The sequence below is a fragment of the Amphibalanus amphitrite genome, unplaced genomic scaffold (genome assembly GCF_019059575.1).
Source record: "Amphibalanus amphitrite isolate SeventyFive unplaced genomic scaffold, NRLGWU_Aamphi_draft 002178F_arrow, whole genome shotgun sequence".
In the NCBI taxonomy this organism is placed as follows: domain Eukaryota; kingdom Metazoa; phylum Arthropoda; class Thecostraca; order Balanomorpha; family Balanidae; genus Amphibalanus; species Amphibalanus amphitrite.
Genome location: NW_024883671.1, coordinates 1 through 53,665, shown reverse-complemented (window position 1 = coordinate 53,665; position 53,665 = coordinate 1). Strand labels below are relative to the sequence as shown.

The window sequence follows — 53,665 nt, the reverse complement described above, 5'->3', positions numbered from 1 at the left end:
AGAGAGAGATGGAGAGAGAGAGAGAGAGAGAGAGAGAGAGAGAGAGAGAGAGAGAGAGAGAGAGAGAGAGAGAGAGAGAGAGAGAGAGAGAGAGAGAGAGAGAGCTAAGAATTTATTGCACCTGAAGGGGATGGGCAACATTAGATCTTTACAAGTTTGGCTTTTCTGTGAACTTATGATAACGCTGGTATGGCTGAATGGGACGCGTTTTTAGAGATGCTGTCAGTGACTTCGTCGCCCTACCGTCCTCAAATTCCCAACAGCGTGACCTTTCTCTCATCAGGAGAGTTACGTAAGAGCACACGCACGGGTGGAGAATGTTTGAAAAGTTACCCCGGCCGGCGACCGAAAGTCAGAAAGACGATGATGCTCAAATATTTGTCAACGGTTATCAACAAACCCCTTTTCTGTGGCATAGAATAATGGATGTCTGCCGTTTGTACGTTTTTAGGGAAAACTGCTGCACGCAGGTGCGGAAGATGTCGTAATTGTAACAACAATTTTGCAACACGCCTTAAAATTTCGGACGCATGTCACCTAGTGCTAGGTCAGGTCATCAGGTCAAATTTGCTGGATGATCGTGCTATAAATGCCATCATGCCCTTTGCAAAGCTTATTCCGTGGAAGTTGCAACCTTCCCACACAAAACGAAATGTCAAATTTGACCGTTTTGACCCTCTTATTGATTTGAGCTCGCACCTGAAATATTATTCGCGACCGAGCCTTAAACGAGTAATCGAATGTTTTGTTTGCAGTGTTTAAGCTCCGTTATGTTCATGAACTGTGAGAAAAGTTGTCGGAGAACGCTAAAATCAGAGAAATTTGGCTTTTGATGATCTATGGTGATTTTATTATTGGGCTTGCCTAAAACATGACCAGATTTCTCTTATCACGTTTGTCGCTCTTTCAAACGTCGTTCCGCTTCTCGCCTCGTAGCCCAGTAGCCGAGTTAGAAGGAGCGTGAAAAGCCCACCTCTCGACTCAACGTGTTACGATAAGGCCACCACCCTGGCGCGGGTTAAGTTGGGGGAGCCTTGAGCCCCAGCAGCTCGTCCTTCTATCTCACTGATATTACCCTCGTCCTGTCTTGTGATGTTATTACAGTGCCATCTTACGATAACGGCCCTTAAATATGATTTACTTCTGTTTGATGAAACATGTGGCCGGGGCAGGTTCTCCACCCATGAGCACACGTTTCAATTGCACAAATTGTCATGCTCATTACGCCGAAAAACACGTTAGACACGTTAGCATGCTATAACGTTCTAGAGAAAACTATAAATGTAAATTTGCAACTACATATTTTGACATCGATTTGCTCTCACTGCCGGATATTTTCAGCCAGCCCGTAACACCCATTTCCTGGCCAGCCGAGATAGGGGACACCGCCGCGCCGGTGACGTAACGCTGTCGTGGGAACTCCGCCACTGACCGTCTGTTCTGTATCACAGTGACGTCACTATGACGTCAGAGAGCAGCCGCCCAGTCTGCCTGTCTATCAGACGGCTGGTGTTCCGAGCTCTGTTTGAATTGCAGATGCGGGAATGTTTGGATGTTTGTGTCTTGCCGAGAAGGTGATGTCATTAGTTTCCACGCTATCCCTCCCCCACACTTTCTTAGCATTCATTTACATGGAAAAGTTCTGTAAGTTTGTGAGTTCCCCTTCCGTAAATTCCCGCTCCGTAAGTTTCTGACCGCAGCTGACAATAGACCATTTCACTCTATAATGGCGATATATGCGCTTATCGCCACAGCCGAGACTGAAAGGGAATGTACCCAAAGAAGTGACATTGGCTACATCGCTCGGTATATCAGACTCCTGACACGGGGATGCTCTCCGGTTGGTGGAAGCAGCCGCTGAGCCAGTTGTATGTGACAGATTCAGCCCGGACCATTGGACATGACAATCTTTGATCTCTCTCTGTATGCTCCTGATAACGCGAAGGAGTTCCCCCATCGAACAGCCAATGCCAGGACCTGAGCACCAAATCCGCTGTGAGTGTCGCAGGCTCCGATTTCCTCATTCGGTCTGCGAAAATATTGAAAATGAATCCAATTAAAATCGAAGATCACAATACAAATACGTTTATTAGAAACATTTGAAATAACATTAATTCATGTGAGGTATCACTCATCTGTAAGGATGTCGTCACAGAATCATTCAGATCTAAAAATTCACTCCGTTGTGCTAGGATGAACATGGTGCGCTGATTTTAATCTGACATTGATCAGTCCTTCCGAACGTTACAATGCCAAACTATGTAGATAAGCGGGCCTTTATCCGTCAGACACCTGCCCCTGATCACCTGGTACCGTAGCATACCGCGCGGTTGTCGTCGTACTGATATTTCTGTGATAGCTGTCATGATAAATCATCCAAATGATGTTTTCTAAGAGACTAAAAGCGTGTATAATCTCTTATATCTCATTTTTTATATAGTGTTGGAATGTAACGGTAGGTACGTACCTAAAGCTGATGGGATGATCCTTTCAACAATGCTGATGAACTGCATAGATTTGTGACATTGGCTCATGAAGAATGGACTGAATATGCCGTGTAAGGTTGGAGTTAAAATATTAGCAACTGTAGGGTGCGAATCAGCATATCTTGATGTTTATTTTGACAAGGTATCAAAACAATGTGCTATTACCTTTATAGTAAAATGAATATCATCACAAAATGTTTTAATAGGAGTACTCAGGTCATTCAGGTCACCTTCATTGTCACTAGCTGTGCTGTAAGTTTCTGGTAGTGTGTCAATATCGCCAGGCTTTCCTAAATCACACAGGCATCACATCTCCACAAATTCTGGTAAGCTGACACTCCACAGAGCCCTAATGGATTAACCCGCGCCCTGCTGGGGGGGGGTGTTTGAACACCCCCCTTGTGGTTTTTCGCGAATATCTCCAAAACGGCGGCGCGGAGCGCCGCCGTTTTTGGTACACCTTATCATACATCAATTCTACACATGTTGTAAAAATTTCAGACCAAGGTCATTCAAGGTCAGGTCACCAGGTCACTTGAAGTGACCTCACCTCATAAAAACTTTCAATGTCTGTCATAGCTACACCGAGTGACCGATCGCTTTGAAACTTTTAGCGATTGCTAAGGGCAATAGCATGTACAAAATGTATATCTCAGAATTTTGATATCGATGACCTAAGGTCAGGTCAATTTTGCGACCTCGCCATTATAAGTCAATGGGAGAAAATTGAAATGCGCCTCTTTTGGATGCAAGACATTATAAACACTCCCAAACACCGAATTACAAGTGTTTAAGACACACTGAACATGAAAATGGTGTCCGTGACCCTTGTTTATGCCCTGAGGTCATCTTAGGTCACGAATGGTATCTAACAGTTTTTCGCAAATAACTTTTGATAGAGGCATGCTAGAGCGATGAAAACGCCTTAGATGTGTTCAGCTCGACGGTACGGATCGACTGATATGCAACATGACCCTTTCCGGTCAAGTCATGACCTTGACCTGAGGTCAAATTTTCAAGTTGACCTTTCAAGGTCAAGTTATAGATCATTCGATGCGTCTTGACGAGAGGAACACGATGCCGGTAAAAGTAAGCTCGTACAAGGCTTGTGTCAAAAGTTATTGCAGAAAAACTGTTTTCGAAAAAATCGGCTATTTTTGCCGTTTTTGCCCCCTGCAGGCAAAACCGTTGACGTTAGGTCAAATCTGAGAGAATTACTCAGAAAGGGCGTTAATAGGGCTATCGAATGCGCTTTTCCGCGGCGCTGTAGCTCTATTGGTTCCGGAGCTATGCGTTGGCTTCTTAGAAATTTTCGACATTCGACCTGGAAATCGGCGAAATTTTGCCTTCAATGACCTCTGGTGACCTGACCTTTGACCTGACCAAAAAATTGACCGAAGTGATTTCGTCATTATTTTTGACGCTCTTTCGAACGCCGCCTTCCGCGTATCGCTACGTGGCCCAGGAGCCGAGTTACAAGGGGGGTGTTCAAACACCCCCCCCAGCAGGGCGTGGAAATCCAGGACCCCCAGCCGGGCGCGGGTTAATTAACGCAAGTTTCCTCCGTCTAAGACGTGCCATATGCCACGGGTATGCCCCGATGGTTCCTGCTCCGTTCCGTGGCACGTGCTGTGCCCCTCCCCGACGTGGTGCCACGTGCCACCGCCCGCCCCCCCCCCCCCCCAGTTGGCCGCGTGCCGCCACATGACCCCAAACAATCACCGCTGCAGTGTTTCCCAGACGACGCCGTCTGGAAAGTCTCTGTCTGGGGCCGGGAGCGGAGCGCCGGGTCGGAACCGGCCCGACCGGACTTCCCGCGCCGCCAGCTGACTGTGGGTGTGTGACGTCACTGGTGGTGGTGGCGGTGACGTCACTGGCCGCTGCGGTACGGGGCCGGCCGCTCAGACGGCGGTCAGTCGCTGCGCCGCCGCGCTGCCGAGGGTTGTGGCGCCCGTGTCCGGAGAGAGGGAGGAGCACAGGGAGAGAGCGGGAGAGCTGGTCTCGCACACAAACAGGGCGGCAGACATGAAGGTGCTATTGGTGAGTGCTGGTGGCCTCCAAATATGATTATTTGTTCAATATGTAGTACCGTTATTTTTTCGATATTGATGTCCTCGTATAGTCGTAATTACATCCATATAGACTTGAACCGTTTCCTTTTTGGTATCTGCATTGAGCAACGACTTTTTGCCGTTGTCACCCACCTATTTCGTTGTGCTTCAGTTCTTAAATCAACTCTCGAGGAAATAAACTCAATTGTGTCGATAGGCAGCGCTGTCATTTGAAACATGATTCTGCAATAATTTGCAGCCTCTATTGGTCAGCATACCACCAGTTCAGCCTATTTTAGTGGAACATATTGTGATAACACAAGCATCATAAATAAATAAGCAGAAGATCCAGAAAAGCTGTGTTGGCCGCTGCTAGAATGGAATAATAACTATTGTTGATTTTGCATTAATTTGCGCTACCGTGGAGTTTTAAACCGTGCCTTATCTATTAATAGACGTTGCTGGAGTTTTATCAAGAAAAAAGGCAAATTTGAAAAAAAATGGACGCATCCGGAGCGGGCTCGTATGCCCTAATTACCACTGGAGTCGCCTGTGTGCATACCTAATAAACTATTTGTGCCGTTTGCATTACGTATATCAGGCGCCAAAAATAGAGCTTAGGGGTTTGAATGGGCAGCAGGCTGGATTCACACACCCATTTCGTTCGGTTATATGTCCATTGTCCACCCATCCTGATACGAACCAGGACTGGTGGGTGGTGGATGTCCCGACAGATTACAAACAATCAGCGTGCACATACAATCAGCAGGTATTGTTTAGGCACCTTTCCGAATACTGCCAAGCGTGAGCATCACCCAGAGCAATTCTGAGGTCCCACCCACGCGCAATATTCCCACCCCGTTTCCCCTGTGCGTAGTAGAGACTGCTATCGTGCATAAGAGAATAGCGGCCAAAGCGCCCCGTACAGCCACCCCAATCAAATGGTTGCCATGGAAACTGCACACCTGTTTCACAATGAGATGCTGAATTTGATCAGATGAGTTGAAATTGAAGGTCATCCATGCCCGTGATGTTCATCCCACAATACGGCTATTCCAGTCCGACACCCTTGACCTTGGTCGTCCCGTATACCACTTCCCGGAGCTGTGGGTCGGTCCAACCGGACCCCCCTCCCCCTCCCCCTCCCACGGACCAGCTGGGAGGGGATCAGGGGCGGCTCCAGACCACCGACTGGGGAGGCCGGCGGCCGGGATGGCCTCTTGTGCCGAACTGCGGTCTCCCATACGCACAGCGGAGCGTTGCCTAGCAACGGCTGTGTTACCATGACAACCAGGTGACTATAGAGCGGAGCGGTTATTCTCTTGTGCCAAACTGCAGTTCCTGGCACGCACGGTGGGGTGTTACGTTGGAATGGGAGAAACGTGGGTAATCATAGCGGCGAGCTATGATTATAACCATGGCTCAGATCTTTATACATCTTCTATGTACTCAGAATGGACATTTTGAGAGCACTGAGCATTGCGCCACAGTGCAACAAAGTAGCTTCTGGTGCTCTTTATTAAATGCTGGTTTGCGATGCATATTTGCTTTGTCTGGTCTGAAACTGTGAGACGCTTTATGCCTTTGAGTCATCCAACCAGCTTGTTCATCATTCTGAATTGAATGTCATTTCCTTATACTGGAACTTGGAAGGGACATGATATGCTAGACGTCCCATTCAAATGAGTTTTAGCCAGCGTGACTCAACCATTGACCTATAATAAGTATAGACAGACTACACTGGCTTAATCAGCGCCTGAAGGCCGTTCCCGCTGAGCGACACTAGCGCCACCGTACGTGTAAGGGCACGAACTAATGACATAATGCTTTGTCTATGGGAAAAACGCGAAAGTTTATCAACTTCTTTCTCGTAAATAACACGACGGAACGGAACGAGACTGCGTCTTCAATGTAGAAGCGTCCAAGCTTAATCACTGGAACATAGCACAAAGTCATAGGGTGAGGAACACGGCACGCGCCACGTGCCAACTAAATGGTGACAAATTTGTTCGATCAACAATAACTTTACGACGACTGGGTTGATTGAACTGAAACTTGGCATGTCGGTGGACATGCAAATGATAATCCATTTCCACGTGTCACGGTTTGGGTGCTGCTGCACGTGCGCACGCGCAGGGTACGCTTCCAGATCTCGAGAACGGCTGGGTCGATTGCGCTCAAATTTGGTACGTCGTTAGGGACCTTTTGACAGGGTGCCGTGCACAAGTCAGTTTGGGTCCAGCTTGCACGTGCGCACGTGCAGGGGTCGCTTCCACATCTCGAGAGTGGCTGGGCAGATTGTGCTCAAATTTGGTACACCGTTAGGGACCGTTTGGCAGGGTGCCGTGCACAAGTCAGTTTGGGTTCAGCTTGCACGTGCGCACGCGCGAGGGGTCGCTTCCACATCTCGAGAACGGCTGGGGAGATTGCGCTCAAATTTGGTACACCGGTAGCGACCGTTTAAGAGGGTGCCATGCTCAAGTCCATTTGGGTCCAGTTTGCACGTGCATACGAGCACGTGCAAACTTCACATCTCGAATGAGCGGCTTTGCCATTGCGCTCAGAATCGTCATTTCTTGATCCGTTAAAGGAGCATTCGGCTTCACTATCACGTAGTTTTGCAGCTCTCATGCGCGTTTCTCTTCATGATTGCGAATTCGATTAATACAGTTTGGTAGTTGATTTAACATTATGTATGTATTGTGTATTTAAGATGAAGCTCAGCAGTAACATTCATGACGTCATCAGAGCATCGTCAAAGCGTATGAAGACATGAAAATAATGTTCATGGTAGTACAGACTGTGGGATGAGTGGCGATATAGGTACTCTTACCAATCTGAGTGCACACTGCACATAATGATGCATCATTTCATTCACCCATGAGCCTCTTTAACCCGCGCCCGGGTGGGCCTTTCAGCCAACTTCGCCATAGTGATGGGAGGAGGGGGGACGTATTTGTCCACGCCATATTATCTCGCAAAGGAAGAAAGGTAGAAAGATGCGGAAAGGGTAGTAGGTAGCTCGCTATAAGAACTTCTAGATAATTTTTCGATCAGGTCATCGCTAAACGTCACTGGTGATCACCAAAACTTCACGAATTCTGGTTTTAGATTTTAACAACGTTCCACAAATCAGCGCACACACAAGTAAATGAGGGGCCTTCTGCTCTTGAGCAATTACGTTGAGCCACGCAAGAAATGATTAAGCCAGTCATTAACAGGTCACACTTGGTAGGCATTTCGACTGTTGCAGTCTTGCTGAGCTTCCATTCAGTTTTCTTGACGGCTCCAGCCTTCATCATGTTTAATTGCAGTAGCAACTTACAACTGAAGTTCGTCAATCTTTTTTACTTTATATGTTGGCCATAACTCGGGCTATGCCTGGTTCAGTTGACAGATGAATTCCAGCACACACCAGAAGCCTTCCAGCAATAGGAACAGGCCTGTGCCTTCTTAGGTAGACCTTGGGTACTCTTCTTCCAAACCGTTTCTTATGACATTTGTGAAGATTGCAAGTGTCTCTCAGTTTTTTTTTCTTCTCTTGACTCTAGCCATTATGATAAAATTATCAGTGTCTGACTGCTCTGGCAGATAAACATGGGATAAATTTAAAGAAAATGAAATAAAATGCTTTAATTACATAAATCCCAAATATTTCAGAACACACTGTTTGAAACGCTTGCTGTAATAACGCAAGTCGATTTTATCGCCTTGAAATGATTCACTTATCACGTGCAATATGTGCTTGATATTTGTTTGTGCTCTTTATTGGTGACAAACTATCTTTTCTTGTTTAATATGCACAGGACTGTCAACACACCTTACGCAATTTGCAATGCGGCAACTTGTGCGGCAACAATAAATGATGCCGAGGACTTTGTTTATTCCGTTACCATGGAGACGATTTCGTGAGGCTTGACTTCAAACCTTAACCCGCGCCCCGTAGGGCTACCGGCGGACCCTTCCACCCGTAGGGGGGGCCGTTTCGGCCCCCCCTAAGATCTCGGAAAGTTACCGGCCGATTTTCAAAATTCAAACGGCGTTTGATAGCCCTACCCGGGAACTACCTTGTGACCAAATTTCATTGACCTAGGTCAAACCGATGACGTCACAGGTCAGGTCAAAGGTCAGATTTTCACCGTTCACAGGCAATTCAAGAAATGTGCTGTGAAATCGAGTAAATTGGTAGTTTATTGAAAACCATCGATGGTATATTGTTCGTCAAACACATACTTTGCTATCTGAGGTCACTGATACCAGGTCAGGTCACAGCGAGGTCAGGTCACCGGGGGTCACAATATGAATGTGTCGTGTGATACATGTTTTATGGTCCATTTTACATGACAAATGCGATTATGTGGGTTAGGCAGCCTTTGGGGCCAGCCTAGGTCACGTTTTGGTGAAGGTCAGGTCAAGGTCAGGTCAAATTAGGTCAAATTTCAAAGTTGATATTTTTGCATAAAATGGGTATCCATTCGATGCAGCTCGTCACGGGGAGTCTAATGGTGGTCTTTGTTTTGCTCTACGAGTTCTAGAATTGCCAAAAATTGAGTTTGAAAATTTGACGTCATCATTTTTGAACAGTTTTTTCGCTATAACTTGGCCAAAAAACGAGGTATCGATCTGAAATTTGGTATGTAGATAGAAGACGGTAGGTACTATCACATATATTCCGGTTTTTTCGAAACTCAAATTTTTTTTTGGATTTTTTGGCTAATATATCCAAAAAAATGCTTTTTTGATTTTGGGGGATCAAAACTCAAAAATTTCAAAAATCCGAGATAGCAGTTTTGTAGCCCTGTCAATTCTACACCTTTTATGTCTTAATCATTTTTCTGTATCTTCAAAGCTGTAGGCCTGACAGGTCTTCTCGCGAAGGTCTTTTTTCGGTCGAAAATGACAGAACATGACGTCACTCTGACGTCATTTGTGGCCAACCTATCACAGCCTCTGGAAAAATTTTTGGTCACAATGTGTAAAATTGATGCCCGGAGGGGTCCTGAAAGTTTGGTGGCGATATCTCCAGCCGTTTAGGAGATATCGACCGAAAAGGACAAGGGGGGCCGTTTCGGCCCCCCCCCTACGGGGCGCGGGTTAAAAGTTTAAATAAATGTTTTGTAGGAAATGTTAGCGTTCTGTTACACATTTTAAAATAAATTAACGTTAAATATTTAACAAACTTTTATTTCTACGTCCGTGCTTAAAGGTTAGGATTGCCCTTATCCTGCGCTGTAATTTCAGAAAACAATTTGCTTCTTTGGTCGACGAGGAACGCCGCAAAGACGCGAGTAGTTCGTCTATACTTATTATAGGTCAATGGACTCAACTGCTGGAGGAAAATGGTCAGAGCTCCGTGCTGTTGTTACGTAACCGCGTTAGGCGGCACGGGCGGACATCGATAGCAGCGCCTCTATCGGTCACTAGGGAAAGCTGGGCTGTAGGCGACGAAATACCGGCTGAGTTGTCACAAGTTAAATAGGTTTATAGACATCCGTCTTGTGAAAAAGTTGAACTTTTGCCTTCAATATTTCTACAGGCAATTTTAGAAGTGCCTTCGCATAGATAACAAAACCGTTTAATTTATTTTATTCACTTCAAGCCTTCCCTATTGTTCTTGATGATGCGGGAACTATTTCTAATTAGTGTTTCTAGCTTAGTAAAAGAACATATTGTGCAAACGATGAAAAAAGCATAAATGGAACAATTAAAATGCAATTTTCTGTAACAAATAATGGTAAATTCTCTACACATCAAGGAAAAGGTGCATGCTAACTGATAATTTAAAGTTCTTGGGGCCAGTTGGTTTTTTCTTTTCTTACGTAGCCCCAATGGCCGCGAATACACTTGTGATAACGCCTATCGGCCTCTGTTTTTGGGAGCCGGGCGCTGCCGCCCACTTGACCCAGACAAATTTGGGTTGTTTTTACTGCCATCATGCACATTGTGCACCGACGGGCTGCACCTTTCCGCCTGGAGCCAGGTTAGGAATCACGCCCTATTTAGTGCTGACGACGCCCACTTCCACCTTTGTGCAGGCGAACTATGAGTAGGTGCCGGTATCACTCGGTAGCAAGCGAGGGTTATGATTAATAAACATTTCGCTGATAGTTTTTGGTAGTCGAGTGGCTTTACCGCCCGCCCACATGGCCAGACTATGAGTGGGTGTTTCGGTCAGGATCAGTGGGCTCCGGTGGTCGTGCTGGTGCAGCCACGGTCCAGTGCTTCTGATTCAGCTGGTGTAGGTCGAGTCTTACCGCCGACCAGGGAAGTGGAACGGAGGGGGCAACGGGGAGACGTAATGATTCAGCCTGGAACTTGATCGCATAAATTTATTGTGTGTTCGATCTCTCAGATGGTTCAATCAAAGCTCAGAGTTGACCAAATGTTTCAACTTTTGGCCACACATGTATTTTCTCGGTTCTGATAAATGACTCATCTGCCTGGGTGTCTGTGCAGACTTGTGACAGCTCAAGAAAAAAGTGAGCTCGCTCAGCTCAACTCCGTCTTATCCGCTCCCGCTCAGCTCCCGCTCAGTTTAACGCGGCTCAGCTCAGCTCACGTTCCGCTCAAACCGGCTGCGCTCCGCTCACGCTCAGCTCAGCTCAGCTCAGTTTCCGCTCAGCTCAGCTCAACTCAGTTTCCGCTCAGCTCAGCTCAGTTTCCGCTCAGCTCAGTTTCCGCTCAGCTCAGCTCAGTCTCCGCTCAGCTCAGTTCAGTTTCCGCTCAGCTCAGTTTCCGCTCAGCTCAGCTCAGTTTCCGCTCAGCTCAGTTCAGCTCAGCTCAGTTTCCGCTCAGCTAAGCTCAGCTCAACTTAGTTCCCGTTCAGCTCAGCTCAGTTTCCGCTCAGTTAAATTCAATGCCACCCATTGCCGAATGCCGAATGCCACCCATATCTCCGTAACGTGTCGGGGTCCGGCCAATGACGTCACGGCAATGCGTGTGCTGATTGGTCATGGACATCGAATCATCGGGACACAGGTCGGGACATCACGCCGCAGTGGATAAGGATACCAACCGAACGGCTTAAAACGGTGCGAACGGGGTGCAATAGAGGAATGTAGCGATTTCCCGACCGATCGCTTCAGTTTGCGGTGTCGAACTACATGGCCTTTCACCTAGTGACGTCTTTGGTTTGTATTATAATATTATTTCCAGTTTATCATGTTTCTAGTGTTTATAGTGTATCAATATTCAATGCACATTGCATTCGGTTTTATATTTTTATCCGTTCTTATCATCTTCCAGTGTACCTACTAGAACTGGATCAGCTCAGCTCAGCTAAATCAGCTCAGCTCAATCAGCTCAGCTCAGCTCGCTCAGCTCAGCTCAGCTCAGCTCAGCTCAGCTCAGCTCAGCTCAATCAGCTCAGCTCAGCTCAGCTCAATCAGCTCAGCTCAATCAGCTCAGCTCAGCTCAGCTCAGCTCAGCTCAATCAGCTCAGCTCAGCTCAGCTCAGCTCAGCTCAAGCTCATTCAGCTCAGCTCAGCTCAAGCTCATTCAGCTCAGCTCAGACAGCAGCTCAGCTCAATGCATTACTGAGCCGGCTCAGCTCACAGCTCAACAATTTGGCAAAATGTTGAGCCGGCTCATGAGCTGAGCTGATTTTTGAGCCGGCTCAACTGAGCTGATCACAAGTCTGTGTCTGTGGGGAGACACCTGACTTCCCGAGTCAGGTGATGTAACGAGGCATAAGCAGCTGGACAGTTCCAGGGGACTCTCCCTCTACATGCCCAGGTATCTGCGTCTCTTTATATCGGATTACAAGTCTTGTTTGTACGGTTACCAGGATCGACTCGGCGTGGTACGAAGTCGCCCTACCGCCCTACCCCACACTGACATGAGCAGTGCACTATCCGAGCTCTGGGATACGCCCTACCCCACGGTAACCCTATCCGAGCTCCGGGATAAGCGGCGCACTAAGAGCAGCGCAGTGGGCCGTGTTCTGGGCATTAGGCATTACTGTCGCTGATTGTTCACGGTTTCTGAACAATAGGGCTTTTCGCCGTGATGGTTTGTTGTCATTACTGCTTGCATCCATTGAATGTGACACCTGTTCCGATTATGACTGCATATCTTATACATAAAACGCTTTACCGTGCACAAGTTTTCAATTATCATGCTGAAATGTGATTTTCAATTATGGAACTAAAGCCTGTGCATTTCAAAAATTCATGTTACTCTAAAATGCATCTTGCGGCATTCAGTTTTTTTTTGCACGATTTTTTTTAATCGTTTCTTCACATTCGTGCATTACATCTAAACGTCGCAAGAATATGACGACATCACTGCTAATGAACAAGGTGGTTCAAATTAATGCCAGCGTAAAAGAATGCAGCTCAGTTATTAGAGCAGACGATGATGCTCTTTGGTGAACTAACCTGAATTTGTCTTTTACACCCTTTGCCTAATCCAGGACGCCACGAAAACGTTACAATGGTAAAAATATGACGTCACAAGGTCTGTTTGGAGCAGCACTGGCACACCTGTTCCCTTCTATCGGTTGTTCCCCGCGCTAACCCCGGAGTGGGGCGGACCTCACTAAATCCGGGTCAAACAACTGGCTGTGGGGCACCCAACCGAAGAAGAACTGTCTCCGCTCGGCTACCGCCACCGGACGGAAAGCCCGCACGGGATCCGGCCGGCGCCGGTCGGCCTCAGCCGCGCCACGGTCGCCGCCGATACAACTGCGGCGCATCCGGCTGCGCCGGGATCGTCCGCCGCCGCCGGCCCTGTCGCGGTGGCGGCGGCGGGCTTCTTTTCTTGGGTGACGAGTCGTCGATGTCCTGCGGTCGAGCTCTGCTGGTCAGGGTGACGACAGCTGGGCTGGCAGCTATTTTGGACCGGTGACGTCACTACACAGAAGGTGTTTGCGGCCGTTGCCGTTGCGGCAGTCGCGGCCGTTGCGGCAGTCTGTATGCGGAGAAAGCACGTTTTAATGAGATAAATGTGCATTATATACTTATGGGCTGCTTCCAAAGGTCCTCATGGTGATTCCCAGAAGGTGTCAATACCTAAGTTGTTTGTGTCGACACGAGCTGCACTATAAACTGACGGGACTCTGCAAGTTTTAGTCGTTGTAAAATTATCTCCCCGACTGTAATCACTTGCTCATCTCTTGTTTCCTGACAAAAAGATGAAATTTCTTAAATGCCTACTGCTAGGTATAAATGCATATTTAAATGTTATCTTCCCACCGTTTCTTTGATTTATATCTGTGTACCTGAGCGGAGAGCACGTGCCAGGATAGCATGAAAATATTCCGCCTGCTTCCCTATCTGCATATCCGACCTCCAAGCCAGTCTGCCCGTGCCATTTCGGTGGTCCTTCCCGGAACGTATTGCAGTGCACCAGCCATAACCTCGTGTAATCCGTCCGCTAGCCGCTGTTTACACGTCGTGAACACGTCAGATCTCCGTCAGCAGCAATCGCCGCAGTTCCGAACACCTGGACGGACCTCCCCCGCTCCCGGCGCGGTTTTCAGAAACAACCCTGATCGGATTTGCTGTTTGTGATAATAAATTATAAAAAATATAAAAAAATAAAAAATACATACTTCGATCACCTATCCGGCATTCCCGTTATGTGGCTTTGTACGTGCAAACATGGAGCATTCGGGCGTGGGTGGTGGAAAGTTGGGGTGCGTCTTACGACAAGGCTACGTGGTCATAAGACGTGGTGACGCCCGACATCCTAACACTCCGGCCGTGGCGCATGACACGGTCACACGTGTACTAGTCGTACGTGGCACGTGCTTGAGTATCACTAATGCACGGTTCGGTAGCTGCAATTTATTGATCTCTTTTAAGGAAAACGCTCCAGCCACAAACCCACAACCGCTTTGCAAGCTACCTTGGACGCGGTTAAAGAACCCGCAGTTTCAATGGACGGGCTCTCGTAGCACGTGTCATAAGAGATCTTACCAGAAAAGCTCAATGTTTACATCCATGGGAGCTCGCGGTGCCCTTTTCTGCCATAAATATCACGGTGTGAGGAAGGTACGTCCATTTCTGATTTCACAGATGGAAACAACGAACAATGGCCTGTTTAGATAATGTCATGTACCTATTGTAAGATCTATGTAAATGTCAACGTATCAGTGGTCTTCGTGCCTGCGCTTATCCACCATGAACTATCCCTCGCTATTGTGCCCTGCGGCTTCTCTCGGCTGATGCGGGCTGGGCTGCTCAGGCTCAAGTCTGCGTTGCGGTAGAAATGTTCCGGGCTGTCACCGCTCTGATTATTGTGCAGTGTGTGGTCCGTGGTATAGCGGCGGTCGGGTTTCCTTAGCAAGGACCATTGTGTGTGTCGGCAGAGGAAAACCGCAGCAACAGCTCCTGACCAGCGCTGAGACGCTATCGGGCTGCGCTTCCTGCAGATATAGTAAAACTGGAGTGATTAACTCATTAAAAGGCGCTCCTGTACAAGCAGCAGATTACGAAATCGTGCAGCATGTAAACAAAGACAATCAGGCTGGCCATTGTGTCCGTTAAAAACTAAAGGCTGCTGTTTTCCCTCTGTCGCGATATCTTGAGCTGATTGAAACTGACTGATAAATATACGCTTAGGAAGTGACGGAGCCAGTCGATTTGGCGCATAACAGCTCACGCTGCTCTGAACAGCTTTTACAGTTTTGCCAAAACCAAGAGTTCGACAGTTAGCATGAAGACATATCAAATTAATTCACAAAGTCGATGACATTTAACCCGGCAGTTGCTGGGGTATTTCGCCACCCACCGTTTGCTGGGGGGGGGGGGCGTTAAACGCCCCCAGCCGATAACTCGAGAACCAATAGGCGCAGCGAAAACGCACCAGGCGGCAAACGAAAGAGCACGACGAGACGCTTCAGATGAGTACTTTAAAGTTGAATTTTGAGGTCAAAGGTCGGGTCAAGGTCAGGTCAAACACCTGAAATCGGGCTTTCAGTAGCATGGACTTCAGGACTTCGCAATGAGCGCCTCTCGTCATAAACTCTGTCAAAACGGTGCACAATCCATCATATAAGGCCTACAAGAGTGTCAGCCCCATGTAGGGGTCAGTCAAGCATAGGTCAGGGTCAAGGTCAGGTCAACCGGGTAGGCACATATTCCCGAAAATCAAAACTGATATTCGCAGCCTGTGACACACGTTTTATGGGTAATTTGGGGCGTAGAACACGATGGTGACATCCATTTTATCATATATGTACGTGTTTGGCTCAAAAAGTTCAATTTAAGAAATGTATGTATCATGGTCGTGAAGTAGTCACGAGAAATTACCAAGATTCAGATCAAGATTTTGGCAAATGCGAAACGATAATCATAATCGAAGATAGCCATTTGATTGTTCATGGTATTGGCAGTCTAACGCCGTTTACGGCATGTCTGTATGTCTATTCTGTGATTTTATATGATTTTTTGAACATACCTATACCGTTTTTGGTCGAAAACTCAGAAATCATGACGTCACTAAAACCTCGATATCTCAAAATTTTTCCAACCGATTTTTTAATTTTTTTTTTGTCACAATAGACTTCAATCAATTCCCTACAGGTACCCAAAATTTGGCGCGCCTGCGGCGCGCCGTTTTTATGCTATGGCCCGGCAAAAAAAGTGGGGGCGTTTAACGCCCCCCCCCAGCAACTCGCGGGTTAAAAGACTTCACTGTTTGCTCACAGACTAGGCACTATAAGGCTCACCACCACCTGTCAAACTCAGAGACGGAAAGGAGGCAGGGTCGAGGACACCTGCAGTACATTGAGTCTCCCTTCACGGTGGCTATCACACTGACATTGAGGCCACTGGGTCCTGTGCAGAAGGACATCGGCATATCTAAATGTGCCACCTGGCTAACTGGCCCTTCACGAGCTCAGTGCATACGGAGTCGTTAATCTGGTGCGCCATCACTGGTACGGGCTGTATACCATTCAGCAGCACCACGGTCATATACCTCACCAAAGGGGCCGTATGTAGGTATCAGTTTCAGCAGTCGAGGCTTTTTGCGTGTCACAGTGATGTTCATCACTCAGTACGAGGTGTGTTGCAAAGAACGGCATTGTGGACACGCGCTTTTCCTCACCGACCTCTAGGTACTGCTCTGCGTATTCACGACATGTGTCGATGTCCCGGGACATCAGATGGGCGTATGCAACTAAATACGGGATCATTGGCTTCCGTAAGAGACTTCATCTTTGTCGATTTAACATGCGCAGTGAAAGAGAGGGTGGAGGGGGCAATGTCACCCACCATTATGTTATTCGCAAATATCTCACACCGAATTATTCTATAAACGTCAAACTCTCAGTACCTACCTAGAATTGAATTGCGCATATTGCGGTGAAAGCAGTATGTAAATCAGTCTACAACTTCATTAGTTGTGGTGTTACGTTAAGTCAACAATCGCGCCGGAGCGGCCGTCCGGCGCCGGCTGATTCTCGCTGCCGGCGCCAGACGGTTCCGTCTGAGCGTTGCGCTGCTTACCGAGCTGCTATGATCGATTCGCTTTAAGATCTCAGTGAAGACTTAGCAATGTATTGTACAGGCAATCTTATGATGAAAGAAATAGGAAATTCAGTTGGTATCCTGTTGAGTTACGAGTGTGTAACTGTAAACAGAAAATTGTCTCTCAGATCGTTTGGCTGTCAGATTGGTGCATCTGCACTGTGCATTGTGCAATACACCACGTTCGGGGCGACTGGTATTTGCGCCATCGGGGTCCGCGAACCACTGACTTTACAAACACGCTAAAAAGCTATTAGCTGCGGCCTGTGCCCAGAGAAAGTACAGTAAACAGAGGCGGTGTCGTGACGTCGCACCACATTCCGATCGACTGCCAGGCTCTCGGAGCTGTTTATCTGCAGATCCACCCTCACCCAGTTCGAAAACTTCCACAATAACTACTTCGATGCATAGCGCTCGCTCCATTTCTCAGAATTTAACCCTCGCCCGTATAGGGGGGGGGGGGGGTCGATCGGACCCCACCATGGTTTTTCGCAAATAACTCGCGTAAAAAGCGGCCGATCGCGACGAAACTTTCAGCACCCTCACGTTTCATCAATTTCACACCTACCCTGAAAATTTCATGACCCTGACCCAAATGACCTTTGACCTGTGACCTACTTTTCGAGACCATGTTTGGCTGGAATCGCGATTCGGCGTATGTCGGCTCGCATTAGCCGCGCGTTTGCAGTCTTTTCGTGGTTTCAAGCGTTCAAACATGTGATATGATGTTGCTCCCATGCATTAGGGTGGGTGTCAAGGTCACCTGAAGGTCAGGTCAGGTCATTGACCTTTGATGACCTCGGCTCACTTTTTCGAGTTTTACATGTTTCTAGGCCAGTTTTTGGAGCTGAATTCGAATTTTGCAACCATATGAACATTTACGAAGTAGTTTTGGTGCCTTCGTAGTTCGTAACATGTTACGAAGCTGTCAGAGGTGGTTGCCACCTACTACGAATACCCTTACTGGTTGACCTGACCTGACCTGACCCGACCTGGCCTAAATACATGAAGACATCATCTGTGATCAAAACTAACATGATATTCGTGATCAGCACCCCGAAAAACCTCATAGCAGCCACACTTTACGACGTTCTAACAGAGCCCGATTTTCCCGCCTTTGGGGTCATTGACCTGACCTGCAAGGTCAACCAATGACCTAGGACCTTAAAATTGGGTATCATCGGCTTCCTCTTGTCACGGGCAACACGCTCGTTTTTTTCCGCGAAGCTCTAGCTCGATCAGGGGCGAAACGGCAAGGGGGGGTCCAACGGACCCCCCCCCCCTTAAACGTTCGCGGCTGGAAAAACACCAATACGGGCGAGGGTTAACGAGAAGTTGTTTGTTTTCCGCTGTATGTTCTGTACACAGGTGCATGCACGTTTAAAATTATGCGCAACGCACAGCTTTTGACGTTCCTGTTCTCCGTTTTACCTATATTCTGACCCTGCTGTTCTCTTCTGCGCCCAGGCTTTATTGTCGGCGGTGCTGCTAGCCAGTCAGGTTCGGGCAGCCAGCATCATTTTCCCCGGCGGCGGTAAGTTATATTTTGAAAACTCTTCAGTTCACGCATAGCTCCTCGTTCTACAATACGACTGTTCGCCATTTCTAGGGGGGGTGGGGGGTGCAGAACCTCATTTTTACGTCTGGAAGGTTTTTGAACCTACTGTGCTCAATATGAAAACAATCGTGTCCTGTGAATTTCCAATAAATGAACATCTGCTGAAGTGCTCTGTGAATTCGTAATTGCTCACATATCCTTCAACTTCCGCCCCCTCCATCTTTGCACGCATCTCTTTGCTGTCTGTAGTTATATTGTATCTGGTCACCCGGTGACCTGACAGAGGCTGAACCGGAGCCTTCCACCAGCCTGAGCTCCCTCTCCCTCTCCCGTCCCACTAGTCGGACATATTCCAGCAATATCTGACCTCCCTCTTTAACCGGCAGAGGCCCTCTCGGCTTCCGGTCGTAGCTTACCTCTCTCTGGCCCCCACAGAGCCCGAACCGGGCCCCCTCAGCAGTATCTGACCTCTCTCTGGCCCCCACGGAGCCCGAGCCGGGCCCCTCAGCAGTATCTGACCTCCCTGTGACCCCACAGAGCCCGAGCCGGGGCCCCCTCAGCAGTATCTTACCACCCTGTGACCCGGCAGAGACCGAGCCGGGGCCCCCTCAGCAGTATCTGACCCCCCTGTGACCCCACAGAGCCCGAGCCGGGGCCCCCTCGGCAGTATCTGACCTCTCTCTGGCCCCCACGGAGCCCGAGCCGGGGCCCCCTCAGCAGTATCTGACCTCCCTGTGACCCCACAGAGCCCGAGCCGGTCACCCCTCAGCAGTATCTGACCTCCCTGTGACCCCACAGAGCCCGAGGTGGGGCTCCCTCAGCAGTATCTGACCTCCCTGTGACCCGGCAGAGCCCGAGCCGGGGCCCCCTCAGCAGTATCTGACCTCCCTGTGACCCCACAAAGCCCGAACCGGGGCCCCTCAGCAGTATCTGACCTTCCTGTGACCCGGCAGAGCCCGAGCCGGGGCCCCCTCAGCAGTATCTGACCTCCCTGTGACCCCACAGAGCCCGAGCCGGGGCCCCCTCAGCAGTCGGAGACATCGCGCCACTCGGAACCCCCGCGGCAGCAGCTGGTGTTCAGACAGACGCCGAAATGTGCCCAGAACCCGACCGGCATCTGCTCCACCAGAGACACACAGGACTACCCCACGTAAGTAAAGACACACAGGACTACCCCACGTAATTATCCACAGAGACACACAGGACTACTCCATGTAATTATCCACAGAGACACACAGGACTACCCCACGGAATTATCCACAGAGACACACAGGACTACCCCACGTAATTATCCACAGAGACACACGGGACTACCCCACGTAAGTAAAGACACACAGGACAACCCCACGTAGATAAGTATCTGCCCCACCGAAGAGTATATAACGGTAAGTCACAATTCAGACACCCAGGACTACCCTACATAAACATCCAACAGGCACCCAGGGCCAGGACTACCCCACGGAAGCTATACTCATACCATCCGCCAGAGGCCCTGCCAGACTATAGATCACACCAGCAGTCGACTCTCCCCGGCTTTACGCTGACCCAAAAGTCAATGCCATTAACTGCATTGAAGGTAACCGATGCCATGGAAATCCATGCCGATGCAGAGGTCATCCTAAAAATATGGCATGTTTAGTACTTACTAGCAAACTGATGCTTGTTTCGCTGTCGATGACACGTTCTCAAAAGAGAAACATTTTTTGTGTTACTTTGCTTCATCAAGTGCGACTACGTTGTCTGTAATATGATGGATTCTTCAACTTCCAGATAACTACTGCTCAATTTTCAAGGTTCTTATCCTGCCAAGGCCGTAAAAATGCTCCATGGAAACATAAGCTCTCCTGATACTGTATATTGTGTGTTCATAATCATTATATCTGTATTGTATCAATGTATTGATAAAGAAATAATCGAAACGCGTTTACATTGAATACAGATAAGAATTTGATATTGTTTTTCATTAAACTGAACATCTCCTGGATCCCGTTATATGTTTCCAGTGAGCTGATCCGGCTGGCGCTGGCCAACGCCAACGAGGCTGCTCTCTCGGAGATTACCCGTGGGGACGACAGGGTCAACACGGTGAGTTCAGCTGGCTGTCGGTGCCGAGGGTCGAGCGTTCGACCCTCGGCATGCTCCGTGTATTTTAGTCGCTGCAAATCGTAGTGGCGGAGGCAGCTGTTTCAGGGTACTGAATATGCCATATTTTCCCGGTCTAATCTAGGACACGGCTACACTGATGCGGCTACCTGCGGTGAGCAAGTGCTCGACTCTGACCATATGCCGCCTACGCGCGGCCGTCTGTCAGGCCTGAAGGGCTCATTACGGCTGCGTGATGTCAAAACGATGTGCACTAAGTCATCAAGGTCTGATGAGCCCGGCATGCCTCCAGTTTGTGACGACCATTTCATATAAGGACGCCAGCCTGTGCCGGTTTCGCTCTCAAGTTGGTAACCAATGACGAGTCATGTGGTCGATCGTGACTTGGCAGTCTTCTCCGCTGTTTGTTCAATCACTACCCGAGGACCGCTCCGTGGGCAGGCGGCTGACTGGTCGACAGCCTGGTTTGGGGGCGTCGCCTCCCACTGAGGGGGGGGGGGGGGTGGCACGTCCGGAGCCACCAGTCACCACACGGACCGTATTCGGCACCATATCGCCTCTGCTACCGGCCCGGTCTTACACTGCGGCCTAGGTCATGACGGAAAAACATTGATTGTGCAGAACGAAGACATGCATTAGAAAACTGGCGCGGCTGTTTCAACTATGGTAAATAGCCTGGTAGCGCAATCGCAAATACATGCGTGAATAACGCTGACATCAGGCAGTCGCTGTGCCACCTGCAACGGCCAAGTGGACCGCTCTTCGAGATGATTTAAACTATTACGCAAACCCTGCTGTCTGTTTTAATATCAGTAGTGTCACGATGTCATGTCATAGCACAAACTCCGTCACAGCTCCGCGTCGTTATCATGTATCATGTATTACAACAATCACGAATGCCGGTTGGCCCTGGTGATGTTAAATCTGGTTCACACATCATGCACACATCAGTATCGCACATACACACAAGTACATACACACAAGTACATACCTACTCACATTACTACTGATTTTAGATTGATTCATTCTGCATTACTCATGAGCAATTTCAATTACAATCACGTTTACGCCGAATTTACATGTGTTTGAACGTTTTTCCGGAAATCTTCCACAGATTCGGCTTCCATCATGCTGGGCAAAAGTTGGTTCCACTCTCTTATGGTTTTTGGGAAAAACGAGTTATGGTACTGAAGTAATCTCGACGGAAGTCTCTCTATCTTTTTAGGGTGATCACTCCGTGATATATAGCTAGGTTCACATATAATTCTACTAACATCTACTTTCATGTTGCCATGGTGTAATTTGTACAGTAGGCATAATCTCGCCTCTCTACGTCGGCTTTCTAGGGATACCCATCCTATTGTGGCCAGCATGTCAGTAACACTGCTATGTCGGTCGTAGTCATTAAGTATAAATCTAGCAGCACGCCTTTGAACCATTTCCAGCTCATGCTTCATGCCCCTCTCCCCATGGGTCCCAAACAGAGCTGGCATAGTCTAGATGTGGCCTAACAAGGGACAAATACATGATTTCCTTTACAGCCTGTGGGCAATCCTTGAAATTTCGCTTAATAAATCGTAGCATCTGATTCGCTTTACCAGTGACATGTTGTACATGATTTTGCCAGGTACATTTATTCGAAATATGCACGCCTAAATATTTGAACTCATTGACAACCTGAACTTCTATTCCATTCAAATAGTATCTAGGCATTGCAGCAAGTTTTTGCTTTGTCATTCTCATGATAGCACACTTTCCAACATTAATAGACATTTTCCATTTGGAACACCATTGAGATAATCTATTTATATTTGCCTGTAACGAAAAACTACATTCTTCATTGCTTAAGATGTCTGTGTAAAGAACAACATCATCTGCATATAATTTTATCTGACAATTAATCATATCCGGAAGATCGTTAATATATAAAAGAAATAATATTGGACCCAATACACTCCCTTGTGGGACACCGGACGTAACTCTAATCACATCAGAATAACAATTATTAACCAGAACTCTCTGCGTTCTATTATATAAGAAGGCTTCAATCCAGCCAAGAACGTTATCATCTAAATTATACATTTTTAGTTTAGTTAAGAGATGTTTATGTGGAACCCTATCAAACGCCTTACTGAAGTCAATGAATGCCAAATCAACACTCTTTTTCTTGTCAATGGATGACATAATATCCTGATAAAGCAGTAACAGTTGTGACTCACAAGAAAGATGTCTTCTGAATCCATGCTGACTATCAGAGAATAGGTCAAAATCATCTAGGTGCATCACAATATGGGAAACTAAAATACGCTCCATCATTTTACAACATATACATGTGAGCGAAATTGGACGATAATTTACAGGTTCTTTGGTACTGCCCCCTTTGAAAGCTGGGTGCACTGTGGCTTGACGCCAATCGTGAGGAATGTCTTTCATATCAAGAGACTGTTCGAAAATCATTTTGAGGTACATTGCGACCACTTCTGCGCAATGTTTTAGAATAGCCCCGCTAATGCCATCAGGGCCACACGCTTTGTGGACCTTAATATTTTGTAAGAGGCCTACGATGCCATGATAACTAATAAGAACCGGCGGCATAACCTCCGACGTGCGAGTGCAATCGCTCAATGATGTTGTATCTGTATCATCTTCCTCACAAAATATCCCTTTGTATTGATTGTTAAGAATATTTGCTATATCCTCCGGGTTGTGGACAATGTTCCCACTCTCGGATACAATAGAGGTAATGCCCGTTTTTTTAGTCCTTTTTGCTTTAACATACTTCCAAAAATGTATATTGTCTTCTTTCAAGAGCGACCCAAGCCTACTTTTGTAATTGGACTCTGCTTCTTTGTATGCCTGTTTTACAACCGCCCGAATTTCTCTATACCTTTGCAGAGAAACAGCAGATTTGTAAAATTTTGCTTCTCGATGAAACCGTCTCTGTTTGTCTTCGAGACGTTTAAGTCTAAGACTGTACCACGGAGGATCTCCGTTAATGGTAAAGGCACGGGTAGGTATGCTACTTTCTACATTACTTATCGCCTCTTTGAACATAATCCAGTTTTCATCAACGGTCCGTGAAAGTGCTTCTTCACGAAATTGTATGAAATATTGATAAAGACGCTGATTTATATCTTCAAAATTGGCTCTATTATATTGTTTTATCTTTCGTTTTACTTTTGGTTGTCGTGCTACATCCTGGGTTTGGAATATCACAGCTAAATGGTCACTAATGCCCAAACATGTGTGAAGGTTGTTAACTAGTTGAGGAACGTTAGTTATAATTATGTCCAGAATGTTGCTAGCGTGTTCAGTTACCCTGGTTGGTACCTTAACCATTTGCTCCAATCCATAACTATTCACAACATTTACTAGAATATCGTTTTTGTTGCGGTATCTTCCACCAGTCGAGCTGATCATGTTGGTCCAATCTATATCTGGAAGATTAAAATCACCACCGACAATGATTCTGGAATTTGTGGATAGTGCTTTTTGCTCGAGAACAGACAAGAATTCGGATAGCCGAAGTTCACAGTCACTAGGTGGGTCATAAAGACACCCTATGATATAATGTTTCTTTCCCTTATCAATGACCCTACACCAAATCGCCTCACATTCATCGGTATTATTCCAATCCTCCCTGTAACTAGTTATACTTTCTCTGATACATATAAAAACTCCTCCCCCCGTCCTGTCACAACGGTCTTTTCGGTATGTTACATAGTTATGTGGGAATATTTCCGCATCACTTATGTCGTTTGTTAGCCATGACTCGGTACCCATAATGACATCAGGGTTGTGTTCTCGTACAAACAATTTAAACTCCCTTGCTTTGTTTTCAGATCTTATACTCCTGCAATTTAGGAGTACAAATGACAAGTCCCTATTTGTTCTATTAGCTTGCCTATATTTACATTTCTTATTGCTTGCTTGACCGGTCACATTTTCGGTACTCGCGCTAAAGAATGTTGAATCTTCAACATTCGGACTATTGCATTCATTTATGCTAAAAAACTGCCGGCTGAGTCCATTATGGTGTTCAGAACTTGTGTAGCACCTGCTTTGTTATAATGAACACCATCCCTTACGAGGCCGGTAAATGGACATCTGTCAAGACACTGACGCAAGTCTAGGAACTCTATGCCAGCTAGCTTGGGACAGAGGGAATGAAGCCTGTTGTTTACGCTCTCGGCCCTGCTGTATACAAATGAACCGATATCTTTTCTAGGCGTTACGCTGCAGATGTATACTTGTCTGACTCCTGATCTTTTCTTTGTCTGTTGTGCTAGTTTCACCAAATTCGAGACTATCTGCTCCGACCCGTTACGCGTCAGGTCATTTGTACCTACGTGGAGAACTACGTTAGGAGCAACGGTTTCTGTTGACGCCTGAACCACACGTTCAACATGCTCAGTTGCAGCGCCAGGGATTGATCGAAACGATATGTTGGCTCGAGTGTTGCATAGCTTAAGACGGCGGACATTAGAGTCACCTACAACCAGTAATCCTGTGTCACTTGGACGTTGAGAGCGCACATTTTCATTACGTTTTGGGTTATCCTGCCTTATGTAATCATCACGCCTATCACTCACTGGTGGATCACTCTCCACTGAAATGGCAGGTGTTTGTGGTTGTTGACACAGCAGAACGTGAAGCAAGTTTTTCACCTCACCTAGTTCATCAGAAATTTTATCCACTTTGAGCTGAGTCAGCCTAAGGCCTTCCATAACATCCATGAGACTGACCGATATGAAAGAGGGGCCAGGTATAGCCTCCGGCTTTGTGTGAGTATGCCGATCCCAGGCGGCGGCCGACCGTGCTTGCGGGCACTGCTCCAGTCCTGCTGGGGTCACTCGGCCTGAGGTGTCGACGGCGGCAGACTGCGCTGGCGGGCACTGCTCTGTAGTAGCGGCGGCAGGGGCGGTGGACCGCACTGGCGGACCCTGTTCTCCCGATGCGACGGCCGCTGTGGCGGCAGACTGCGCTGGCGGGCACTGCTCTGTAGTAGCGGCGGCAGGGGCGGTGGACCGCACTGGCGGACCCTGTTCTCCCGAGGCGACGGCCGCGGTGGCGGCAGACTGCGCTGGCGGGCACTGCTCTGTAGCAGCGGCGGCAGGGGCGGTGGACTGCGCTGGCGGGCACTGCTCTCCTGAGGCGGCGGCCGCGGTGGCGGCAGACTGCGCTAGCGGGCACTGCTCTCCAAGGGCAGTAGCGGCGGACCGCGCTGGCGGGCACTGCACACCAAGGGCGACGGCCGCGGTGGCGGCAGACTGCGCTGGCGGGCACTGCCCCGTAGTAGCGGCGGCAGGGGCGGTGGACCGCACTGGCGGACCCTGATCTCCCGATGCGACGGCCGCGGTGGCGGCAGACTGCGCTGGCGGGCACTGCTCTGTAGCAGCGGCGGCAGGGGCGGTGGACCGCACTGGCGGACCCTGTTCTCCCGAGGCGACGGCCGCGGTGGCGGCAGACTGCGCTGGCGGGCAGTGCTCTGTAGCAGCGGCGGCAGGGGCGGTGGACTGCGCTGGCGGGCACTGCTCTCCTGAGGGGAACACGATTACTCTCAAATCCGACATTTTTGCGCCCCCATGCAACACGATGCGCTCAAATCCGACAGCGCTATGAATCGACTGTCGGGGCGAAATTGCACATGGAGATTGCGCTGTTTCTGGACATTTGATAAAAACGTGATTTTATCGAAAACCAATGCCAAAGTATGCGTGAAAATGGCATAAAACGGGTAAATGAGGTAGGCCGATTCATTATGTATGACTTTGATTCGACAATTAAGTAAGCTTTCTGCAAAATGCGCTGTTTTGTAAATGACTGCTGAATTGCTCCACAACTCGACTTTTGGATGTAATTTTGCGCCAAGATCCGACCCTTTCGAATCAGTGCTTAGTGGTCGTGAAAAATTTCATTTGACTTGTATTTCTTTAAAAATGAACGTATAAAGGAATGTTAAAAACATAAATGTACAGTTTTTTGCGCTCTTTAATGTGATGTGCGTTTATAACCAATTGGTATTATGTAAAATGAAAAATCCATTATTTGCAAAAATAAATTTCGAGGAACGACTTGGCCTTCACGGTCAAGTGAGATCTATAGTAAGTACCTAGGCATTCATCACGAAATCATGACTTTTCAATTTCTTAAAAACTGATCCAAACAAAAATCGAAGTGTTGGAACTTGTTAAATGCAGTGCAAGGATCACGATTATGGTATTTTTTTCTTTGGCCGTTCGATATTTTCGCCAATATCTTTGATTTTAAATATTTCACAAGTCAACGACGAGCGCAATATTCAATTTTTGCGCCAGGGCAGAACACCAGCATGTCAATTGCAGGCGCATTGCGCTATTTTTTGACGACTGGCTGGCGGATCTGGGCGCACTGGACATAATGCGCTTCAAATCAACTCCCGATGAAGGGAAAACTTCAATTTGGCAACACCAGCATGTCAATTCCAGGCGCATTGCGCTATTTTTTGACAACTGGCTTGCGGATTTGGGCGCACTGGACATAATGCCAGGGGCGGTCGCAGACTTGGCGTTTGGGGGGGGGGGGGCAACTTGGAAAAGGGGCCCCTGCACTGACCTGGGGGACCCGGTGCTAGCTTAAAGGGGCCCACGGGCGTAGTGCATGGGGGCAGAAATCTAGCCATGGGCGGTGAAGGGGGGGGGGGTAGGGAGCGGCATCCGAGCGGAGGCTCATTGCCAGCTTTGAGGGTGTACCATGTCGAAAAGGTAAGTTCATTTTGAAGCATAGGTGTAATGTCAATAATTCACGCAACTGTGAATTGACTACCGGCTACCGCAAAAGTAAAACCGGCTAACTTAGCCATTTTCGAAGATATCGTGCTAAAACTTTTGACAGTGGGTCATCGGTATGTGTTCAATCACATGAGTTCCGTTTCTTATTTTTTACTTGAGCACAAATGTAAGTTATGAAGACCATCACAGTAGCAAATGCATCGAAAGATGGATAGTAGTGGGCAAAATATCCTTAATTTGTCGTGCTGCATCGAAAGTAGTGTTGATGAGAAAAGGGGTTTTTATTCCAGATTATCGTGGGTGCAGAATACATTGTCTGCACCCACTGGAGAATTATTGTTGGTGCAACTGCACCCACTGCACCCATGGCTCTTACACTTATAGGCCCATGGATAACGCTTCGGCGATACCTATCGCATAGAGGCTGCAATGTGGCCCTTAGAGTACAGTGTCAGACCCCCAGAGGCCGGATTTGGACCCAAGGGTCAGCGAAGGGCCTCAAAGGCCCCAGAGGCTGATGTGGGCCCTCAGAGGCAAGTGCGTGACGCCCAAAGGAAAGTCTTGGGCCCCCATAGAACATAATAGGGCTATCAGTTGCTGGTGTAGAGACCTCATAGGCCAGTTGGGGGCATATAGAGGCCAGTTTTGGGCACCTCAGAGGCTAGTGTGGGGCCTCAGATGTCGGTGTGAGGCCCTTAAAGACCGGTATGGGTCCTCAGAAGCCGGCATCGATCCTTCAGAAGCCAGTACGGGGCCCTCAGAGGCACATAAGGGTCAGTTTGGGTCCCAGAGACAGAAATGGGACCATCAGAGGCCGGTGTGGAGCCTTTAGAGGCCGGTTTGGGCCCTTAGAGGCCAGTTTAGGGCCATCAGACACCAGTACAGGGCCTGCAAAGGGCAGTTTGAGACCATCAGAGAACCGACTTGGGCACTCAGATGCTAAGGTGGGTCCTTACAGGCCAGCATGGGGCCCTCAGAGGTTAGCGTGGGGCCCTAAAAGACCGGCATGGGTCGGCGTTGGACCCCAGAGGCAGCCTCAAAGGCCAAAGATGGGCCCTCAAAGGTGATGCGGGCCCTTAGAGGCCGGCATCGGGTCTTCATAATCCAGTGCAGGGCCCATAGAGGCTAATATGTGTCCTTACAAGCCAGCATAGGACCCTCAGAGGTCAGTGTGGGGCCCTAAAAGACCGGCATGGGCTGGCGTTGGACCCCAGAGGCCAGCGGAGGGCCCTTAAAGGCCAAGATGGGTCCTCAGAGGCCGATGCGGGCCCTTGGAGGCTGGTATTGGGTCTTCAGAATCCAGTGCGGGGCCTCAGAGGCTAATGTGGGTCCTTACAGGCTAGCATGGGCCCTTAGAGGTCAGTGTGGGGCCCTAAAAGACCGGCATAGGCCGGCGTTGGACCCCAGAGACCAGCGGAGGGCCCTCAAAGACCAAGAGGAGCCCTCAGAGGTCGATCCAGGCTCTTAGTGGCCGACATCGGGTCTTCAGAATCCAGTGCGGGGCCCTCAGAGGCAATTAAAGGCTAGTCTTGAGACATAAATGAGGCCACCAGAGCCTGTGTAAGGCCCTCAGCCGCCGGTTGGGCCCCTGAGACCGGTTTAAGGGCCCTCAAAGGCCAGTGGAGGGCCCTCAGAGGTCACCGTGGGTCCTCAGAGGTCAATGTGGGCGCTTGACCGCCACTGAAGGGCCCTCAGAGGTCAGTGTAGGAACCTCAAAGACCGGTATGGGATCTGCTAATATGTAGCTGGCGTGGGTTTCTCGAGCCTAGTGACAATCGAATACGGGCCAGGGCCCCATACGCCCATGGGGGCCCATCGGTTGTTTGGGGGGGGGGGGGGGGCAAATGATATGATGGCCCCCTGATTTGCCTTTGGGAGGGCATGGCCCTGATGCCCCCCCCCCCCCCCTGCGACCGCCACTGCACCAATCTGAGGCTGTTGACAAAGCTGACATCTGGCGAGCAGGCTGAAAACCAAAACTTTAGTCCAGACAAAGCGCGCCCTTGAAGAAGTGCGCCTAAAGCGGTCAAAAGGTGTCGTCTGCCGGCGCAATCGTTGAATTTAGAGTGCGCTCACGTCACGTATAATGGCTGAATGCCAAATCGTTTCCAGACAAAAATATTCGATCTTTTGAGTTGTTTCTTGTTGGACATGAGATTTAGAATAGGTATTTATAGAGGTTGTGTCAAAGCGGTGAATGGCAAAAACGGTTCTAAGCACCTTAAAAGCCTTTGTAGATTCAGTACTTTTTAAGCGCACCATGTTGTGTATCGGCGCAGTGAAAAGTCACGTGACCCGACCTAGTCACGTGACTGCGCTTAAAACCGAAATCGTGATCAGGGGAGCGACGGCCGCGGTGGCGGCAGACTGCGCTAGCGGGCACTGCTCTCCAAGGGCAGTAGCGGCGGACCGCGCTGGCGGGCACTGCACACCAAGGGCGACGGCCGCGGTGGCGGCGGACCGCGATGGCGGGCTCTGCTCTCCAAGGGCAGCAGCGGTGGTAGCCGCAGCGGAACACGCTGGCGGGCACTGCTCTCCCGAGGCAATGGCCGCGTTGGCGGCGGACTGCGCTGGCGGGCACTGTTCTCCAAGGGCGACGGCCGCGGTGGCGGCGGACTGCGCTGACGGGCACCGTTCCAGTCCTGTTGGGGGCACTCGACCCGAGGCGGCGGCACTGGTAACGACGAGGGCGGACCTCTCTGACTGAAACTGTCGATCGCCGATTGAATGTTCGTTACATGTCCATCCGGCTTGTGGGTTTCTCTCCTCTTCCATGCATTGGAGATGCGCGTATCTGAAGCATGTCACCACTTCGCATTTGATAATGGAATCTGTCACAAGTCTCGATCGTAGCAGCCGGCTTTCAAATGCTGTGTCACACAATGAGCATGTGGTACTTGGGCCAGGGTTTGTTTCCACATCACCTGCTAGTAGTATAAGCAAGAGGGTGATGTACAGTTTTGTGCCCATGTATTTCTGTCCTCGTCTGCTGGGAATTGGGCGAGGCAGCAGCACAGTGTACTGTGCTGCCACTCGGCAGCGGCACCATGGCGTGTACTGCACGGTGTCTTCGGTCTTACATAGTGCGCACACAGCCACAGCAGCCAGCAGTGCGTACGTCAAAACCTTTCCGCCAATCATCTTACAATTCTTTGCAACCAGATGCTTCAAAATGTGGTATCCAATATTAGCCGTACAGGTCTTTATAACGAAAGATTCGTCAAAAGATGGCGCTAGTGTCGCCTCACACGTTCGGCATCCTCCCGGGAGGTGCGTGTCTTGACAGAATCACGTGCTATGTCAAGGCGGTCAAGGCCGCTTGTCTCGAATTCGGAACCGATTTAAGACAAAACATGCACAGTTCTGATCGTGATTTAGCGAATATTTCTCACTCACTTGTTTTCATTCCGCGGCCCATAGTAGAAAAAGCTTCATTTATTATATTGTCAATAGTATCTTGTCTGGGAATAGTCTTGTGAGTGCGATTTATCAGTGTGAAGAACCCGCGCCAATCAAGTCGCAAGCTTGCCACTGCTCGTCGAGGTTCTCCAAATATTTAAGCACCTGTTTTAACTTATTTCTTCAATATTTATGTCAATTACGGTTCACCCATGTACTTCGGCAATATGGCAAAACATTTGGCATATGCCATTTTATCTAACACATCCAAAATTAACATGAAAATACGACCAGCACAAAAGCTGTTCCGTCACTACGTCGGCGCACCGACGACCAATCTGTGCTCAATCAATCTGTTATCCGAAATCTGTGCCATCTCCCGCGGGGAGAGCTTACAGCCAGCTGTCACGGGCCGCACTTGGCAAACGCCCACGCTTCTGCAACGTATAGTTTTATTGGCTGCAGCGAGCAGGGGCGGAGGAAGGGACTGTAAATGCAGGAAGCCGCCTCCGCACCAGTGTTGCCAGGTCTAGAGGTAAACCTCCAGATCTAGAGGTTTTAGGGGAGCGTTTCGGGGCTCCAGGTTTTTGAAAAATGCCGGATTCTAGAGGGTTTTCTAGAGGTAATCTGAAAAATTCGAGAAAAGACAATTAGCATCAAGGTCTCTTGAGAACTATTTAGGTACTTAATTTCATGTTATCATCTTAAAGTATTGCATGCTTTAACACACTTTTTTACAGATTGATGGAAACGATAAGCCTTCTTTCGGCTTGTTCACTATTGAGGCTCTGGCCGCCTGCTGCAGCTAAAAGTTCTCGATATACCGTGGGCACCAAGGCTATGTAAACGGGGCACCAAGGCTATGTAAACCTGGTGCCCACGGTGGGCACCAAGTCCACCAAGTTCTGTGGACAAATGCGAAGGCATGCGAAGGATGAGTGAATTATCTTGATTGGGGATACAACCGGGTGTTTCCAAGCCCGCTGCCAGCGCGCTGACGTCACACTTTGGGTCTGTTCCAGTCGCAATTCCTAACACATCTAAACTTCCTCCAAGGGCAAGATAGAGGAGGTTGGAGCAGGGCCCTCCTTTGATTTGTAGGGGCTAGAGCTGACACTGGAACAGGGAAGCAATCTTGGAGGATTTTAGAGGTGTTAGGAAGTGCGACTGGAACAGACCCTTTGGTAGTGTTGAAGCAATGGGCTTGATGATGTCATCACGCGCTAGCAGCGGATGGCAGCGTGCTTTGAAACGGCGCCACGGTTTGTGATACGGAGGTAGGTATGGAGGTATATATGTTCTATAATCAGTGGCAATGGAACAGAGGTTTCTAGAGGTTTTTACAACATTTTCTGGAGGTATTGGCATCACTCGACCTGGCAACACTGCTCCGCACGTCTTTCCACTGCAGTGCAGTCTCTGGGCCGTCGACCGACCCGCTAGTAAAGTCGCTCAGTGCAAATACAGGTATATTTGAGTCAAAATCAGTGGTGGGTTCAGTGGCAGCCGTGGGGACGGGACATTGGACAGTGAATAGCTTTCTTATTCAGGGGAAGGGGCTCTACCATTAGGTAAGAATCGACAAGGCATATTAGCCTTAGTGAAAAAAACTTGGTTTTTGATCAGCTAAATCGGTAGATTAAAAACCAATGGAAGTGCTCATGCCCCGGCGTTGCGCAAAGTCAGATCAGCGACAGAAAGTGATGGGACATATACGAGTCGGACTCGGACTCGGCTATGTCTCTGGACACTGTCGGCTGGTCTTGCCGCTGGTCTGGCCGCTGTCGGTGGCTACGCCTATGGCTTTGGACGCTGTCAATGGCTCAGCTCCTATAAGGAATGTGTGGAGCGGATGCTGGGATTAATGTCAGGGCTGCGAACTGCTATCGGTTTTCCCGGTAAATGGACACGGCTGCCCATCTCAAACGGCGCCTGTAGCGGACCCGATCAGGTCTGCATGGTTTGAGCACGTATTTGGTGCAATGGGAATATTTGATATCCACTCATTTAATGGTCACAGACCATATCTAGAAATAGATTATCCTCCTCCTCCCTCCCCCCCCCCCTCCGGGAGACGATTGCAGGATCAGCGCGTCGCTGAGGGCGCTGTAATTTATTTTCATACACATGAATGCCATGAAGGTCATGAGAAATGAGAGCCAACACATTTTTGGAGGGATATTGAAATAATTCCTGGAATCATTTGATGAATGAGCACTAGATAATCCGATTCCAAAGGGATTTATAACAGCTCTACACACAAAGAACATAAAACGTCTGATTAACTTCCTGCTGTGTTTCAGTTTTTCGCCGGGAAACAAAATGCTAAACGGATCAGGCGATATAACAACTGATTTCGCTAATTCTTCTTAGATCTCTCATGAAATGTTGGGACTGCTAGCAAAGCGCTTCCTGTATAGACTTTGCAAATTGCAGGCAGGCCAAGCTTGGTTGGCCAGTCAATAGTAGTCCTATTTTGTTGCTACACATAAACACCTCCCAATATCGGACCGGATGCCGCGTGTCGCCATCGCTCTCACACTCTGCGACAGTATCCTCTATTGTAGGCTCGTGTCTATACGGCGGGACCCCGGATCCGCCAGTGGTGTCTATACGGCGGGACCCTGGATCCGCCGCCTGGATCAGCGTCTGAGGGGCTCAGCCCGGACCCGAGGGAGTCACAGCCGCAGGTGGAGCCGCCGACTGACCAGATATGGGGGGGGGAGGAGGGGGACGCGGCTGGTCAAAGAGCCGCCGATTGACCGACTGAAGGGGGGGGGGAAGTCAGAGAGAGAGGGAAGTCAGAGGAAGGGGCGGCTGGTCAGAGTCCCCGACTGACCACTGACCGGCTGCAGTGGGGGAGGGGGGGGGGGGGTCGGTGACAGAGCTGGGGGTTTGTGGGGCGGCCGAACGCTGCCGGTACCCCAAAACGATAGAGCTCGGCCAGGGGTGTAACGGTGGTGAAATAGCGCAACAGATGAGTCATAGAAAAGGAGAGGGCTGATGCAATGGTAGCGAAATGATCCGAAAAACATTCAAACAATGTGGTGGTTTGAGCGTCTGAGTTTCAAGCTCAAAGCCGTGTTGTTTTTCAAGCTTGTTCATAATAATATCAACAATTTCACAATCAGCAAAAGAAGGTCATGTTTTTTGTTTTTGCAAAGAGAGTAGTTTGTCTGAAATAAAGTTTCTTTCTATGTTAAAATAGTTCCTAAATAACCTAGCGAAGTCTCAGAGACCCACCACGCTCCTCATGTAGCGACTATCGGCAGACCGGAAGGGCAGACTTCCCGTCGGCTGCACGCGCTGCCCGCCGCACTTCCGGCCAGGGATAATTCGGACGAAACGATCGGTGTCTGCCGCCCGAAAATTCGGTTTGTCTGTAAAATCGGTCTGCGTTGCGTCACTCACTCAGGATGCGTCGTCGAGCCGGCTCGTCTCTATCGTTATGAACCGCACACTTCAGTTCAGTTCTTAGAATAAAGCTCAGTATGTCAAAATATATTAGTGAATTTAGCATTAGTGAATACGAAAGTGATCATTGATACTCGTAATGTAACATTCTTGTATCATAAATTAATTTGCTCAACTCATTCTTATGATGACACAAAAAGGAATGTGTGGAGTTTTTGTGCTCTTGCCATTATGAGTTTGAAGTGATCTATGTTTAGTGACAAATAGCAAATCTGTTCCGTTGCACCGAAATTTGTTTAAATCATTAATTAATTAAGTACTGCCGGATCTGAAAACAGGCGTGCTTTTCTATGAGGACATTTCATCCGGAGAATTCTGTCATATCTCGTGGTGTCCCGTCAGATATACTTTCTGCTCTTTATCAGCGCCACGCGCGAAGGTCACTTCTCTTCTAAGCTTATATTGGCTCCTGGTCGTTTACCGAGTGGTGCATTGTCGCAAGGACCGACGGAGCGGTGGTAGCGTCTCTGTTTCCGGTCCAGTGATTGGACGGACGTCGGGCAACATGCTTTGGTACACGACTGTGCCGGTACGGTACAGGTGTACTGGTGTACTGACTGTGCCAGTTCTGAGTACATAGGAGCCGACAGAACAGTAGTAGGGGGTCCCTAGTCGGCCGCTGAACGTACTGAGTACACAGGAGCGGACAGAACAGTAGTAGGAGGCCCCTAGTCGGCCGCTGAACGTACTGACTACACAGGAGCCGACAGAACAGTATAGGTAGTAGTTATAGGTCCCTAGTCGGCCGCTGAACGGACAGGCACCGGTGCTCGGCCTTGGCGATCGCGGCGCACGGCTGCACAAGTGCAGAGCGGATTTACCCGGCCGAAGGGATCCGGTATACTAGAGATGTCAATCGGATACCAACTTTTTGGTATACCGATACCAAACCGATACCGACTTGGTATTTGGTATTCTAATCCTAATGTGTTTGGTATGTTGTTGATATTATGGATCCTCGCTAATGTATAAAAGGCTGTGCATTAAATTTGGTCAAAACTTATTATTTTCATCATATTTCCTAATTGGTTCGGTTTCGGTATTTTCCTACGGTTTTGGTTGGCATTAGGTTTGGTAATGGTTTTCAGATTTTCTGTAACTGACATCACTAATCGGTACCCCCGGTTGTGTCGGAAACGAGATGGGGCGAGAGGGAAGATATGACTGATATGCTCTGGTATCTGTCGTATCTGGTGAGATGATACTCAGGTAAAGACGCATCTGAAGGGGAAGGGGTCCTGCGCATCTGGCATATCTGCGCATCTGTCCGTGGTGAAGAAGTAACGGTTGGCGTATTCAGGTCGTGTAGAGGTTATCTGACGTATCCAGAGTTATTGTGTCGCAATGGCAGTTTATTACCTCCTAACCGTCAAGCGTTCCAGTTGCTTTGGGATAGTAATATGACTAGCCAGGTTTGTGTTGAAATTGTGACACATATCATCACTTCCAGCTGGCGACATCCCGCGCCCCGTAGGGGGGCCGAAACGCCCCCCTGTCCTTTTCGGTCGATATCTCCTAAACGGCTGGAGATATCGCCACTAAACTTTCAGAAACCCTCCTGGCATCAATTTTACACATTGTGACCAAACATTTTTTCCAGAGGCTGTGATAGGTTGGCCACAAATGACGTCAGAATGACGTCATATTCTGTCATTTTCGACCGAAAAAAGACCTTCGCGAGAAGACCTGTCAGGCCTACAGCTTTGAAGATACAAAAAAATGATCAAAAAACATAAAAGGTGTAGAATTGACAGGGCTACAAAACATCAATCTCGGATTTTTAAAATTTTTGAGTTTTGACCCCCAAAAATCAAAAAAGCATTTTTTATATATTAGCCAAAAAAATCCATTTTTTTTTGAGTTTCGAGAAACCAGAATATATTTAATAGTACCTACCGTCTTCTATCTACATACCAAATCTCAGATCGATATCTCGTTTTTTGGCCAAGTTATAGCGAAAAAACTGTTCAAAAATGATGACGTCAAATTTTCAAACCCAATTTTTGGCAATTCTAGAACTCGTAGAGCAAACCAAAGACCACCATTAGACTCCCCGTGACGAGCTGCATCGAACTGATATCTATTTTATGCAAAAATATCAACTTTGAAATTTGACCTAATTTGACCTGACCTTGACCTGACCTTCACCAAAACGTGACCTAGGCTGGCCCCAAAGGCTGCCTAACCCACATAATCGTATTTGTCATGTAAAATGGACCATAAAACATGTATCACACGACACTTTCATATTGTGACCCCCGGTGACCTGACCTCACTGTGACCTGACCTGGTATCAGTGACCTCAGATAGCAAAGTATGTGTTTGACGAACAATGTACCATCGATGGTTTTCAATTAATTACCAATTTACTCGATTTCATAACACATTTCTTGAAATGCCTGTGAAGCGGTGAAAATCTGACCTTTGAGACCTGACCTGTGACGTCATCGGTTTGACCTAGGTCAATGAAATTTGGTCACAAGGTAGTTCCTGGGTGGGGCTATCGAACGCCGTTTGAATTTTGAAAATCGACCGGTAAATTTCCGAGATCTTAGGGGGGGGCAAACGCCCCCCCCCCCCTACGGGTGGTAGGGTCCGCCGATAGCCCTACGGGGCGCGGGCTAAGGACAAAAACTGAGCAGGGAAGTAAATGACATTGCAAGGCATTTCGCACGATTTTTAATCTCTTTACGATTCTCATTATCTTCAGTAGGCTGCTGAGACGAAACTTAGGAAGAATGTTATTGGGCAGGGACGCAGACGATTGCTAGTAACGAAAATCGCAACCCTTCAAAATGTCGGGGATTTCTAGGACTCTTTACTTTCAGAGAGGATCTCGCATTGGGTTACTGGACGGGATGCCTGGCGCCCTCTAACTAATCAGTAACGTATGATTAAAAACAATAACACCAGGACGGATAAATAGCACGCAGGTCTGCAGGTCTGGGACCACTGATGACCCTTCGTATCCCCTCTGTTTTCGGGTGTCACCGCGCGGGACAAAGTGCTGACCCTCCCGTCCCCCTGTTTCCAGAATGTTTGATATAACTGACTGCCCCCGTCCCCGGTGTTTGCAGAGCCTGACACTGTGCCTATATAACTGACTGACCCCTGACCCGGTGTTTGCAGAGCCTGACACTGGGGAACCGGTTCGGCGGAACAGACGCCGAGGACAACAGCCTCATGGAGGCCTGTGCCACCGTGGTAAGAATACGACGGACAGTGACGTCAGTGGCCGTGTGCTCCACCGCACCTGGATGACCTCGCCCTGTTGCTGTGGTACCTGCCTTGTTGAGCCTTGGTGACCATAGGTTGCAACGTTTCCATACCTTAGGTTGGGACAAATATTTAACGCCTTTCAAAATTTATGTGAGTTATCATCATCGCTCATGTGGTCAAACGCCTTTCGCCCTAGGAAGTTGATGCTTTTATTTTTAGCGTTTTACATAAAATGCCAAATTTGACCTTATCTTATGTTGCTTTGCATGTTATGTCTTACCAAAGGCCGTACGTAAAATATAATGTACCTAATTATTTCACTGGTAGAGTTTTTGACACGCCTCTCCTGTGACCACAGGAGGACTTTATCTACCCGACAATGGCGAGAAACGTCGAGAAGGAGTGGAAATTTGTGGCCAACGTGGACTCGATGACTCAGAGCATTCGCGTGGAAAAGTGCCAGTGAGTACCTCACACAGAGCATTCGCGTGGAAAAGTGCCAGTGAGTACCTCACGCAGAGCATTCCCGTGGAAAAGTGCCAGTGAGTACCTCACGCAGAGCATTCGCGTGGAAAAGTGCCAGTGAGTACCTCACCGCGCGCAGAGCATTCGCGTGGAAAAGTGCCAGTGAGTACCTCACCGCGCGCAGAGCATTCGCGTGGAAAAGTGCCAGTGAGTACCTCACCGCGCGGGGAGCGCTCAGAACGCCGAATGACTTCGCCTCAGATATGACCGCTGTTACTAGTCGCAACTACTTACCATCGAATGTCCAGGCGTTGGGAAACCAACCTATGCATGTCTAATCGCTAGATGAAGGACCAAATTACTGATGGGATGCAATGACAATTAGATTCATGCATAAAATAGTTGACGTGGTTGGCTTTTATCGAGACAAAGTATCAAGTCCTGTATTGAAACAATGTCATCTATGCCACAAACTTCTGAAGCTTTTTTGAGCATTTATAATGAATCTAGCCTCGATAAACTGCACAAATACTGCACCATTCGAGACTCGAACCCGGGACCTTTGTGTGACCGCCAGGGACGAGGGCAAGCCGTGCAAGATCAGCGAGACGGGGACGATCTGTCGCCAAAAGTACATCTACCGCAAGCTGTTGGCCATGGACGGCAACCAGCGGCTGGAGGCGGACAACTTCCGCATCCCCAGCACCTGCGTTTGCTACATCAAGTGAGTCGGCAGTCCACAGTCCGCACCGTGCCGTCAGCAGTCCAGTGTCCGCAGTCCAGTGTCCGCAGTCCGCAGTCCGCAGTCCAGTGTCCGCAGTCCAGTGTCCGCAGTCCAGTGTCCGCAGTCCAGTGTCCGCAGTCCAGTGTCCGCAGTCCACTGTCCGCAAAACACAGGACATGTAACGGTCAGCAAGTGCCCAGCTCGCCTCCTTCGGACCAGTCAAAGGTTTCTGAGCCTCCTGTACAGAAAATCCGTCACCCCACGATTGTCGACTTTGCCGACCAATTACAGCCACAATCCATTTGGGGACGCATAGGTGACGGTCAATTTACAAAAAGAAAAAAATCCTCCGCAATTCAGCACTCTTTCAACTCCGCATCGCTCGATTTCCTCGCAGCGCAATCCATGGCTGGCAGCGGACGCAGTGCAGTCCGCGGCTGGCAGCGGGCGCAGTGCAGTCCACGGCTGACAGCGGACGCAGTGCAGTCCACAGTGACAACGGATGCAGTGCAGTCCACGGCTGACAGCGGACGCAGTGCAGTCCACGGCTGACAACGGACGCAGTGCAGTCCACGGCTGACAGCGGACGCAGTGCAGTCCACGGCTGACAGCAGACGCAGGGGCGGATCCAGGAATTTTCGGGAGGGGGGGCGGCAAGTCGAAATAGGGGCGACCTGGCAATCCGGGGGCGCTCCATACAAAGGGGGCGCCAAACCGTCAAAATCGGGAGCTAAAAGCCCGCGCCGTGCTAGGGGGCGTTATCGCGCTCCCCCTCAGGTTTTTCGCAAATATCTGAAAAACGGCTGCGCGCAGCGCCGCCATTTTCAGCATACCTTATCATGCATCTTTTTGCACATGTAAAAATGTCTGACGCGGGTGATGGAAGGTCAGGTCACCAGGTTATGCCAAGTGAACTAGCCTAAGAAAAAGTTCAAATGCTTACCATTGCTATACCGACTGAACGATTGCTTTGAACCTTTCAGCGATTGATGAAAGCAACACCATTCATGAAATGTATATCTCGGAATTTCGATATCTGTGACCTAAGGTCAGGTCAGTTGTGCGACGTCTCCATTAGGTAGGTAGGTATAATTAAGTCTTTGGGAGAAACTGAAAGGCATCTCTTTTGGACGGGCGCCATTCTAGACAATATCAATCATTGGGATACATATAAAATTAACACACTGAATAAGAACATTGCACCTAGTGTGACCACTCATTATGTCCCAGAGGTCATCCCATGTCATGAAAGGTCCGCAGCAGTTTTTTTTTTAATAACTTTTGATAGATTCAAGCTAGAGCGATAAAAACACCTCAGCTGTGTTCAGCTCGACGATAATCGACTGCTATGCAGCATTACCTTTCCCGGTCAGGTCATGACCTTGACCTGAGGTCAAATTCTCAAAATTACCCTTCATAAGGTCAACCTTTAGTTTGTTCGACTTGTCTCGACGACAGAAACGCAATGCTGGCAAACGTTATGTCGAGACCCAAGTCAAAAGTCAAAAGTTATTGCAGGAAAACATTGTTCGTAAAAAGGCTATTTTTAGAGTCTTTTGCCCTCTGAAGGCTAAACCGTTGACCTGAGGTCAAATCTGAGCGCAGCTTGCAGAAACACCTTTAAAAGGGCTATCGAATGCGCTTTTCTGCGGCGCTATAGCTCTATTGGTTTCCGAGTTATGTGCCGCTGCTTCGAAAACGGAGAAATGTTGAAACAGGCAACATTTTACCTTTGATGACCTCTGGTGACCTGACATTCGACCTGACCTAAAAAATGACCGTTTTGTTTTCGTCCTGTTTTTTGACGATCTCTCGAATGCCGCTTATCGCGTGTCACTACGCGGCCCAGGAGCCGAGTTAAGACGAGGGAGTGTGCCCCCCCCCTCCCCAGCAGGACACGGAAAACTCAGACCAGCACGGCACGGGTTAAAAGTCGTAGATGGGCACCGCTACCCTAGCAAAAGATATTAGCAAAAAGGTGGCCTCCATTTACTGGTGCAGTCCTCCTTCTCCCGGTGATGCCCCCCTCCTTTTTCTGGAAGCGTCTCACTTATGCTGGTATGCCTCACTTCCCGGGGGCGCCCAACCTCTGCTTGGATCGCCTAATCCATTATGGAGAGACCCACTTTGCTTAAGTCGCCTCATTTCTTCCTTCTAAGAAAGACCAATTTGCTGTAGGCAGCCCACTTATCTGGGACGCCCATCTTCTGCTAGAAGTGCCCCTCTTCTTCCTGATGCGTCCCACTTCTACTACGAGTGCACCTTTTCTGTGCACCCTTTGCTGCTGAGGAGTCTTTTCTACTGTGAATAGGGCGGCCCTCTCCGTTAGGCGACCCCAAATTCTGCTGGAGGCGCCCCACTTCTGCCCAACTTTTGGTGGGGTGCCCCTCTCTTGCAGGGGGCACTTCTCTTTTGCTGGAGACGCCACTCTTGTGGGGGCGCCCTTCCACTGCGGGGAACGTCTCTCTTCTGCCAGAGGCCCCCTTTTCTTCTTATGGGGCTCCTGTTTTTTTTTTTTTCTGGGGCGAAGCGACCCTCTGCTCCTCGGAACGGGGCACACCTCTCCTTTTACTGGGGCACCGCCCCTCTGCTGGGGTTGCCCTTCCGCTGTCGTCAGGGGCGCCCCTCTTGGTAGAATATACTCCTTTTCTTTTTGTAATGGGGCGCCCCTCTTCTACCGGGGGCGCCCATCTGCTGCTGGGGCGTCTGTCTTCTGCCGGATATTGTCAATGGGGCGGCCATATCCTGTTTGGCGGGCCCAACCTCTGCTGGAGGCTGCCTATTTCTGATTAACTTTTGCTGTGGCGCCTCTCTTCTGCTGGGGCGCCCCTCTTCTGCTTGGGGCGCCCGTCTCCTACTGGAGACCCCTCTCTTCTGCTGGGGCGCCCCTCTTCTGCCAGTGGCACCCATTTTCTTATTATGGGGCTCCTTTTTTGCTGGGGCGCCCAGCTACTGTCAGGGCGCCCCTATTCTCGGAATGGGGGCGCCTCTCTCCTTTTGCTGGGGCGTCGCTCCTCTTCAGGGGGACACGTCTCCTGCTAAGGGTGCCCTTCCGCTGCCAGGGGCGCCCCTCTTGAACAGAAGGTATTTTATATTATTGTAACGAGACGCCCTCTTCCATCTGCTGCTGGGGCGACTCTCATCTGCTGGGAATAGGCAATTGGGCGTCACTCTCCTGCTTGGTGAGCCCAACTTCTGCTGGAGGCGCCCTATTTCTGCTGAACCTTTGCTGTGTCGCCGCTCTTCTGCTCGGGGCGCCCTCTCTGCCGCGGGATATGGGCGCCTTTTTCGGATGGCGGGGGGGGGGGGCCGCCCCCGTCGCCCCCCCCCCTGGATCCGCGCCTGAGCAGACGCTATATTGGCCATTCGCCGCCGGACTTTGTCCAAAGAGGCGGCAGTGCGGCCACCTAGCGGACCAATCAGAAATCAGCGTCCCCCGACTCCGGGCTGAACTGGACACTGTGGCTCCCAGCCTTCAGGCCGATCAGATCACAGCGTGAGCTCCCATGCGATACCTATGGGCTACCTCCTACTATACATGCCGCCGGTTGTGATTTGCTTTTTATGCATGCAAAACCCCATTAATTCTCTGGTTGTTATGAATCGTCGGGTCGCTGGCCTGTAGCGTGTTGGAAACTGACTTTTCAGTTCTGCCTGACGCTTGTGTTTGTCTTACATCTGTTTGTCTTACGTCTGTTTGTCTTACGTCTGTTGTCTTACGTCTGTTTGTCTTACGTTTGTTGTTTTACGTCTGTTGTCTTACGTCTGTTGTCTTACGTCTGTTGTCTTATGTCTGTGTGTCATGTTGTGCCGTATCCGCTGCTGGGTTTCTGCTACATCTGACACTGGTCCCGGCTCCTCACAGGAACGCGTTCCTGCTGAACTCACGGTTCAAGGACACCACCGCCTCCAACAAGTCGTCGCGCCGGGACAAGCGCCGCTCCCGCTCCCGCTCCCGGTCCCGGCGCCAGACGGCGGACAGCGGGTTCGCCTTCTCCGGCGGAGAGACCGACGGTGAGAGAAACTGCCGGGGTGGCCGGGTGGGTGGCGGCTGACCCGAGCGATGGTTACAGCGTGCGCCTTTGGGGTAGTTCAGTTCGTTTTATCAGTGCATTTGGAGTACTCTGATATGACCAAACATAGCGCGGATCCCCCCAAAAGTGCGTCCCCTGCTACCTTGCGTGTATTTTATATGGAAGGCAACTGATGCCTATAATTATTCTTACGAAGAGTTGGCATGTAGTGTAAATGAAGCCATCTTGTTGAAGGGGTTTCTGATTCACTGTTCAGAATCCATTTGTGTGAGGACGACATCACCCCACAACCCGTTCAGTGCGCCATGCCACGTCTCTGACCCCGTCCATGTCGTCCGGCAGGTCTGAGCGGCTCGCCGCTGGACAACTCGCTGTCTGGCGGCGCGCCGGCGCAGGGCACCGCCCAGCAGAGCATCGAGACGGAGGACACGCTCAGTCCCTCCGACACCATCGGCAGGCAGAAGGTCCGCTTCGCCGGAGAGATTGTCGTCGAGTCCAACCCCATCATCGTCCAGAAAAAGCCGCCCAAGTCGGCCGGCCGGCGGAACTGAGCGCGGCGCCACCTGCGGAGGACGGCCACAAGCTGCAGTTCCGAATCCTGCCGCCGTGGCGCTGCTGTCGGCGCGGGGAAATATGGCGGGTGTGGCGGTTATTTCAAATGTGGCTGGATCTGGCACGGGATCCGAGAGATCTGAAAGTGATTGTGTGTTTCCGGGTCAAATGTTTAAGCGAAGGCCCTGAAGGCCTCAAAGAGACAGTTTCAATGTCTAAGAGATATAATTTCCAGGCGAATGAAGTGTCAAAAATGCACCGAGCTAGAAAATGGAGCCAGTGACGAGGCCATTGTTCCACCATTCATTGCTAAATGTATTTTCCGGAGGAGCATTGCTGGGCCGGGCCCGCATTAGAAGACGGAAGATATCTCGCAGGAAACTGATTTTGGAGTTAAATTTGTTTCGGTAGTACAACCAAAAAAAGGGAAATATATTTTCAATCATTAATATTTTTATTGTGCTTGTGTGTTAAGTTGATAACAGTAGGTATGTACCTATAAACATTCACCTTTTATAATTAGACCGAGACCATGTGATGTGTGTAGTAGGCTGTTGCATATTCAGAATACATCATTTGTTTATGTATATCGGCGAGCGTCTCAGCTTCTAAAGGATTGGAGTCCGTCGGTATATAGGGCCTCGGGTGTCCGTTTAAAACCACGCAAGCGCCAGGCTTTATGTTTGTGTTCTACTACCTATATACCACAATCCACAGTGACCAGTTGGGGACCCGAGTGCTGCTGATGGAACATAGCCGCGTGTTGTAAAACATGATAATACGTGGCGCGGTGTGTGTCGAGCAGGCCGAGACCTTTGGTTCTGAAGAGCGCATGCGCTACTGAATGTGTGCTGCAAATAATGCGAAAGTTTAACAAAAAATTAGCGCTTATCAGTTTCCGCGAAATAAGCTGCGGAATGCGCATGTTATTCGTCCGCCCGCAACCCGCCAACCATTGCTTATAGACGACAGGATAGACATCAGGCGTTTTTTGTTTTGTTAAGTTCTACTTGGCTTCTAAAATGAAAAACTCATACATTTTTGCATGTTTTTAATAAAATACGACTAAATTTCCAAGTGGTATTGTTGTGATTGATAGTGTTCCGGACGCGCAGTGCAGCACCTATGCTCTTTTCATGGAAAGCAGTGTTTAACCCTCGCCGGACCTATTGGTTTTCTACATACGCGCCGGCCGAGGGGGGGGGCGGGTACGACCCCCCTCGCCGTTTCGCCCCTGGTGGAGCTAGCGCGTCGCGGAAAAAACGAGCGTGTGCGCCGTTACGAGACGCAGAGATTGGTACCCGATTTTAAGGTCCTAGGTCAACCGGTGACCTCTGAGGTCAGGTCAAGTGCCCCAGGGTACGGTTCAGTTTTTGGTGAATAACTTCGCAAAAAACGGTCGCAGAGCGCCGATTTTGGCAGCATCGTGTTCGTCTTACTCAGGCGCGTCGAACGATATACTTTTTGTCCGGGTCAGGTCAACTTGGGGTGTTGACCTCAGGTCAAGGTCAGGTCAGCACCCCCAGGTCACGAAGCGGGTCGAAAGAGGTCATGTCGCATATCATTCGATTTGGCAGGTCTTCCTGAGTCCATTGGTGGCTTTCCCGACTCGCTAGCTCAATTTGATCAAGAGATATTGACGAAAAACTAATATGACCTTGATGACGTCATAAATGACGTCACGCAAGGTCAACATTGCAAAAGTGACGCATCTAACCTTGCAAGGAGTGCATAAAATCACGATTCTGTGTGCTTGAGATAGTTTGAGATCGTTCCCGGCGTCAGAATAGCAGTTTTCATTTTCCCCCGTTGACTTATAATGGTGAGGTCACGAAAATGACCTGACCTCATATGACCTTAAGGAAAAATCCGAGATATACAAGTTGTGGGACTCATAATGGATACTAGATCCTGCAAGTTTCATTTCCCTGTGACATCTCCTCTGGCAGTGAGGGCGTTGCCGAAGTTGCGGCATCTGAAGACCGTGCAGAGGTTCACTTATGACGTTATAGGTCAGTGACCTGACCTGACCCAAAAATGCGGTTGGTGTCAAAAGATGCGGCTTGAATCAAAGGTCAGGTATGCCAAGTTTCAGCTCTCTATCGCCAGCGTGTTAGGAGCTATCGCGAAAAAACCCTATGGGGGGGGGGGCGGCACCCGCCCCCCCCCCCCTCGGCCGGCGAGGGTTAAAAGCATGAAAATTGTCTGTTTTAGTGGTACGGATGCGTTCATGTATTTACATCGTCGAGCACTTATGCCCGCCCGTTTGATGGACAATCCACCCGGTGCCTACTCAGCAGGTACCTACCTCAACACCGCGCAATTACGATAAAGAAGGCGTTGAAAAAAAAACGACAAATCAAACACATTGTCCAAGTATGGTGGATTAGGTATTCTAAGTTAAAACTAGCGCACCACCTCTAAAAAAACCTTATTAAATTCTCATCGGACCTATTGGTGTTCTAAGCTAACCCACACCCGAGTGGGGATCCCAGTTAACTTCACCACGACGCATGCAGAGAGGGGATTCATTGTCCCCGACTATAATAACGTACTTCGTTCCGGCGGTACGGAAATAACGTGTTTCCTTTACGTCACACTATCCCCAGGTTAGAGCCCCCACGGCACAGTGATGTTCCGGTTAATGGCACTGCTATTGGCCCTGCTTAGTGTTCCAGCGACCGCCGCACGGTACTTGTGACACCGATTGTACACCACTGACCACTGTGATGGCCTCCTTTGTGTGTAGATGGGTTAGGTGGGCCTGATCTTCATCTCGGCCTTCTTCAGTGTGTCATAGTCGTCGCTCCACGTCCACCACCATATGCCCGTCTTGTCCACCGTGCCGCCGTCCCGGTACCGTCCGTTCAGGCTGCTCCACCCGCACTGGTCGTGCCACCAGGCCCCCTGGCGGGACTCTGCACAGTGGGCGGACCCGCCGTCCTGGTCACGGTCACCGGTCGAGAACTTCATACTGGACTGGTGCGTCAGACTGTCCCCGGCAGTTCCCGAGTACTTGGAGACACTCAGTTTGTAGCCGTCCCCCTCAGACGAGATACGGAACCGTTCGTAGGTAGCGTGTCTTCGATGGCCGTCAAACGCCTCCAGGTCAACGCGAAGCTCGTACTGGCGGTATGATGCTGTCAGCTGCCAGGTCTTTTCTAAGCCCCACCAGAACTCCTTGGTTAGATTTCCAAAGCCTTCCTTATAGTCCGTCCACCCGAGGTAGAAGTCCTGGCGGGGCTGGATGTCATCCCTCCTCTGGATCACCGTCCATCTCCCTCCGGCAGTGTCCATATCGCAGTACGCCTCGACGGGTGGTTGCTGGATGTCACCACTGGGCCGAAGGAGGTAGACTCCAGATGGGGAGTCGACAGGCAGGTCGCTGCAGTCACGAGGAAGGTACAGATGGTTTACCTTAGCAGCGAGGTCATCCACACGCTCCTGTTGGGACCACGTGTTGATAACGGCCGCGGTCAGCTTGGATCCTAGCATATCGACGTGGGCGGTCAAGTTACCCAGGTTATCCAGTTTGGCGGACAACTCACTCTGAGCCATTTTCTGTTCGCCCAGCTGGGTGTTGAGCTCGCTCAGCTGTGACTGCTGGCTGTCGAGTCTCGCAGTGATTCCAGTTAGTTGACTGGACAGCTCTTCAATCTGCTCACTCTGCCTGCTCCTCAAAATACTGGTGGTGAGTTCCGTCACTCGAGAGTCGAGCTGAGTCAGTCTGTTGTCCAGCGACTCCACACGAGACTCTAGTCTTCTGACGACTGGCCGCAGCTCTTGCTGAACTGCTCTAGCGATGATGCTGAACACGTCGTCTGCAGTGCTGCTGAGCAGGGCGGCCTGCTGCTGATGCTGCTGTTGCTGCGCTGCAGTCCACCCACCCAGGGCGGTCCAGAGGACAAGTGTCACCCCGATCACTGTGCTGGCCATATCGGCGCAGGACAAGGTGCCAACGGCGCCGGCTGCCGACCTCGGACTGACGGCTCCGAGCTGGCAGGACGTCTGCACAGCTCGGTGCGGCTGACCTCTGTCAGAGGCGCCACATCCGGTGACGCGGCCCGGTCCTGTGACCGACAGACTCAGCGATAAACATTTACAGTGGACACTGACCACTGCGTTGCATTGCTTTTCCACCCGGACGTCTCATCCATCACCTTGTGTAGTATACACCACACAATCTGAAGACTTTGAGCAAGTCAAAGGCGTGTTTTCAAGGGATGCGAGTGCTAAATGGTGTGGCAGCAATGAAGGTGTTAGGTAGTTAACTACAACATGATCGGGATATTGGGATAACTTTCATATTGGGATAACTATTATATAGGGACCCTCTTACCTCTAAAAGTTAACCCTCAAGGTAGTGGGGGAGTAGTAGTTTTTGTAGCGCGGAGGCTCTTCGCCGTTCGGAGCGATGCCCAGACATGAATAGGTACGTACATGCATTTATCTACTTGTCGCGAATTCAGTTGCGAATTCAGTTAATTTTTATTTTGAATCGTTTGTTGATGGTAAGATATACATAACACCTTAGTTTAAACAATGTTGTTGTCACCTTTTATACAAAAGCAAAGAGCTATATAGTTATTGCACTCGGGATAAATTAATCAGCTACTCTACATGCATCATCCACAAGGACCAGTCGATACCACGATATGTATTCACCATATGTTGGCCATTACGAGAACAGCGCTTCAATGCAAACGTTTGTTATCCTGCCCCAAACATTCTCAAACTATTGCAGCTAGCTTCAATGCCTTCATCTGATTGACACTCATACATCACAAATATAGATGTTCACAATCTAGGGTATCACTACACTGCAGGTGATAGCGTCGGTCTCCGCCCACGCCGCCTCGCACCTCTACCCACGCGAGGCGGCGCCCCCTGACCACCGACCCGTCACGCGGGCCACAGGCGGCCGGCCACCCAACAAATGTTGGGCGCCCGGGCACAGGATAGCCCGGATGGGGTAGGGCGGAGGCTCTTCGCCGCTCGGAGCGATGCCCAGACATCTGCATTCGCTTACGTATCGTTCAGTATGGGATTGGGGCCCAATGGTAGCATCTGTGTGCCATAAAATGTAACAATGGGCGCTTTCATCTGGCGCTCGCCGGCGCGGACACTATGGCGACCGTCTAAAAACGTCTGTCCGTTTCACTGCCACTATCACGCTGCTTGCCGCTGGCGTTAGCATTGACACCAAGTTGTAATGTTCATGCATTAAAACCCTCGCCGGCACAGGGGGTGATGCAAACCCCCCTAAGGTTTTTCGCGAATAACTCGCGTAAAAAGCGGCCGATCGCGACGAAACTTTCAGTACCCTCGCATTGATCAATTTTACACCTACCCTGAAAATTTCATGACCCTGACCCCAATGACCTTTGGCCTGTGACCTCTTTTCTGTGACCATGTTTAGCCGAAATCGCGGTTCGGCGCATGTCGGCTCGCATTAGCCGCGCGTTTACAAGCTTTTCGTGGTTTCAAACGTTCAATCATGTGATTTGATGTTGCTCCCATGCATTAGGTTGGGTGTCAAGGTCACCTGAAGGTCACGTCAGGTCATTGACCTTTGGTGACCTCGGGTGACCTCGGTTCACTTTTTCGAGTTTTACATGTTTCTAGGCTAGTTTTTGGAGCTGAATTCGAATTTAGCAACCATTTGAACATTTACGAAGTAGTTTTGGTGCCTTCGTAACATGTTACGAAGCTGTCCGAGGCGGTTGACACGTATTACGAATACCCGTCACAACCCCTACCGGTTGACCTGACCTGACCTGACCCAACCTGGTCTAAATGCTTAAAGACATCATCTATGATCAAAACTAACACGATATTCGTGATCAGCACCCCCGAAAACCACATAGCAGCCACACTTTACGACTTTCTAACAGGTCCTCATTTTCCCGGTTTTCGGGTCATTGACCTGACCTGGAAGGTCACCCGATGACCTAGGACCTTAAAATTGGGTATCATCGGCTTCCTCTCGTGACGGGCAACACGCTCGTTTGGCCCCTGATCAAGCTCTAGCTCGATCAGGGGCCAAACGCGAGGGGGGGTTCGTACCCCCCCCCCTTGTGCCGTCGAAGGACTCAAAATGGCCTGTGCCGGCGAGGGTTAACCTTCCAGGCGGTGGGGGGGGGGCATTTTTTTTTGCCCCCCCCCCCCTTTAGTTTTTTTCGATATATCTCGAGAACCGCTGCGCCGATCGTCACCAAACTTTCAGTACCCTCCCGGGAGCAGCTAGCGCACGTGGTGACCAAAAATTTTTCCAAAGGCTATGATAGGTTGGCCGCTAATGACGTCAGAGTGACGTCATTTTTGCCATCTTCGACCCAAAAAAGGTTTCCCGGGAAGAGCTGTCAGGCCTACAGCTTTACAGATACAGAAAAATGTTTCAGACATAAAAGGTGTGGAATTAAAAGGGCTACAAAACTGCCAGTTCGATTTTCCGATTTTTTGGATTTTGACCCCTAAAAACCAAAAAATAGATTTTTTGAATATAATAGCCGAAAAATAAAAAAATTGTATTTCGAAAAAAACCGGAATATATGTGATAGCCCCTACCGCCTTCTTTCTACATACCGAATTTGAGATCGAAGTTGACGTAATGACATGATGTGGAAAGTGAAAATGATACCTAGGTATTGATGGAAATTTATGGACTTAGGTACGCTACAAGAAGATTGAATTGGTCAACCAATTCAAATTCAATCTACTTGTGGAGTAAGTCTATAGATTTCCATCAATAGTTACCACTTACCATTGAAGTTACTTGCTATAATGTTGATTTTATACATAAGAACCTCATTCATTTTATTTGTATGACATGTTTGAATGCAATTTTCTCAATAAGTGAAGAAAAATGTTGGTAGTGCTCAACAACACATTGGTAGTGCTCAGCTGAACATTGGTAGTGCTCGGGCACTCCCAGGCCTATACAAAACGACGCCCCTGGATCGATACCTCTTTTTTTGGCCAAGTTATAGCGAAAAAAAACTGTTCAAAATTGATGACGTCAAATTTTCAAACTCAATTTTTAGCAATTCTAGACCTAGTAGCGCAAAACAAAGACCACCATTAGACTTCCCGTGACGAGCTGCATCGAATCAATACCCAGTTTATGCAAAAATATCAACTTTGAAATTTGACCTTTTTTGACCTGACCTTGGCCTGAACTCCACCAGAAAGTGACCTAAACCGTACCTGATGGTCTTATAACCAACACCATTGAGTTGGAAATGAAAAACTGGCCATAAAACATGCATCGCATAACCTTAGTAAAGTTGGGCTCAGGTGGTGACCCTTGGTGACCTTTGGTGACCTGACCTGTGACCTGACCTGATATGACCAGTGACCTCTAATAGCAACATATGTACCTACTAGACAACTGACGCCTTATCGCTGATTTTCGACAAAATACGTTTTACTCGGTGTTATAGCGCTTTCCCTAGAAGCCCCGTTGACGGTGAAACATTTTATCTTTGACCTGACCTGTGACGTCATCGGTGACCTCGAGGTAAATGAAATTTGGTTTCTTTCGACAAATTTGACAGGGCTATCGAACACCGTTTGAATTTTCCGGATCCGTCCAGTAGTTTCGGAGATACGGGGGGGGGGGGCAAAAAAGTGCCCCCCCCCCCCCACCGCGCGGAAGGTGGCTGGTAGGCCCACCGCCTGCCGGGTTAAAATATCAAGATATTTCTGTTACCATTTGGGTGGTCGATTGTTACCTGTTATTTTGGTGAAAACGTTAAAAAAAATGTAACCAATGTACATATGTGTATACCTATAATCCATGTTGTCCATGACATATGTATTATGTGGTATGTCATCTGCACAATTTGAGACAGGGAGACATAATTGAGCCTGTTATTGTACAGTTGGAGACAGCCAAGCCATTTTTTCAGCTCTGTACATATTTGCACATTACGTATTACGGCAAAAGCCTGTTAACCTCCCACAACTTGAAAAATGAAATAAAAGGCGGCAATGGAGTTTGAAAGCAATCGCTTCCATATGAAGTAATCTTCTGCTAGCCATTTTTCCTTCACAGGCTTACCCCGTGGCCGTTCCCTTTCTTCTAGAGTGACAAAATCTGTAATACGTTTAAATAACTAAAGGGGAAATTTGGACAGGTTCTTTTTTTTGGGGGGGGGGACAAAAGACACTATATCCCACCCAACATTTTGGTTGGGTGGGACGTGTCCCCCCGTTCCCCCCCGGTGGCGGAGCCCTTGCTTCAGTACCCTCCCGTGAATAGCTTTTACACATTGGGACCAAAATGTTTCCAAAGGCTATGATAGTTTGGTCGCTAATGACGTCGGAGTGACGTCATCTCTGCAATTTTCGACCCAAAAAAGTTTCGCGGGAAGAGCTGTCAGGCCTAAAACTTTAGAGATACCGAACAATGTTTACATATAAGGGGTGTAAACTAACAGGGCTATTAAACTGCCATGGATTTGAGAGAACCTTGAATTTCAACCTAGAAAAATGAACTATTTTTAGATATAATAGCCGAAAAAAATCCAAAAAGTGGTATCAATTTCGGAAAAACGGAATTTAGGGAAGAATGACCCTATTATGCACACGTTAGATTCCAATCGCAATTGCGGCCAAATGGCTGCGCCGATAGGGGTGTGATCACGCCAGTATGTTGGGCAATCAATTGTCTCTATAATCCCAGAGACGGAACTATGATGGGATTTTAGTATGGCTATGACGACTGTCTTAACCCGTGCGGGGTTGGGGGGTAAATTTTACCCCCCCCCCTCGCGGATTTTTGCAATATCTCAAAAACGGCGGCGCGCAGCGCCGCCAAACTTTCAGTACCTTTTCTTACATCAATTTGACACGTTCCAGGGCCTCGGCTAACATGTTAACTGGTGGGCCAAATGGCCCACACCAGTGACCCGAAATGGCCCACCAGCCTCAAAGATTTGGCCCACCAGTAATTTTCCGAAAAATATAAGTTTCCACATTTTTCACATTTCAAATTGAATTAGCAGATCTTATCGTACATTTTCAGGCTGTAAAGTAGCCACCGGTGAAACATATTCTTGTGAAAAAAAAATTCAACCTATTGTTTGCAATATCCTCTTGGGGTAAAAAGTGAACTATAGTGGACTAAGTGGACTAAGCCTCGGTCACACTTCACCGGATTGGACCAATGGACGAGAAACGGACGGCGTCCGGTGATGTCCGGGGGATGTTCGTTCGTTTCCGTTGGACGTCCGTTTCTCATCCGTTCATATCCGTTCCATGTCCGGTGGTGTCCGGTGTGCTCAACCGGACACCACCGGACATGGAACGGATATTAACGGATGACAAACGGACGTCCAACGGAAACAAACGGACATCACCGGACGCTGACAGTTCTCGTCCGTTTCTCGTCCGTTGGTCCAATCCGGTGAAGTGTGACCGAGGCTTTAAATTTTATGCAATAATCGCGAAAGACGTCTGCCTCTGTCAATTACAGATAGTGTCGGCGGCTTCCAGCCGATCGAGGTCTGCGAGAGTTCTTGCAAGCTTTCCGATCGATCGAGTGGTTGCAGTCACATAAGCATCTGCCGCAGACCAGTCGGTTACAAGAAAAACTACGAATAAAGTACAGACTAGTTCAGACGGTCGAGGATAAGCCTGCGAGCGATCTCAGACGGCTCGCCGGTAGACACGATATAAGCCAGAGTCAAACTAGAGGTAGTGTCGGCGACTTCCAGCCGATTGAAGTCTGCAAGCGATATCATGCGTCTTCACGACCGGTATGATGCTTGCAGTCACACATCTGACCAGTTGGACGAATTTCGAACCGTTCACAGTCAGCGTTCCAAAAATTTCTCATTTGGGCTGAAGATGACACTCAAGAATAAGAATGGATAATTTTCCACTCTCGCATTTTGGGTGGCTTGAATTTTCCACTCAGACACCCAAGAGAAATCTGAAGTTCGGGACACTGTTCACCAGAAGTGAACGTGTACATAACTTAGTTTTTTTTTTAAAGAAAATATCAGGGTTGCGCAGTGCGCTTGGGCTTTTGAGTCAATTATTTTCCATGCGACGCCAATAGGCTTAATGATCATTTTCAGAGATGTTGGGGTTGCGGCTACAACCCCCTTTTGGGGTTCCTGCTACAACCCATTTTATATATAAAGTTGCACTCGTGCTGTTCATAATTCCTCCCGATCCACCCAACAACGCCCGATCCCATCCGACCGCTTCCGAATCTCCGACTAGTCGGCGAGCGATCCACTCACGGCCGTAAGTTATCGTCCAAAGTTTTATAATCTGCGTCAATATTGTGTGCATACTTGTGCCACGGAATATATAGTCTACGACATGTCGATATGTCGATATG

At 49.0% G+C, this 53,665-nt stretch overlaps 2 protein-coding genes across 2 annotated transcripts; one reads left to right on the top strand and one right to left on the bottom strand.

The window, feature by feature from the left end:
* Positions 1 to 4,395: 4,395 nt before the first annotated feature.
* LOC122376517 lies at positions 4,396 to 44,388 on the top strand. Its single transcript, XM_043356411.1, has 9 exons — positions 4,396 to 4,526; positions 18,481 to 18,547; positions 19,577 to 19,721; positions 20,575 to 20,656; positions 37,447 to 37,521; positions 37,895 to 37,998; positions 38,579 to 38,725; positions 42,591 to 42,739; positions 43,102 to 44,388. Exons 1-9 carry the CDS (start codon positions 4,512 to 4,514, stop codon positions 43,308 to 43,310), a joined length of 993 nt encoding a protein of 330 aa, XP_043212346.1. The 5' UTR covers positions 4,396 to 4,511; the 3' UTR covers positions 43,311 to 44,388.
* Positions 44,389 to 46,065: 1,677 nt separating this feature from the next.
* Positions 46,066 to 47,247, bottom strand: LOC122376516 (microfibril-associated glycoprotein 4-like). Its single transcript, XM_043356409.1, has one exon. The coding sequence runs from the start codon at positions 47,245 to 47,247 to the stop codon at positions 46,066 to 46,068; it is 1,182 nt and encodes a 393-aa protein (XP_043212344.1).
* Between the last annotated feature and the right edge of the window lie 6,418 nt (positions 47,248 to 53,665).

Coding starts and splice junctions, on each gene's coding strand:
- LOC122376517 (XM_043356411.1), top strand. Junction 18,548..19,576: donor CATCATTTTCCCCGGCGGCG/GTAAGTTATATT, acceptor GTGACCCCACAG/AGCCCGAGCCGGGGCCCCCT. Junction 42,740..43,101: donor CTCCGGCGGAGAGACCGACG/GTGAGAGAAACT, acceptor GTCGTCCGGCAG/GTCTGAGCGGCTCGCCGCTG.
- LOC122376516 (XM_043356409.1), bottom strand. CDS start 47,247: ATGGCCAGCACAGTGATCGGGGTGACACTTGTCCTCTGGACCGCCCTG.